Source organism: Littorina saxatilis, linkage group LG14, assembly GCF_037325665.1.
Source record: "Littorina saxatilis isolate snail1 linkage group LG14, US_GU_Lsax_2.0, whole genome shotgun sequence".
NCBI classification, from domain to species: domain Eukaryota; kingdom Metazoa; phylum Mollusca; class Gastropoda; order Littorinimorpha; family Littorinidae; genus Littorina; species Littorina saxatilis.
The window spans coordinates 44,498,875-44,570,963 of NC_090258.1; the positions used below are offsets into that span (position 1 = coordinate 44,498,875).

The 72,089-nt window shown below is 44.3% G+C and overlaps 2 protein-coding genes and 1 long non-coding RNA gene across 4 annotated transcripts in view; 2 read left to right on the top strand and 1 right to left on the bottom strand.

The window, feature by feature from the left end:
- The window catches only part of LOC138947854 (arylsulfatase B-like), a 28,805-nt gene extending 8,772 nt beyond the window's left edge, over positions 1-20,033 (top strand). The window contains exons 6-9 of the mRNA XM_070319415.1: positions 12,466-12,591; positions 16,345-16,474; positions 16,642-16,795; positions 18,114-20,033. Coding sequence (XP_070175516.1) covers positions 12,466-12,591; positions 16,345-16,474; positions 16,642-16,795; positions 18,114-18,867 — 1,164 coding nt within the window. The 3' untranslated portion in view covers positions 18,868-20,033. The remainder of the gene's footprint in view (positions 1-12,465; positions 12,592-16,344; positions 16,475-16,641; positions 16,796-18,113) is intronic.
- A 4,198-nt stretch (positions 20,034-24,231) lies between these two features.
- Positions 24,232-46,931, top strand: LOC138947856 (arylsulfatase B-like). 2 transcript variants are annotated; one of them, XM_070319416.1, is made up of 9 exons: positions 24,232-24,357; positions 25,866-25,971; positions 28,583-28,739; positions 31,133-31,245; positions 32,237-32,347; positions 40,359-40,484; positions 42,715-42,844; positions 43,836-43,989; positions 44,273-46,931. In XM_070319416.1, the coding sequence occupies exons 1-9, from the start codon at positions 24,341-24,343 to the stop codon at positions 45,024-45,026; spliced, it is 1,668 nt and encodes a 555-aa protein (XP_070175517.1). In that variant the 5' UTR covers positions 24,232-24,340; the 3' UTR covers positions 45,027-46,931. The 2 variants fall into 2 exon arrangements, with proteins under 2 accessions (XP_070175517.1, XP_070175519.1); XM_070319418.1 differs by lacking the exons at positions 24,232-24,357; positions 25,866-25,971; positions 28,583-28,739 and adding an exon at positions 30,694-30,736.
- LOC138947857 (uncharacterized) lies at positions 36,454-38,902 on the bottom strand. The gene is made up of 2 exons (XR_011449843.1): positions 37,863-38,902; positions 36,454-37,370 (listed from the first exon to the last, which is right to left on the bottom strand). It is a non-coding gene; the product is annotated as an uncharacterized lncRNA (long non-coding RNA).
- Positions 46,932-72,089: the final 25,158 nt, after the last annotated feature.

A 72,089-nucleotide genomic window follows, 5' to 3' on the forward strand; every position in this document is an offset into this window, starting at 1 on the left:
ATCAACTGTTCTTGAAGCTCAAAGTGTCACGGGTCGACACACACGCAGTTAGGAAACAGCCACAAGTCTTCTGTAATGACTTCCACTTCGGCCTGTGTGTGCGAAGCACCTGCAAAACACACACACACACACACACACACACACACACACACACACAGACAAGTTTATTTGCATGTTTACATTGTTTTTGAAATCGTTTAAACATGTTCCTCTATGTATGTTTCAGGATGACACATTTGACAACAAAGAAGATAAGTTCTCAAAGTTGATCTGGATTACCTGCACAACGACCATGAAAACAAACAAGAAGGGCAAAGCCCATACGACTCACATACTTTACACATTTTTCCTACCAAAATACATGTGACCTTGACCCAAGGTCAAGGTCATCCAAGGTCATGCAACACAAAGCTGTTAATTCAAGACATAGGAAGTACAATGGTGCTTATTGGCTCTTTCTACCATGAGATATGGTCACTTTTAGTGGTTCACTACCTTATTTTGGTCACATTTCATAAGGGTCAAAGTGACCTTGACCTTGATCATATGTGACCAAATGTGTCTCATGATGAAAGCATAACATGTGCCCCACATAATTTTTAAGTTTGAAACAGTTATCTTCCATAGTTCAGGGTCAAGGTCACTTCAAAATATGTATACAATCCAACTTTGAAGAGCTCCTGTGACCTTGACCTTGAAGCAAGGTAAACCACACTGGTATCAAAAGATGGGGCTTACTTTGCCCTATATATCATATATAGGTGAGGTATTGAATCTCAAAAACTTCAGAGAAAATGGGAAAAATGTGAAAAATAGCTGTTTTTTAGGCAACATTTATGGCCCCTGCGACCTTGACCTTGAAGCAAGGTCAAGATGCTATGTATGTTTTTTGGGGCCTTGTCATCATACACCATCTTGCCAAATTTGGTACTGATAGACTGAATAGTGTCCAAGAAATATCCAACGTTAAAGTTTTCCGGACGGACGGACGGACGGACGACTCGGGTGAGTACATAGACTCACTTTTGCTTCGCATGTGAGTCAAAAAGGGGGGCGGGGGGGGGGGGGGGGGGTGGGCACGGAGCCTCTGGGCCCTTCCCAACACGACCCTGAACAACCTTAACCAAGAACCAGTTTTGGATGACGACCCTATACTAGGCGGATCACCCGAATTTGGGCCATCGGCTGCTGATGTCAACACATCTTCAGAGAAGGTTCAAGACCCAAAACGTGTGTGGCAACAAAGGACACAAATACAAAGAAAAGGTTGGAAAACCAAGAGGCTGTGTGCTGAGGAATATTAGCTCTGTGCTGCAAAAGAGATTAAAGGCACATTCCTTCTCGTGAAAACAGTTCTATCCTTGGCACATAGCTTTAATTGACGGTGGGGTTTTGCTGACTCGTCGAAGACGACCCATTTGGAACTTCGTAAGGAATTTCATGGCGTGGGTCGTGTACGATGCATACTCTGCAAAGAGGCGGCAAAACGTTTATCCCCATTCGGATTGCGTGGATCATGTACGACCCAAGCTTTTTACGTTGACTCCTTATTTGGAAGGTATGGGTCATACACGACCCACATCATCCGGACTGTGTAGTCCAACACATGATCTGGTGAAGGCTAGGAGAGTATGCCTTCAGACCAGACGGACATAAGTGCAACAACAGAACCCATCACAACATGGGCCATGAATCCAGTAAATGAACTCAAATTAGTGCACCCCCCCCCCCCCCCCCCCTTTCAAATAGAACAATCAAATCTGCATCTAAATCAGTCATTGTCAGTGTTGTTCACATATCTTGTCTAACATGGACGCTATGGCATGCTTAAGCGGTGTAGGTGTCTATCCTCTCGGCAGGCATAAAAGGCAGTTTTTGGAGCTGTTTAAGCGGGTAATGAGACCAAAAAAATGATACATCTGAGTAACTCACAAACCCATTCAGCATGGGTGGGAGCCCAACATATTGCCAGGACTAAACATTTTGGAAGGCCGGGGTCCAGGGGCCGCTAAGGCTCCAGCGGGGTGCAGGGGCAGCGCCCTTGTTGGGGGGTCTAGGGTGGCAGCTAGTGCCCCCCAGCCGAAAATAAATTTTAGCATTATACTTTATAGGGAGGGTTTGGACTGGCGCTGTGGCGGGGTGGTAAGACGTCGGCCTCTTAATCGGAAGGTCGAGGGTTCGAATCCCGGTCGCGGCCGCCTGGTGGGTTAAGTGTGGAGATTTTTCCGATCTCCCAGGTCAACTTATGTGCAGACCTGCTAGTGGCTTATCCCCCTTCGTGTGTACACGCAAGCACAAGACCAAGTGCGCACGGAAAAGATCCTGTAATCCATGTCAGAGTTCGGTGGGTTATAGAAACACGAAAATATCCAGCATGCTTCCTCCGAAAGCGGCGTATGGCTGCCTTAATGGCGGGGTAAAAACGGCCATACACGTAAAATTCCACTCGTGCAAAAAACACGAGTGTACGTGGGAGTTTCAGCCCACGAACGCAGAAGAAGAAGAAGAATAGGGAGGGTTTAGGTGCAGCCTCTCCTGACTAAATCTTATAACAAACAAGTTTTTTTTAGAGATGCATAATATATATTTGTAACTGACCAGCTGAAAATGAATTTTAGTAATTCAAGAGGGGCTATTAGTATTCTATTAGAGCCTCTCCCAGGTTTAAAACTGAAAACAGCTACCACAAAAATTAAATGGGGGGGGGGGGGGGGGGGGGGGAGGATGTTTAAGAATGCACAAAATCAAAAACTTCTATACTTGAATTTGGTGTTTGGTTGCACCACTCTTGCTAGGGGGTCTACAAAAACAAGTTGTATACACATTTCAAGAAGGGTTTTAGAAGCATCTCCTCGCCTAAAGTTAAACAAAAACTTAAAATTGGAGATGCACAACATTTAAAAAAATCTTGTAAACTTGAAGGTATTTGGAAGTATCCAGCTGAAAATGAATTTTAGCAATGCAATACTTTATTTGAGCCTCTTCTGACTCTGAAAACAGCACACAATTTTGTTTGTTTAAAAAATATTATTGCATGCATAAATGTGACCCTCCACCACGGAATGAGTCGCATATCACCTTTGCATGAATTTCATATTTTTACATTTTCCTAAAGAGTTTGTTATGCTCTATCCAGTGGTGAAAACCGTTTTAGAAAAGAGCGGAAACTGTTTGAGTTATACGCCTGTGACTAAGGTGACCCTCACACTGTTACCATACACTCTCCGGACTTATATCAAGCCTAGCGCAGAACCGCGCGAGGTGACATGCGACTCATTTCGTGGTGGAGGGTCACAAATGAATGCATAAAATCAAAAACCTCTATACTTGAATGTGTTTAATTGTATCACTCTTGCTAGGGGGTCTACAAAAACAAGTGGTACACATTTGAAGAAGAGTTTTAGAAGCATCTCCTTAAAGTTAAACAAAAACTTTAAATTGGAGCTGCAAAAAATTAAAAATTCTTGTAAACTTGAAGGTATTTGGAACTAACCAGATGAAAATAAATGTTAGCAAATCAAGAGGTGCTATTTGAGCCTCTCCTGGCTTAAAGGCACAGTAAGCCTCCCGTAAACCATCACAGATACGGTCAGGCTTTTACACACAGTACAAACACCCTTTCATTTAAACACTCACCGATTGAGAACATCCTAGGTGCCCTCCGTAAAGAGCGAACAATTTTCAAAGAATTTATTTTTGCGTGGTTTATCTTACCCCTGAGCCATCGTGAACCCGTGTGATCCAGTTTCCCTTTTTCACAATGTAGTCGTCAGTTAGTCATTTGAATGGGACTCGATGTGAGCTTATCTACAATAGCACGTTTTTATGCACGAAACAAACGGCTGTGGTACACAAGAACTCTAGCGATGGCTTTTGACTGTTGAGAGGAACGGCGATATGCACTGTAAACCGTCGTCTGCTACGACCCTTGCGTGACCCTGCTTCCGGGTTTGTACTGATCTTGTCTTGATGAAAAAATAATTCTTTTATGATTAAAGAATGTATACATGTGTAACAAGCTGTCAATGTATTATTTAGATTTTAAAAGTTAGGTCTAGCGCAAAAACGCACCTTGGTCCAAAAACATTTTAATAATCATCGATTAACGGCTATCGCCAGTTTACATCGATAGAATCAGACCCGAAGGGAAGTAACTCAATTTTTGACCTGAGTTCAGGATGGGTACAAAAAGTGTTCGAGACAATCTGCAAAATTAATTCTTTAAAAACTGCTTGCTCTTTACGTAGGGCACCTAGAATGTTCCCGTTTGGTGAGCGTTCAAATGGAAGCGTGTTTGTACTGTGTGTAAAGGCCTGACAGTATCTGTGATGGTTTACGGGAGGCTTAATACTGTCCGGGCGTGATTTCCGGTATCAGTTGAATAAAGTTCATAACAGCCGTCCAGCACCAAAACGAGGCGCCATTTGTAGAGGACCAAGTCCACGAAAATAAATTCTTTGAAAATTTCTCACGCTCGACAGAAAACATCCAGGATGTTCCCGTTCGGTGAGCGTTCAAATGGAAGTATGCTTGTACTGTATGCAGACGCTCGGGGAGCTCTGTGATGGTTTACGGGAGGCTTACTGTGCCTTTAACAACAAAAATAGCACACCATTTTTTTTTCTTTGGGGGGGTGGGGGGGAGTAAATTAATGCTTAATATAAAAAATGTTTACCGCATTAAAGAAAAATCGCCTAGCTAACAAGAAAATTAGACAAACACAAAAAATAACAGTCACCTCCCTTGTATTTCAAATTTTTACATGTAGCTTATGATTTTATCATTACAGGTGGTAAATACCGCTGGTTCATAGATCAGGAATGCAAGTTTTCTGTTCCACAGCACTGAAGGTTTGTGAATCCCTGCAATAGGAGAATATAAAGATGTGGGTGAGCCGAGTTTACAAATAGCAACTATGATGCCACATTCCCCTGGATGACATGACATGACATTGCTGCCCCCTGTTAGTCACTCTGACATGGTGAAAGGTGGCTGACCTGGCACAACTACATCTCACATGAACCCAGTGTAAACAACAGCTGCCAGGGATTAACAAAAAAAAGGTATAAAAAAAAATCCGTCTCGAGGGAAGAAATCCCACCCCTGGCATTGCCTTCAAACTTTCGGATGTTTGTGCTAACACATGTCGTAAAGTGCATACTGAGTTTCAAGTTGTTTGAGACATTTAATAGGTCTGCTGTTATTTGTCATGTCAGAAACAAATTAAATTGACGGTAGGTTTTTGCTGACTCATCGAAAAAAATGATTTGTTGAAATCTTCAAAAACAATGACAGATGCGCCACATACTCACATTTCATGTACATATTTTATCAGACATGGGTGGTATGAGGATTTCAACGCGAAAGTACTTTTTAAGAAGTTGACTCATTCCGAGCGCTGAGCGCAAATGTCGGCCTACGCCTAGCAACGCTCACTGCCGACACACTTAACTGATCAATGGCTCTTGAAAAAGCATTTTTCAAGAATTTGTGTGTGCGTTTAGTGCGCTGTAAACAGCCAATGTTAAAACTGTTTTCAATTTAAAGGTAAATTGAAGGTTTCATTTTTCTAAATGCATGCTAATTTTAATTTGTTTCTGTTCAATCGGACAGGGTACCTCTTTATTATCAAAATTCTTTCTGGTATGTCGCATAACATCAATCAATCAATCAATGAGGCTTATATCACGCATATTCCGTGGGTACAGTTCTAGGCGCTCTGCAGTGATGCCGTGTGAGATGAAATTTTATACGGCCAGTAGATTGCAGCCATGTCGGCGCATATTTACCTTTCACGGCCTTATTCCAAGTCACACGGGTATGGTAGACAATTATTAACTGTGCCTAAGCAATTTTGCCAGGAAAGACCCTTTTGTCAATCGTGGGATCTTTAACGTGCACACCCAATGTAGTATACACAGGGGGTGGTTCGGACACCGAAGAGAGTCTGCACACAAAGTTGACTCTGTGAAATAAATTTCCGCCGAACCTGGGATCGAACTCACGCTGACAGCGGCCAACTGAATACAAATCCAGCGCGCTACCAACTGAGCTATATCCCCGCCCCTAACAGCAGAACTAATACGTATCTCTAATGACTTGGTATTTCGTGTGTATAAGTTTACGACATGTGTTTGCACAAATCCCCGTATTCGTAAATTTGAAGGCAATGCTTTGCGAGTTACTCAAATGTACCATTTTTTTGTCTCATTACCCGCTAAAACGGCTTCAAAAACTGCCTTTTATGCCTGCCGAGAGGATTGACGCCTACACCGCTCAGCATGCCATAGCGTCCTAGTTAGACAAGATATGTGAACAACACTGACTGATTTGGATGCAGATTTGATTGTACTGTCTAAGGACATGCTAAACATGTTTCGATTTAGTTCTGATTTTTTAGATTTTTTGATCGCGGGAACCTTGATTTTGCGAATTCGATTTTAAGATGTGTCTGTGTTGACGGTTGTTGACGGTTGTTAGACAAGATATGTGAACAACACTGACTGATTTGGATGCAGATTTGATTGTACTGTCTAAGGACATGCTAAACATGTTTCGATTTAGTTCTGATTTTTTAGATTTTTTGATCGCGGGAACCTTGATTTTGCGAATTCGATTTTAAGATGTGTCTGTGTTGTAGGTTCCACTGTATTGACACTACCTCATGTAAACTCAATCTGTTTTGTGAACAAGGTATGGGAATTAATTAACTTTTCAGTGATATATTTGGTTTTACAATCAACACTCTCATCAGAAAGATCTGACCTCAAACGCATCTGTGTAGTTTTTCTTATGACGAGTAGTGTATACGTTTCGAAAACAGAAAAGTAGAAATGTGGGGTTCTTATCTGATATGAAATAAGAAAGCATGTATTGCACAGGTTGACACCGCAAAATGCAACCCACAAAAATGCTAATTACTGATACAGCCTTCCGCCGAATTACTTCATATTTGGTTTACATCAATTTCAGCTTATGCAAGGCCTGTCCACAAAGTGGCAAATCTGTAGGTGTGATTTTTTGGCAACAGATATTTTATATTTTATATTTCTTTCTTTATTCTTATCATAATTGCATATTGCATTCAATTAAGTCAAGTGCATTCTTTAGTTTCAGTCACACTGAGACAGCAATTTTGTCATAACATCTTTTGACCATGGGATAAAGTTCTACACGAGTGAATTCTGAGAACTTTAAAAAGGCAAAATCTTTAAACCAAGTACCTCTCAGGCTCTGCGGCTGATATGTCTCATACTCCAGGAGTAGACGGATGCACCTTTAGTCCATAAGCAAATGCACCAGGTGTTGATGTTGTCATACCAGAAGTCCCAGGTATATTGGCTGACCACCGTGGCTAAAAATTATTCAGGTCAATCATTTTTAGATCGTTAAGTACACTGAACCTAAAATAACACTGACAGACAGTACATGTACATAATAGATCCAAGGTACATGTATATACAAATTAGGAAAGAAGTCGTACAATGTCATTGAGAATATCACCGAGTCTGATAATGAAATTAATTCAGCATTAATTTGCTCCACCTGTACTAACTTATCATAGTTATGAAACAAGTAAACAGGCAACAAGTATTGTTGTGTTTAAGGCAAGATTATATTCATAAAGTAACAAACAGCATACATATTGTATCGAGAAAACAAAGAAACTTCACAATCAACGTTTTCCCCATAAACCTGTTTTGGAATCGATCAATCTTCAATTGCACAATAAGATGGATTGCAACTGTCTTTTTTTCATCGTTTACAGATCATATAAACTATCAACTGACTGACCTATTACTTTGTTTGGCTTTTTCATAAATAATAAATACACTTCATGTATAACAAATTGCATGCATTCCTGATTTTGTGTGTGGATGTGAGACCATGCATGGGGATTTTTATTCTGTGTGTACTATTAACTGCTGGATATAAACATACAACTACCTGCTTATAGAAGTTAGATCAAGAGAAGAAGCACCACCTGCCTGTGTTCTGCTTGGCACAGTTGCAGTATGAACGTAGCCTCAATGCTGATTCACAAAATGTAAAACATAAATAAAATGAGCAATTAAAAAAAATGTACAATACTTTCAAAAACACAATGCATATATTATTATTGGCGGGGATATAGCTCAGTTGGTAGCGCGCTGGATTTGTATTCAGTTGGCCGCTGTCAGCGTGAGTTCGATCCCAGGTTCGGCGGAAATTTATTTCACAGAGTCAACTTTGTGTGCAGACTCTCTTCGGTGTCCGAACCTCCCCCCGTGTACACTACATTGGGTGTGCACGTTAAAGATCCCACGATTGACAAAAGGGTCTTTCCTGGCAAAATTGCTTAGGCACAGTTAATAATTGTCTACCATACCCGTGTGACTTGGAATAATAGGCCGTGAAAGGTAAATATGCGCCGAAATGGCTGCAATCTACTGGCCGTATAAAATTTCATCTCACACGGCATCACTGCAGAGCGCCTAGAACTGTACCCACGGAATATGCGCGATATAAGACTCATATAAGACTCATTGATTGATTGATTGATTATTATGTCCAATAAAATAATCATTTAAAAACCTCATGAAAAAAACACAAACCAACACCCACAGGGCCTAACAGACAGAGCCACAAACACCAAGGGCACACACACACACACATGTACAGTGTACACATGCACACACAGGTACACACGCATGTATGTATGGGTGCATGGTCCGAGGGGCATTAAGCCTGACCAATACAAAAAAATGGACAAACTTTGGCCGATTTAGGCGAATACTCTTTGGACATTTGGCCGATAGGGACATGAAAGTTTCGAATAAAATAAAAATAAATCGGCGATTGGCAGAAGGGCCGACCCAAACGACATCCCTTCTGTGATAATACTGTTATAGACTGTGTATTTTAACACCATAATATTCCAAAGGGAGTAGAAAAAAAAGTACAGTGATACCTGCGGTGAAAGGACAAAAATGTACCTGCAATGCAGGGGGCCTGTCATTTACAGGTATAATCTGGTAGAGATAATAGAAAAAGGACAATATTAGGTGTCCTTTGAAGGGAGGTGTCCTCTCATCGCAGGGGCCAACCATCACAGGTAACACCAGAATAACAAATCTCTTACAGAATCGCTGTCAATGTGATGTTGGGATCATAATCAGGATCATCTAGTCCTCCTGATCCTCTCCAGACTCAACTGTAACTTCAATTGTGAGGCTAACCAAAGAAAAACAATATCAGTTAAAATTACACAAGCTATTAGGGCTCTAAAAACAAAAAAATAAGGTGCGTGAAGCAATATAAAACATTTAGTCAGTCGTTACCAAACTAAAAGATCAACATGACAAACCATGAGTCATTGCTGAGACTACATTTAAATAGTCTCGGGTAACCATCCCCAAAGACTGAGATGGGTCAAGCCTGCAGTCTCCGCAAAGCATGCGACCATAGCACCTGTACACCTCACTTTCGCTCGCAGTTCAATATGTGAAAAAACAGCTCCTGTCAATCTGGTACAGCACAGCAAACCATGTGGTATTCTCTATGTGTTTTAAAACTAACATGCACTCACTTGCTTTAGGTAGTACAAATTGTGTAAAGCCATGGGAAACATATGTTATCAACTCTTAGTCTTAGATCCACTACACTTTTCAATTAGTACTACCATTAGTGTAGCTGTCTTGAGCTGCTACCCATAACAATTAAATGCTGAAAGCTAATGATTGAGGGAAAACTAAGATAATTAAGTAAGATTAATGAATGGGTACATGTGTCACAAAGAGCCCCTATACCTACAATAGTCAAAGCAGTTTCTGAACATTCCAATAATGACCTGAAAGATAATTACACAATGCACAATTTATTGCTTATTGGAATCTGCAGAATTAACCAGTTCCTGACAGAAAACAGAAAAACTTATTTGAAGAATTTATCATTCACTCAATGAGAATGAGATAGTTTTGGCCAAGCAGGATCGACACACAGAGTTCAAGAAAATAGAAAAGGAATATATTTGTTCTGATCAATCATAAATGAAACAAATCCCAATACCCATTTGTAACCATAAAAGGATTTTATCATACACAGAAATTTGCAGTATTCACATTAATCAACTTTATTTTATAAAAAATTGTTTTAATACGTATACAACAAACAGCATGTGTTTTGAACACACCCACACAATATTTATCAAAGAAAAACAACTCACTCTAGTGGGTCAATGAAAGACTGAGATAGCTCTTTCTGCTTCACAGTCCTGCCAGCTCTTGATCCATGAAACTTCTTGTCGCTGAAAGCAGCATATAATGTTAACTAATCAAAAGTTCTCTCCTGCAAATTCAACTACAATACCACTATACTTTAACTCTAGTCTAAGTGAAACCATTTCTCAGAATATTTGTTATTTCACGCAGCTTTCTTCATTATTTTCTGATGATCTAGACACAGATAGTGACACATATTTTTAAACATGGAAAAATACAAAATATGAATTATGTAACAAGCAAGCTCACCCTCTTCTCAGAACATCCTGGTCACCATCATCATTTCAATGCTTGTTAATCTACAACTGCCACAACGTCCTACCAAAAAAAGACATGATGTATACGTGATATACGTTAGGCGTGAGGCATGATATTCTATGGCCCAGCAGCCTGAGCTTAATTGTTATCGTTTACAAATCATAATATTATTTAGTATCAACTAACTGTTTGGCTTTTACACCAATAACAAACACACTTCCATCTTCATATATCTCATAACTATAAATATAATTATGACTTTTTTTGTACTATTTATTTTATTGATAATTTAAAACATACAACTACCTGCTGAGATCAAAAGAAGTACCGCCTGCCTGTGTTCTGCTTGGCATTGTTGCTGTAGCCTCAATGCTGATTCACAAAATAAGAAAAATTAAGTAAATGTCCTATAAATAAATAATGTTCAAGACTCATGAAAAACACAAGCCACAACCACAGGGATACACAGACATGGCCACATACACACACACACACACACATTCACACAGGGGCACACACACACACACACACACACACACACGCACACACAAGGGCACATAGAACACGTACAGGGGCACACACACACACACACACACGAGGGCACATAGAACACAGGGGCACACACACACACACACAGTGTAGAGCAGAAATCGCACAATGCGCCGATAGATCTATGTTTTGTAATATTTCATTTGCATAGTTCTATAAATAGTATCATAACAGACGCAAATGGCCGCAGAAAGAAACGGTTCGCTTATCCGAAATAAATCGTCAAACACCTCGTGCATACATTTTCCTTTTTACAGGTTATAAATTGGGAATCCCAACACCACAAGCAATGATGACTAAACGACACTAAACAAGACAGCAGCTTACGCAAGTTCCCAGTAATCAAAGCAAACGCCGAACGCAAAGTATCGACAGTTTGTCAGGGCAACGGGCACTTTTACTGACTCACGGTGATACATTTCTGCTCCACAACAAATCCCTCCCACCCTAATTCAGTAATTCTTTGGTCAATTTACTTTTCACAAACAAGTCCAATATACACTTCCATCACATAACATAAATAGCATCCTAAACATCTCATGAAATGCATGAAAAAATACCCACTTGTTCAGCAGGTGACGAGCAAACTGCGGACTTGTGATGAATCCAAATTAATTCTTCACTTCGTTCCAACGCGCAAGCTCCTCACCGATATACACGCGCGACGTGTCATAGTTACGTGCACGAGTGCGTTTTCGTTTCTTCTTGGTTGAATCCGGTACAGTCGGCCGGGGACCCTTGCGTTTTGTTCTTTTCTTATCACCCTGGTTCGATACGACTGAATGAGCCTCCATTTTTTCCTACAAGCTCATCAATTATGTGTGACCTAGTTTGCTTGTGACGTGTCATTCTATGTGCATGTGGTGATCATCAAGATGATGCAGATCTAAAAATAATTAAGAAATAGGCCAAGGACCGGCGGGTCCGAGTTAAAAATTAATTCGTAAAAAAATTGAAGTTCTTGACTCCTTGGATGGAAGTCAATGAAACTTGGTATTTATTCAAAGGAATAGATGCCTGAGGTATGACTAAAAGCCCCAGGGGCTCCGTGCACCTGGATTTGACAAGTCCAGTATCTTTAAGTGTTTCTTGTATAGAATGTAGTCAATTTTTGTAAAGATTTTAGTCAAGCAGTATGTAAGAAATGTTAAGTCCTTTGTACTGGAAACTTGCATTCTCCCAGTAAGGTCATATATTGTACTACGTTGCAAGCCCCTGGAGCAAATTTTTGATTAGTGCTTTTGTGAACAAGAAACAATTGGCAAGTGGCTCTATCCCATCTCCCCCCTTTCCCCGTCGCGATATAACCTTCATGGTTGAAAACGACGTTAAACACCAAATAAAGAAAGAAAGATTTATTTATTCATCTGTTCATGTATCTTTTTGTGTTTGTGTGCAGGGAAGTATGTATGGACTGGACTTTCACCGGAATGAAGACACACTGTGGGACGTGAACGGCAATTTCTCCACCGACATGTACACCGCTGAGGCTGAGAGAATCATCAAGGATCACGATCCTTCTGAGGTGAATTTAGTGCTTGTTGCTAGCATGAAAGTGTTACATTGTTCTTCTTCTTCTGCGTTCGATATCCATGGCCGTCATATTCTCGGGTCGATGGCTGCCATGAAGTCTGCAGTCTTCTGCAGTTCGACAGCGGGTCCCCAGAGCTTGGTGCCCAGGCTGGTGTCTTCTGGCCAGTAGTGCTGGCGTGCTGTCTCCAGGTGTCTGTAGAGCTTGGTGCCCAGGCTGGTGTCGTCTGGCCAGTAGTGCTGGCGTGCTGTCTCCAGGTGTCTGTAGAGCTTGGTGCCCAGGCTGGTGCCGTCTGGCCAGTAGTGCTGGCGTGCTGTCTCCAGGTGTCTGTAGAGCTTGGTGCCCAGGCTGGTGCCGTCTGGCCAGTAGTGCTGGCGTGCTGTCTCCAGGTGTGGGCATGTCTGTAGAGCTTGGTGCCCAGGCTGGTGTCTTCAGGCCAGTAGTGCTGGCGTGCTGTCTCCAGGTGTCTGTAGAGCTTGGTGCCCAGGCTGGTGTCGTCTGGCCAGCAGTGCTGGCGTGCTGTCTCCAGGTGTCTGTAGAGCTTGGTGCCCAGGCTGGTGTCGTCTGGCCAGTAGTGCTGGCGTGCTGTCTCCAGGTGTCTGTAGAGCTTGGTGCCCAGGCTGGTGTCGTCTGGCCAGTAGTGCTGGCGTGCTGTCTCCAGGTGTCTGTAGAGCTTGGTGCCCAGGCTGGTGTCGTCTGGCCAGTAGTGCTGGCGTGCTGTCTCCAGGTGTCTGTAGAGCTTGGTGCCCAGGCTGGTGCCGTCTGGCCAGTTGTGCTGGCGTGCTGTCTCCAGGTGTGGGCATGTCTGTAGAGCTTGGTGCCCAGGCTGGTGTCTTCAGGCCAGTAGTGCTGGCGTGCTGTCTCCAGGTGTCTGTAGAGCTTGGTGCCCAGGCTGGTGTCGTCTGGCCAGCAGTGCTGGCGTGCTGTCTCCAGGTGTCTGTAGAGCTTGGTGCCCAGGCTGGTGTCGTCTGGCCAGCAGTGCTGGCGTGCTGTCTCCAGGTGTCTGTAGAGCTTGGTGCCCAGGCTGGTGCCGTCTGGCCAGTAGTGCTGGCGTGCTGTCTCCAGGTGTCTGTAGAGCTTGGTGCCCAGGCTGGTGCCGTCTGGCCAGTAGTGCTGGCGTGCTGTCTCCAGGTGTGGGCATGTCTGTAGAGCTTGGTGCCCAGGCTGGTGTCTTCAGGCCAGTAGTGCTGGCGTGCTGTCTCCAGGTGTCTGTAGAGCTTGGTGCCCAGGCTGGTGTCGTCTGGCCAGCAGTGCTGGCGTGCTGTCTCCAGGTGTCTGTAGAGCTTGGTGCCCAGGCTGGTGTCGTCTGGCCAGTAGTGCTGGCGTGCTGTCTCCAGGTGTCTGTAGAGCTTGGTGCCCAGGCTGGTGTCGTCTGGCCAGTAGTGCTGGCGTGCTGTCTCCAGGTGTCTGTAGAGCTTGGTGCCCAGGCTGGTGTCGTCTGGCCAGTAGTGCTGGCGTGCTGTCTCCAGGTGTCTGTAGAGCTTGGTGCCCAGGCTGGTGCCGTCTGGCCAGTTGTGCTGGCGTGCTGTCTCCAGGTGTGGGCATGTCTGTAGAGCTTGGTGCCCAGGCTGGTGTCTTCAGGCCAGTAGTGCTGGCGTGCTGTCTCCAGGTGTCTGTAGAGCTTGGTGCCCAGGCTGGTGTCGTCTGGCCAGCAGTGCTGGCGTGCTGTCTCCAGGTGTCTGTAGAGCTTGGTGCCCAGGCTGGTGTCGTCTGGCCAGCAGTGCTGGCGTGCTGTCTCCAGGTGTCTGTAGAGCTTGGTGCCCAGGCTGGTGTCGTCTGGCCAGCAGTGCTGGCGTGCTGTCTCCAGGTGTCTGTAGAGCTTGGTGCCCAGGCTGGTGTCGTCTGGCCAGCAGTGCTGGCGTGCTGTCTCCAGGTGTCTGTAGAGCTTGGTGCCCAGGCTGGTGTCGTCTGGCCAGTAGTGCTGGCGTGCTGTCTCCAGGTTAAATTGTTCTATTTTGACAGGACATGACACTAGAGAAGAAACAAACAAAAAAGAACTATAAGATTATTACGAAATGATGAATGTAACGATCAGGGTTTTTTTCAGATCAAAAAGTAATACAAAATGTAAAACGGGTTCTTTTTCAACAGAGATTTATACTACATGGCTTACTGTGTCATGCCAGATTTACACAATTATTTTTGAGTCACTTGAGAAAAAGTGACTCTATGTAATCGGTCAGTGTTAGTCTGTCCGGCCGGCCATCCGGCCGGTCGTCCGTAGACACCACCTTAACGTTGGACTTTTCTCGGAAACTATCAAAGCGATCGGGCTCATATTTTGTTTAGTCGTGACCTCCAATGACCTCTACACTTTAACGATGGTTTCGTTGACCTTTGACCTTTTTCAAGGTCACAGGTCAGCGTCAAAGGAAAAATTAGACATTTTATATCTTTGACAAAGTTCATCGGATGTGATTGAAACTTTGTAGGATTATTCTTTACATCAAAGTATTTACATCTGTAGCCTTTTACGAACGTTATCAGAAAAACAAGGGAGATAACTAGCCTTTTCTGTTCGGCAACACACAACTTAACGTTGGGCTTTTCTCGGAAACTATAAAAGTGACCGGGCTCAAATTTTATGTGAACATGACTCATTGTGTTGTGAATAGCAATTTCTTCCTGTCCATCTGATGCCTCATATAATATTCAGAACTGCGAAAGTGACTCGATCGAGCGTTTGCTCTTCTTGTTTTTAATGCAAACGAAAGCAAGTAATCAATAAGTTATAGACAGGTTCCACTGTGGGAAAGTTTTCTGTGCTCATGTCGATGTTTGTGTCGATTTCTGTGTTAACTCTGTGCTCATGTCAATGTTTGTGTCGATTTCTGTGTTAACTCTGTGCTCATGTCAATGTTTGTGTCGATTTCTGTGTTAACTCTGTGCTCATGTCAATGTTTGTGTCGATTTCTGTGTTAACTCTGTGCTCCTGTCAATGTTTGTGTCGATTTCTGTGTTAACTCTGTGCTCATGTCAATGTTTGTGTCGATTTCTGTGTTAACTCTGTGCTCATGTCAATGTTTGTGTCTATTTCTATGTTAACTCTGTGCTCATGTCAATGTTTGTGTCGATTTCTGTGTTAACTCTGTGCTCATGTCAATGTTTGTGTTGATTTCTGTGTTAACTCTGTGCTCATGTCAATGTTTGTGTTGATTTCTGTGTTAACTCTGTGCTCATGTCAATGTTTGTGTCGATTTCTGTGTTAACTCTGTGCTCATGTCAATGTTTTCTGTGTTAACTCTGTGCTCATGTCAATGTTTGTGTCGATTTCTGTGTTAACTCTGTGCTCATGTCAATGTTTGTGTCGATTTCTGTGTTAACTCTGTGCTCATGTCAATGTTTGTGTCTATTTCTGTGTTAACTCTGTGCTCATGTCAATGTTTGTGTCTATTTCTGTGTTAACTCTGTGCTCATGTCAATGTTTGTGTCTATTTCTGTGTTAAGTCTGTGCTCATGTCAATGTTTGTGTCTATTTCTGTGTTAACTCTGTGCTCATGTCAATGTTTGTGTCGATTTCTGTGTTAACTCTGTGCTCATGTCAATGTTTGTGTCTATTTCTGTGTTAACTCTGTGCTCATGTCAATGTTTGTGTCTATTTCTGTGTTAACTCTGTGCTCATGTCAATGTTTGTGTCTATTTCTGTGTTAACTCTGTGCTCATGTCAATGTTAATGTGTCGATTTCTGTGTTAACTCTGTGCTCATGTCAATGTTTGTATGTCTATTTCTGTGTTAACTCTGTGCAGCCGCTGTTCCTGTACCTCGCCCAGCAGTCAGTGCATGCTGGGAATGGAGTCGATCCCTTGCAAGTGCCGCAGAAATACACCGAGAGATTCACACCCAAGATCAAAGATGTCAAGCGCAGAATTTTTGCTGGTAAGCCTTATTTTGCTTACGTTTTAACTGTGCAAAAGAATATACTATTTTGCTGGCTTATCTGTGAGTTGCTTGGCATGATATCTATGTGTTGCTAGGCATGATATGTGTGTGTTGCTAGGCATGTTATCTGTGTGTTGCTAGGGATGATATCTGTGTGTTGGTAGGCATGGTGTCAGCGCTGGACGACTCAGTGGGGCGTGTGGTGGCCGCGTTAAGAGACGCCGGTCTGACGGACAACACCATCATCGTCTTCACCACCGACAACGGTGGACCCACCAACGGCTATGACGGCAACGCTGCCTGCAACTGGCCTCTGAGGTAAACACAGTTTATAAAGGGGGTGGTGGTGGTGGTGGTGGTGGTGGTGTGTGTCTGTATCTGTGTGAGTGTGTTTGTGTGGGGGCCCGGTAGCTCAGTTGGTAGAGCACTGGACTTGTGATCGAAAGGTCGCAGGTTCGAATTCGGGCCGGGACGGACACGGGTCAACTTTATGTGCAGACCCAGAAACGGAAGCCATGTCCCACCCCCGTGTCATCACAATGGCACGTAAAAGACCTTGGTCATTCTGCCATAAGTGCAGGTGGCTGAATACACCTAAACACGCAGACACCTGGGTAGCGCGACTCCGTTGCTGCTAGCTTTCCACTGGGAGGAAGCGACCCGAATTTCCCAGCGATGGGACAATAAAGTAATGAAAATGAAATGAAATGCATTGGTGCGTGTGTGTGCATGCTTGCGTGAATTAGTGCGTGCGTGAGTGGGTGTGTGTCTCTCTCATCTGGGTGTCTTTAAAAGTTTTATGAGGTTTGTGAAGACAATATGCATTTGAGATCTTCTCGATTGTTTTCAGGCTTCATTTTTGTCATAACTATTATGCACTGCAGTATAGATGTCACACAAATAAACAACGAAAAACACAGAAGAAAGTACTAATATTGTTTTTGAGTCACTTGAGAAAAAGTGACTCTATGTAATCGGTCAGTGTTAGTCTGTCCGGCCGGCCGTCCGTAGACACCACCTTAACGTTGGACTTTTCTCGGAAACTATCAAAGCGATCGGGCTCATATTTTGTTTAGTTGTGACCTCCAATGACCTCTACACTTTAACGATGGTTTCGTTGACCTTTGACCTTTTTCAAGGTCACAGGTCAGCGTCAAAGGAAAAATTAGACATTTTATATCTTTGACAAAGTTCATCGGATGTGATTGAAACTTTGTAGGATTATTCTTTACATCAAAGTATTTACATCTGTAGCCTTTTACGAACGTTATCAGAAAAACAAGGGAGATAACTAGCCTTTTCTGTTCGGCAACACACAACTTAACGTTGGGCTTTTCTCGGAAACTATAAAAGTGACCGGGCTCAAATTTTATGTGAACGTGACTCATTGTGTTGTGAATAGCAATTTCTTCCTGTCCATCTGATGCCTCATATAATATTCAGAACTGCGAAAGTGACTCGATCGAGCGTTTGCTCTTCTTGTTCTTTAATGTTAACATAAACTGAACCAGGACAGTGATCTTAATGATCTATTTCATGTAAAGACTTTGCTTTAGCATGTGAGCAAAGAGTATGGCATACACGCTCACTGCCCCTACGGTCAAGTTAAAACAATGCAAAGCGTGATGTGTTTCAGAGGAGTGAAGAACACAATGTGGGAGGGAGGGGTGCGTGGCGTCGGCCTCATCAACAGTCCGTTGCTAGGCAACAACAGCTACGTATCCGACAACTTTTTCCACGTCGCCGACTGGCTTCCCACCTTGTTCCACGCTGCAGGCGGTGACCCTTCCACCTTGAACATGCAAGATGGCTTCGATATGTTTGACATGCTGAAAGAGAACGGTCCAGAAATCAGGACAGATGTTTTACACAACATTGACCCCGTCAACAAGTTTGCGGCCATTAGGGCTGGGGACTATAAGCTGGTCATGGGTCATATTTCAAAGAACGATAACAGCTGGTACCCCCCTCCTCAACTTTCTAAAAACCAGGGTGAAACCAAATTTGATACACGGTTGACATTCAGTTTTGAAAGAGAATTCTCATTGCAGTCTCAGAATCAGAATGTCCATATTTTTCACTCAGCCTCCGAGGAGAATAAAATCCACGAAAACAGCAAGTTCCAGGGCTCACCAATATTAGTTCAGTGCGGACAGAAACCTCTCAATGCTTCCTTTAACTGTGTGCCAGAGAAATCTCCATGTTTGTTTCACATTCCTTCAGATCCGTGCGAGTTCAACAACGTCGCAGGCAGCAATCCTGACATTGTACAGCAGTTACTGAAGCGGTTGGACCAGTACCGGTCAACCATGGTCGCGCCCAACAACAAACCGAATGACCCCAATGGAGACCCGGCCAAGCATGGCGGAGAATGGCGGCCGTGGAAATGAAACGTTTCTTAATGGCTTTTGAAAATATTATCAGCATTCTTGTCAAACGATCAGCAATTTTGCCAAACGATCATTCGTGTTATGCAATATTTTTCTGGATTACTGACTTTTGTCAATTTGTGGTCATTTTCAGGGCTTGTTGATTATTCCAATAATATGTGTTGATTGTGAATGATCGAATACTGTGATCTTGTGCTGATTTCAGATGTGACTTGACTATATAGCCAAACCATGAGAATACTTTTGAGAACCCATTCATTTTATACTTTTTACTTTTGTGTGTGTGTGTTTTTTGGTGTGTTTTTTGGCATAAGGGTTTATTTTTGTTAGTTTGCAGATATCCCAGTCAAATTGAGACTCTATATATATAACAGATTTTTGTAGTTATATGGCAGGAAAAGATAAATTATTTGTCATGACAATGAATGCACAGTGTATCTCTAAGATTAGTATGGATGTCTTATTGACTTGAACAGCGTATGTGATGCAGTGTGTACATTTTGCAGCTGATATTTCTACAAATAATAACCATAAGAGAGAGAGATAGAGAGAGAGAGAGAGAACGAAACTTATGACGTTTGGCAGTGACGTTTTACATGACGATTTTTTTCTTTTTTGATCAAGAATTTTACGTCATTGTTTGCTTACATTCATTTCACTGAAGAAGGGCGTGGCCCGAAAGTCTTTGGAACTTGGTGTTTACTGTGGTTTTTTTTCTAATTAATTACAAATAATAACCAGGCAGGTGATAATTCAACAGATATGCTCAGATTTTGATGAGTTTGTTGTACATTCACAGCTGATTCTGTCAGCTGATTTGATCAATTCCTACATTGTCTTTTGTGTATTGGTGATGAGTTATTATGAGTGGTTTCAGTGGCTGGCACATTTCTAGTCTTACACATTCCCCTGTGTCCACTTGTATAACCTGGTAAAAGTTATGCTTATTTTTATTTTTATTTTGAATATCTCTTGCTAGTAGAAACAGAGAGAATGTACATGCAATGGCACGGCAGTGTTGAACTGATATTATTACAATTGCTTTTATATGTTACAGTTGGAGCACCTTACACACACACACACACACACACACACACACACACACACACACACACACACACATACACACACACACACACACATGTTAACACACACACACACACACATGTTAACACACACACACACACACATTGACACAAGCGTTAACACACACACACGTTAAAGGCACAGTAAGCCTCCCGTAAACCATCACAGAGCTCCCCGAGCGTCTAAATACAGTACAAGCATACTTCCATTTGAACGCTCACCGAACGGGAACATCCTGGCTGCTTTCTGTCGAGCGTGAGACATTTTCAAAGAATTTATTTTCGTAGACTTGTTCCGTTAACAACAACGGCGCCTCGTTTTTGCGCTAGACCTAACTTTTAAAATCTAAATAATAAATTGACAGCTTGTTACACAAACATTCTTTAATCATAAAAGAATTCGTTTTTCATCAAGACAAGATCAGAACAATTCGAAGTTGTGAAAGTTTAAAAAAAGAAAAGCCCGGAAGCAGGGTCACGCAAGGGTCGTAGCAGACGACGGCCGGTTTATCAGTGCAAATCGCCGTTCCTCTCAACAGTCAAAAGCCATCGCTAGAGTTCTTGTGAACCACAGCCGTTGTTTCGTGCATAAAAAAACCGTGCTATTGTAGATAAGCTCACGTCGAGTCGCATTCAAATGACTAACTATGACGACTGCATTGTGAAAAGGGAAAACTGGATCACACGGGTTCACGATAGCTCAGGGGTAAGATAAACCACGCAAAAATAAATTCTTTGAAAATTGTTTGCTCTTTACGGAGGGCACCTAGGATGTTCTCAATTGGTGAGTGTTTAAATGAAATGGTGTTTGTACTGTGTGTAAAAGCCTGACCGTATCTGTGATGGTTTACGGGAGGCTTACTCTGCCTTTAACACACATGTTCTCTGTTTGACAGCTGATTTTATTCACCCCACATTAGTATCTTAACCCAGTTCTGTGTGCTTACAATGTTCCATGACTCTGCCTTGATATGGTTTGAATGTACAAACTGCAGCACTTGAAACGGCAATCAAAAATTATGTTTGATGGATTGTACAACACAACAGCTAAGATTTTATCATGACCTTTATGTACTGCAAGGGCGGACCTAGGGGGGGGGGGGGGGGGGGGTTCCTGGGTGCCCGGAACCACCCCCCATCCGTTTTTTATTTTATTTTATTATTTTTTTTTTAGTAAAAAAATAAAGGGCTTGTGCTTTCCTTCCTTCCAAATGCAACATGCTTGAAACTGACGAGAAACTCAAAGGAGAGGCCTCCGATTGACCTAAAAAAATAAAATTCCTTCAGCATCTGGGGGGATTCGCCCCCCAGACCCCCCACCAGGGCTTTGCCCCTGGACCCCACCGGGGCCTGAGCGGCCCCTGGACCCCTGCTCCAAATTGGAACCCCCCCCCCCTTATCCACAACTAGGTCCGCCCCTGTACTGGAATCAATTATGTCTAGTCTCTAATTGTTTAAACATTTATGGTGTTGGCAAAACGTTTACTTTTTTTTATTGTATGTCACATGACTATTTTCACTGAGAACATGACAAATCTAATCAATTCAAAATGATGCAAGGAGATGAGGTCAGGTGCTATATGGTTTTACAGCTGCATTCTGCACGACTGGAATATGACTACAATGTATGTATATCTGCAAACTTCACAAGGATTGTTATTCCCAGTAAATATGTTTTTGTGATACATGTAGTAATCTATGTGCTGAAACTCCTTTTTTTTTTTTTTAACTGATTCATCATCATATTGGATGGCAACTTGTCAAAAGTGTTTCTGACAATGTTTTTTTAGACTGTTTTATTACATGGAATGGTACTGGGGAAAACTGTTTTTGAGGCGCGGCGGGTTTTTTTTTGCAAGAGGTCTTTTGGAATCAAAACGAACTGATTGTATTAAAAATCAGCATCTGGATATTTTTTCAATAACATTGTGTGTGTGTGTGTGTGTGTGTGTGTGTGTGTGTGTGTGTGTGTGTGTGTGTGTGTGTGTGTGTGAGACGTGTGTGTGTGTGTGTGTGTGTGTGTGTGCTAGCATCAACATTATTTTCCATCAGTTTCACACACACATAGCAAAACTGAATTAAATGTTGTACCAAAAAAAGCCCCCTAACCACATGGTAACCGAGAGCGCTGCACGTCGCCTGCAGCTCTACGTGCATCACCATGGCCACTGCTTCGTCAGCTGCAAATCTGAAAGTCAAAGACACAGCGAAACATCAGTCTTGTTCCCACTCCCAGGCCTTGGTCTCCTGTCATTTACAGTAAATTAATTCCCCAGAAAGATGCGTATGGCCCCTGAGAGATTAACAAGCATTGAAATGAACAAGCAACTTTCATCCTCTAATAATAGATTTTCTAACTAACTTGTGCGAGGATGAAAATCTATTTTCATGGAGGATGAAAGTCGCTTGTTCATTTCAATGCTTGTTATTCTCTCAGGTGCCAGGGGACAGGTTCCGTATAACTCTCGCTTACTCCTTTACACGTGTGGTATGCTTGAGTGCTTTGAATTATTCCCTTTGGTTATTTGATTTCATTTACTTTCCAAGAGGCATGGTAACAACCACAACAAACAGAATGTGAGAACAAAACAATCACACGCAACGCAATCAATCAAAAATAAAACAGACATATACAAATATAAACAAGTCACGTAAGGCGAAATTACTACATTTAGTCAAGCTGTGGAACTCACAGAATGAAACTGAACGCACTGCATTTTTTCACAATGACCGTAGTCTGCCGCTTGTGCAAAACGGAGTGAAACTGACGAGCCTGTTTAGCGCGGTAGTGGTTTCGCTGTGCTGCATAGCACGCTTTTCTGTGCCTCTCTTCGTTTTAACTTTCTGAGCGTGTTTTTAATCCAAACATATCATATCTCTATAATTATATGTTTTTGGAATCAAGAACCAACAAGGAATAAGATGAAATTGTTTTTAAATCGATTTCGGAAATTTAATTTTGATCATAATTTTTATATTTTTAATTTTCAGAGATTGTTTTTAATCTGAATATAACATATTTATATGTTTTTGGAATCAGAAAATGATGTAGAATAAGATAAACGTAAATTTGGATCGTTTTATATAAAAATAAATTTATTACAATTTTCTGATTTTTAATGACCGAAGTCATTAATTAATTTTTAAGCCACCAAGCTGAAATGCAATACTGAAGTCCGGCCTTCGTCGAAGATTGCTTTACAAAATTTTCAATCAATTTTATGGAAAAATGAGGGTGTGACAGTGCCGCCTCAACTTTTACAAAAAGCCGGATATGACGTCGTCAAAGACATCAAAGGTCTGGGTGGCCGAGTGGTAAACGCACTCGCCTCGGAAGCGAGAGGTTGCGAGTTCGACCCTGGGTCAGGGCGTTAGCAATTTTCTCCCCCCTTTCCTAACCTAGGTGGTGGGTTCTGTTCAGGATGTTCAGGATAGCCTTGCATTAAACAATGGAACCCAAAGATGTGTTGAACTTGAAAGGTATCATTTTATTTGTTCAGGATGGAACCACATGGTAACAGTCAAAACATGGCGAACATCAACTGCCCCGGATGTGGCTCTTCGATCAAGAGTTACTTCCCTTGAATGTTAGTCGCGAGTAGGCCTACATGATTATGTACACTAATCATGTCATTTCCAAAGAGGTTCAAGTGCTAGTCTTTCGGATGAGACGAAAAACCGAGGTCCCTTCGTGTACACTACATTGGGGTGTGCACGTTAAAGATCCCACGATTGACAAAAGGGTCTTTCCTGGCAAAATTGTATAGGCATAGATAAAAATGTCCACCAAATACCCGTGTGACTTGGAATAAAGGCCGTGAAAGGTGAATGCTCGCCCTAATAGGCTTGAGGTTTGCTGGCCGATGTGAATGCGTTATATATTGTGTAAAAAATTCCATCTCACACGGCAGAAATTAATATGTAAAGCGCTTAGAGAACGTCAAGCGCTATATAAATCTCCCCATACAATACAATATCGAAAAAATGAAAAAAAACGTCTGGGGATACCATACCCAGGAACTCTCATGTAAAATTTCATAAAGATCGGTCCAGTAGTTTACTCTGAATCGCTCTACACACACACACACACACACACACACACACACACACACACAGACACACATACACCACGACCCTCGTCTCGATTCCCCCTCTATGTTAAAACATTTAGTCAAAACTTGACTAAATGTAAAAAGAAAGAGAAATTATACTAGTGATGCTTTTGTTTGTATAGTTTTGTACTTATAGATGTGGGTTTTTTCTCGGGAAAGATAACTCTGCGGGTAAAGTATGTAAACACTGACTCGAACACCGCGTGATAGGAGGGAGAGTGGGTGTGTACACTTGTCTATTCATTCCACTAGCTCTGCCAGGTATATCGCGGTGGCATGAAATATCAGTACAGGTACGTTCACACTCGTGTTTATAACTGTACTTTGTGGGAAGGGGAAAGAAGCAATGTAGAATGGTTCATTTTTGACGCATGAACTCTTCGGTTTGCTCTTTAAAAGTTCAGATTTGTTTTTTCCCTGCAGGGAATTATCACAGTTACTTACTAGTTTAGATGTTGTGACCAGCACCCATTTAGCGTACTACATACCATGATAGCTAGCAGCGTGGGTACGTTGTGAGGACATTGTATTGTTATGATATCTGTACTCACCGATACAAGGACAGCACAATGATTATAATACGAATTTTCGCTTTACATTTTCGCATTACATTTTCGCGAAAATTCGAATTATTGTGCTGTCCTTGTATCAATGAGTACAGAATTCTTTTGTTTTTTAACTTTGTGGTAATTTTGAACTTTAGCGTGTTAAATTCATAGCTCATAATTCAGAGGCATTTAAGTCTCCAAATTTGTAGAACCTGCATTTGTAATCATAACAAGTCATTTTAGATCCCTTTGAAGTTACGGAATGAACTCCGATGAACTGTACGAATGCATTTCGTTTACATGGGTCAAAGAAGAAATTATCCGTATGAGCGAACAAGGGAGACAACTCCTTCGTGTAAATGATGTCCCATGGTTGACAACGTACGCCATTTTCGGTGCATTTTCGTCGATTGAACAACCAAATTAATTAATTATGCCTAAGTTTGAAGCTCAATCCGTCAATTAATTTCACGACAAATGTTCTTTGGCTTGCTTACATGGACTTGTATCAAAAATAAGTAAAGAATGTCACTGGATTCTGAGCTATGAATTTAACACGCTAAAGTTCAAGATTACCACTGTTTAAATCTTGAACCTTTCTTCATCTCACCACAGTCACTTTGTTATTTACATTTCTTAAGATATGTTTTTCAACGGTTGCCATGTAATGTGTTTGCAACTCGTGGACCTAATTATTAGATTACATTTGTGATCTGGATCTGGATGTGAAATTGTGATGGAACTGTCTACCTCTTTAAGCACTATGTCAAGCTAACACTTTGATTCGTTTTGTGTTGAATTTTTCTTTATTTTCATGTATGAATCAACTTGAACAAATTTCATAACGAATTTTGTTTTGTTTATTGTGTGCAAATGATGACTTTATGAGACACAATTTTGCATTTCCTTTCAACCCATTTCCTTGCATGCAGTACCTTTATTTGCACAGTTTTTACACACATATTTTACACACATTTTTTACACACACATTTTGTACACACATATTTTACACACATATTTTTTTGCAGTGTGGAAATCTCTCAAAGATTACATTTTAGAACATGTTACATTATCTGCAGTATTTTACATGCCCAAACATATATATATTTTGCTTTAACTGAAAAACGTGCAGAGCATACGTGATGTATTCCTATTGTTGTTACTGATGTTGACTTTGTAGTTATAGTTGTTGTTTGCGTAGCTACTGTAATCAAGACCACATGAGTTCACAGACTGTCCCTTGCATGTTTCAGAATGGATTGCATTGTAAGGCTGGTGCTGCTGGTTGTCTCGGCAACAAGTGTTGCCATGGCCGCCTCTCCGCATCCACACATTGTCTTCATTATTGCTGATGATCTGGTATAATAAATATATATACAAATTGGGAACCCCACAACCTTCACACCCCAACCACCCCCCCACCCCCTCCACACACCATCCCTTTTATGACCTCAAAAATAGTAGAAAAATGATGTGTCAAAAAGAAGTGAGCTGAAAACTGAGTCAAACTTGCAGATGTTATGAACAGACAAGAGGCGAAGCCTTCAAGGCTCACGTAAGAAATCGACAAACAGTAACACAAACACTCCGTCACATACACACACACACAGTAAGCATAGGTGACACTGTGCAAGAAAGCGAGACACTAGATCTAGATCTGTCTGTCTGCATGTAGCCTACTTACAGGGACACGACTGCCAACTAGTCTCGGCCCGCTCAAAATAACAATGACCGAGACTTTCAGTAATTCCTTCGCGTGACGTCTAACCCTCTTACGTCATAATGTGATGTCTTCAAATGACGAAATGTTAAAGTTTCTACCACAGACATACACACGCACGCACGCACACACGCACGCACAGACAAAGTTACGATCGCATAGGCTACACTTACGTGAGCCAAAAATTGGTGAATAACAGTGTCTCAAAAGAGGGTCAGTGTAGTCTTGTCATGCTATCTGGATTTGTTCCGTCTGTGGAGGAAGGTGATGAGATAAGTCAGGATAGTATATGTACCTGCTACCTAAGGCCAACAAAAAAAAATAGTCTGTTTACGGTAACATAGGCAAAAAAATAGGGTCGGTAGGTCGGGATTTATTTTATGTTATTTTTTTTTTTGGGTCAAAAAACCATATTTTTAAGTTATTTTGCCAAAAAACAAAGCCTTTTTTTTTTCCTCCCCAAATGCCAATAAAAAGTCTAGGGTGGCGCGGAAAAATAGCGTCGGTCGGGATACCGTAAACACACTTTATTTTTTTGCCTAATCACATGGATCTGTACTACATATCACCACAGAAATGAAAGGAGAGCCTTTCCTAAAATATTGCATTTGTCAAAAAAGTGCATGTGAATTGTTCTGAGCTTAAGATTGCATAGGTATTTGTCGCGTGCATGCACGTTTGCATGTTTAGTTTTTCACACAAAAACTTTGGCCACACCACACAGCACTCACAGAACACCGATGTAAATAAATGTAAGTATTTAATAGTTCCCAGTTGGGTAAAATATGGGGGTGACGATGGATGGAACAATGGAAGGGTTAACACGAATACATGAAGATGAACATAATGAACATGAGAAAGTACACAACAGTCAAAATAATGTCAACAAACGACATACGAGACAATCAGGATAGTCAAACACAAAGCACGTACGTCATAAAGGCCCTCCTCATTCCATAAATGATATCTATCGTAAGAAAGTACTTATCTACACGTTCGACGAATTCAGGGGGGGGGGGGGGGGGGGGGCGCCCTCGGGTCGACACCTGCGTCTCTGTCGCGGGGGTGAGAGAATCAGCCCAGTTGAGAGCTGTCACACGGCACACACTCTGCATGCAGCGACGGCGCCGGTTCGATGTTGCTGCCCAACAGCAGCGTGGTTGCGCCGCTGTGACGTTACAAAATAGCTGCTCAAAACAGCGTAATGAAGCCTCGGAGATGATCCAGAGGGGCTGCTCACACAGCAGCGTGGGGGTGACGATGCGAGAGTCCAAACTGGCTGCTCAAGCAGCAGCGTGGTGGTGCCTCCTCCATGCTGTGAAGCTAGGGTTCGCACCTTCCCGTCCGGTCTGTCTTCGACAGTAAACACTGAAAGCCTAGAAGGCCAAAGTCAATAATCTCCCCAAAAATATAAGACACGTGACTTCCTCCTCCAATAGACATCATTATTAGGGATGAGGAGGAAGCACAATGACTCTAAACTTTGGTTTCCTTCTACCATATAATTTACCGTTATAATGATTTCCTTTTAAACACTATGATGAACACTATTTACAACAACACAAAGACGAGACAAAAACAGTACAACTGGTAACTAATGTAGGTTCCCTGTCCCCTGCCACCGGCCGCTAATTCACCTTCAGCAAAAAACTGACAAAAGTCTATCCAATTAGACCAAGAAATATGACTTACCTCACACAGGCTAATGAAAATCATCGCGTACACTTTACGCAACCGACTTTAACAAAGTCCACAGTAGACGTACATTACTACTGAAAATAACTTCGAACTCAAACGACAATTCACACACGAATTTCGAAGCCGTTCGACAAACATCTGGTCTCGGCCGAGACAGAAAAAAGAATGCTTATGAATTTTACAGTCAGCAACCAGGTAACCGGTGAACTCTACAAATAGCGCGCAGCCTACCGTGAACGTCCCGTGCAAAGCGTGCAAGGCGTGGAATCACTGAGCTAAGCCCAGCTACAGGTCTTCCCACCTTGACACAGGTACCTGTCAGCAACGCCCGACCAAGGAACCTTATAACTACATACAACTGTCCGCGACAGTATTTTAAAGTGCAATGACACATAAAATAGTCAAGGCACCTGCAATTTGTGTGTGTGTCACAGTATGTGGTTGTGTGTATTCCTGTGTGTGTGTCACAGTATGTGGTTGTGTGTATTCCTGTGTGTGTGAGCGTGAAGCAATGTATACATACTATAATACATGTGATTCTTTTTTTTCCAGGGTTGGGGCGATGTCGGATTCCATGGGTCAGAAATTTCCACACCCAACATTGACGCCCTGGCGTACAGTGGAATCATCCTCAACAAATATTACGTGTCGCCCATCTGTTCCCCCACACGCAGCGCCATCATGACAGGCAGGCACCCTATACACACAGGTAAACACCAGTCTCTCACACCCTATACACACAGGTAAACACCTGTCTCTCACACCCTATACACACAGGTAAACACCAGTCTATCACACCCTACACACAGGTAAACACCAGTCTCTCACACCCTATACACACAGGTAAACACCAGTCTCTCACACCCTATTCACACAGGTAAACACCTGTCTCTCACACCCTATACACACAGGTAAACACCTGTCTCTCACACCCTATACACACAGGTAAACACCTGTCTCTCACACCCTATACACACAGGTAAACACCAGTCTCTCACACCCTATACACACAGGTAAACACCTGTCTCTCACACCCTATACACACAGGTAAACACCAGTCTATCACACCCTACACACAGGTAAACACCAGTCTCTCACACCCTATACACACAGGTAAACACCAGTCTCTCACACCCTATTCACACAGGTAAACACCTGTCTCTCACACCCTATACACACAGGTAAACACCTGTCTCTCACACCCTATACACACAGGTAAACACCTGTCTCTCACACCCTATACACACAGGTAAACACCAGTCTCTCACACCCTATACACACGGGTGAACACCTGTCTCTCACACCCTATACACACAGGTAAACACCTGTCTATCACACCCTATACACACAGGTAAACACCAGTCTCTCACACCCTATACACACAGGTAAACACCAGTCTATCACACCCTACACACAGGTAAACACCAGTCTCTCACACCCTATACACACAGGTAAACACCTGTCTCTCACACCCTATTCACACAGGTAAACACCTGTCTCTCACACCCTATTCACACAGGTAAACACCAGTCTCTCACACCCTATACACACAGGTAAACACCTGTCTCTCACACCCTACACACAGGTAAACACCTGTCTCTCACACCCTATTCACACAGGTAAACACCTGTCTCTCACACCCTATTCACACAGGTAAACACCAGTCTCTCACACCCTATACACACAGGTAAACACCTGTCTCTCACACCCTATTCACACAGGTAAACACCTGTCTATCACAGCCTATTCACACAGGTAAACACCTGTCTCTCACACCCTACACACAGGTAAACACCTGTCTCTCACACCCTATACACACAGGTAAACACCTGTCTATCACAGCCTATTCACACAGGTAAACACCAGTCTCTCACACCCTATTCACACAGGTAAACACCAGTCTCTCACACCCTATACACACAGGTAAACACCTGTCTCTCACACCCTATTCACACAGGTAAACACCTGTCTCTCACACCCTATTCACAAAGGTAAACACCAGTCTCTCACACCCTATTCACACAGGTAAACACCAGTCTCTCAAACCCTATTCACACAGGTAAACACCTGTCTCTCACACCCTATTCACACAGGTAAACACCTGTCTCTCACACCCTATTCACACAGGTAAACACCAGTCTCTCACACCCTATACACACAGGTAAACACCTGTCTCTCACACCCTATTCACACAGGTAAACACCTGTCTCTCACACCCTATACACACAGGTAAACACCAGTCTCTCACACCCTATACACACAGGTAAACACCTGTCTCTCACACCCTATACACACAGGTAAACACCTGTCTCTCACACCCTTTTCACACAGGTAAACACCAGTCTCTCACACCCTATTCACACAGGTAAACACCAGTCTCTCACACCCTATACACACAGGTAAACACCAGTCTATCACACCCTATTCACACAGGTAAACACCTGTCTCTCACACCCTTCACACAGGTAAACACCTGTCTCTCACACCCTTCACACAGGTAAACACCTGTCTCTCACACCCTATTCACACAGGTAAACACCTGTCTCTCACACCCTATACACACAGGTAAACACCTGTCTCTCACACCCTATTCACACAGGTAAACACCTGTCTCTCACACCCTTCACACAGGTAAACACCTGTCTCTCACACCCTTCACACAGGTAAACACCTGTCCCATGACTGGCAGGCACCCTATACACACAGGTACATGCTCAGTACATTTTGCTGGCAACTCCAGCATCATGCATTCATCCAGAATAAACACACACAATCACACAGGTTAGTAGTGGCCTGGAGGACCTACAGAGTACAGCTGCTTTCGTGCGGGCGATTGGCATCTCCATCTAGTGAACGACGAAGGAGAAGAAGACACAGGTTAGTATGAAAACATCATTACCGTATGTATTGTAGGTAGAGCCTGTTTTGCTTGTGTGTGTGTGTGTGTGTGTGTGTGTGTGTGTGTGTGTGTGTGTGTGTGTGTGTGTGTGTGTGTGTGTGTGTGTGTGCGAGCTCATGCTTGTATCATGTGTGGTTTTTGTTTTGTTTGCCAATTAGAGATTCACAGAGCATGTGCATTATACTAGTGATTGTGATGTACAGGTATGCAGGTGGGAGTGATCGGAGAAGCCACACCATACGGATTGCCGCTCAACGAAACAATCATGCCGCAACACCTGGAAACCCTCGGCTACAGGCGACACATTGTTGGAAAGGTGAAAGCTATTATTGAATGAAATCAAATGATATGTAAATATTTTAAGGCAGTAAACTTCTCATGTAGTACAGTCTTGTCTACATTAAACAGATGGATTCTGGAAATAACTCGGTCAGGTTTTTATGGTTGTGGAAGAATTGCATTACCTTGTTTTTCCATAGAAACACTGATGCAAGCTACGCGTGACATTGTAGGCTTGCCGCAGTGTTTCTATGGGAACAAGGGAAAGCAGGTCTTCCATAACCCATACACATTTGACAGAGCATTGGGTTTTTTTTAAGAATCAAGTCAGAAGTTTTTAATAAAAAGAAAACACACCAGTAACCAGGTTTAAGGTACGTTTATATCTATAATCAATATTTCGGCACGTTACTGCCTTCTTCGTGATGGTAAGCTCATGGAAAGAATGGAATGACCGCACGTGATATACAGTGTAATGAATTTTTATGATGAGTAATGACGTCATACTATTTCTCGCGCGTTCTTTCTTTCTCTGGCGTTCTCTGTCTAGCTGTCTATCTCTCATTTGTCTCTCACATACACGTACACACACACACACACACACACACACTCACACACACACACACACACACATATATATGCATATTCACTGTCCATCTCTCTCTCTCTCTCTCTCTCTCTCTCTCTCTCTCTCTCTCTCTCTCTCTCTCTCTCTCTCTCTCTCTCTCGCTCGCTCTTTCTCTCTTCTCATGATTGTGGCCCCCCGAAATGAACGGCGATCGAGCAGACTCGGAAAAGTGTGAGAGCTGAGAACGATCCAGCTAGTCCTTGGTAATATTACAATATTACAAGTCAGAAGGTAATATTTAGCATTACTAAGAGAGAGAGAGACACATTGACATGTAGACAGCTCAGCAGGGACTGAACAAAACAATGGAACATTTTATTTTCTTGGATCATAGTTTCATCTTGCAAAACAAAAAAAACTTGATTTCTAAACGATGTTATCCTTTATTTTGTTTTTACAGTGGCATCTAGGATTCTTCACGGAGCCCTACCTGCCGACCAGACGAGGCTTCGAGAGTTTCTTGGGGTACTACACTGGAAAAGAGGACTACTTTGACCACGAAGCCAATCAGGTTAATGACAGGGGAGGTTATCCAGTTACAACTTACAGGGGAGGTTATTCAACTACATCATACATTGGAGGTTATCCAGTGTCAGGGGAGGTTATCTAGTGACAGGGGAGGTTATCCAGTGACAGGGGAGGTTATCCAGTGACAGGGGAGGTTATCTAGTGACAGGGGAGGTTATCTAGTGACAGGGGAGGTTATCTAGTGACAGGGGAGGTTATCCAGTGACAGGGGAGGTTATCCAGTGACAGGAGAGGTTATCTAGTGACAGGGGAGGTTATCCAGTGACAGGGGAGGTTATCTAGTGACAGGGGAGGTTATCCAGTGACAGGGGAGGTTATCCAGTGACAGGGGAGGTTATCCAGTGACAGGGGAGGTTATCTAGTGACAGGGGAGGTTATCCAGTGACAGGGGAGGTTATCTAGTGACAGGGGAGGTTATCCAGTGACAGGGGAGGTTATCTAGTGACAGGGGAGGTTATCCAGTGACAGGGGAGGTTATCCAGTGACAGGGGAGGTTATCTAGTGACAGGGGAGGTTATCCAGTGACAGGGGAGGTTATCTAGTGACAGGGGAGGTTATCCAGTGACAGGGGAGGTTATCTAGTGACAGGGGAGGTTATCCAGTGACAGGGGAGGTTATCTAGTGACAGGGGAGGTTATCTAGTGACAGGGGAGGTTATCTAGTGACAGGGGAGGTTATCTAGTGACAGGGGAGGTTATCTAGTGACAGGGGAGGTTATCCAGTGACAGGAGAGGTTATCCAGTGACAGGGGAGGTTATCTAGTGACAGGGGAGGTTATCTAGTGACAGGGAAGGTTATCCAGTGACAGGGGAGGTTATCTAGTGACAGGGGAGGTTATCCAGTGACAGGGGAGGTTATCTAGTGACAGGGGAGGTTATCCAGTGACAGGGGAGGTTATCTAGTGACAGGGGAGGTTATCCAGTGACAGGGGAGGTTATCCAGTGACAGGGGAGGTTATCTAGTGACAGGGGAGGTTATCTAGTGACAGGGGAGGTTATCCAGTGACAGGGGAGGTTATCCAGTGACAGGGGAGGTTATCCAGTGACAGGGGAGGTTATCTAGTGACAGGGGAGGTTATCTAGTGACAGGGGAGGTTATCTAGTGACAGGGGAGGTTATCCAGTGACAGGGGAGGTTATCCAGTGACAGGGGAGGTTATCTAGTGACAGGGGAGGTTATCCAGTGACAGGGGAGGTTATCTAGTGACAGGGAAGGTTATCCAGTGACAGGGGAGGTTATCCTGTGACAGGGGAGGTTATCTAGTGACAGGGGAGGTTATCTAGTGACAGGAGAGGTTATCTAGTGACAGGGGAGGTTATCTAGTGACAGGGGAGGTTATCTAGTGACAGGGGAGGTTATCCAGTGACAGGGGAGGTTATCCAGTGACAGGGGAGGTTATCTAGTGACAGGGGAGGTTATCCAGTGACAGGGGAGGTTATCTAGTGACAGGGGAGGTTATCTAGTGACAGGGGAGGTTATCCAGTGACAGGGGAGGTTATCTAGTGACAGGAGAGGTTATCCAGTGACAGGGGAGGTTATCCAGTGACAGGGGAGGTTATCTAGTGACAGGGGAGGTTATCTAGTGACAGGGGAGGTTATCTAGTGACAGGGGAGGTTATCCAGTGACAGGGGAGGTTATCTAGTGACAGGGAAGGTTATCTAGTGACAGGGGAGGTTATCCAGTGACAGGGGAGGTTATCTAGTGACAGGGGAGGTTATCTAGTGACAGGGGAGGTTATCCAGTGACAGGAGAGGTTATCCAGTGACAGGGGAGGTTATCTAGTGACAGGGGAGGTTATCCAGTGACAGGGGAGGTTATCCAGTGACAGGGGAGGTTATCCAGTGACAGGGGAGGTTATCTAGTGACAGGGGAGGTTATCCAGTGACAGGGGAGGTTATCCAGTGACAGGGGAGGTTATCCAGTGACAGGGGAGGTTATCCAGTGACAGGGGAGGTTATCCAGTGACAGGGGAGGTTATCTAGTGACAGGGGAGGTTATCCAGTGACAGGGGAGGTTATCTAGTGACAGGGGAGGTTATCTAGTGACAGGGGAGGTTATCTAGTGACAGGTTAGGTTATCCAGTGACAGGGGAGGTTATCCAGTGACAGGGGAGGTTATCCAGTGACAGGGGAGGTTATCCAGTGACAGGGGAGGTTATCCAGTGACAGGGGAGGTTATCTAGTGACAGGGGAGGTTATCCAGTGACAGGGGAGGTTATCTAGTGACAGGGGAGGTTATCCAGTGACAGGGGAGGTTATCCAGTGACAGGGGAGGTTATCTAGTGACAGGGGAGGTTATCCAGTGACAGGGGAGGTTATCTAGTGACAGGGGAGGTTATCTAGTGACAGGGGAGGTTATCACCTTGATTATGCAGGCATTTCCATTTCATTCAGATGTTGTGTCATTTCTTTGGAGGGAATCTAATAAATAAAGGGAAGTAAGCTGTCTAATTGCATACAACTTGTGTAATAGAGTCAACTTGTGTAATGGAGTCATCTTGTGTAACAGAGTCAACTTGTGTTATAGAGTCAACTTGTGTAATAGAGTCAACTTGTGTAACAGAGTCAACTTGTGTAATAGAGTCAACTTGTGTAACAGAGTCAACTTGTGTAATAGAGTCAACTTGTGTAATAGAGTCAACTTGTGTAATAGAGTCAACTTGTGTAATAGAGTCAACTTGTGTAATAGAGTCAACTTGTGTAATAGTCAATAGAGTCAACTTGTGTAACAGAGTCAACTTGTGTAATAGAGTCAACTTGTGTAATAGAGTCAACTTGTGTAATAGAGTCAACTTGTGTAACAGAGTCAACTTGTGTAATAGAGTCAACTTGTGTAATAGAGTCAACTTGTGTAATAGAGTCAACTTGTGTAATAGAGTCAACTCGTCAGAGGTATTCGGAACCAATGTCTTAACACCTGACAGAATAACTATCATTGAAATGAACAAGTGACTATCTTCCTTTTTGGGGGGGTGGGGGGGGGGGGGGGTGGAGCAAGTTGTGTCTGTACCTTGAGGCTCCATCTGGTAATGAGAGGATGTGCAACTGAACTTTCATAATGAGTATTAAAGCTTTATGATTTTTCCATTGAGATAAAATTAATACTTGACTTAATTAACAGTATTGTAATTTACATAGCTGAAATTTTTGTATGTCACTTTGTGTCTTAATATTGTCTTTATTTATATATTAAAATATATATATTTATATCGGTTCCCCCTGAGGAGGTTTAGCTCTGCTGAGAGATTTTTACAAATCTCAGAAGGAAGTCTCTGCTGGATTTCAATTGTTTTTTGCACGTCCAAGTTTCTCAACCCTTACGACCTGGCCCGGACTATGGACTTTCCCGATTGTCTTACGATTCAAGTGTTTACACTCGTTGTATTTATTGACCTTGTACCCTCTTTCCTATGGATACGTTAAACATTTTATCACTTAATGTGCGTGGATTACGAAATGCAACAAAACGCAAAAGTCTTTTTCGACATTTCAAGGAAAAAAAATACGACATTATATGTATTCAAGAATCGTATGTTACCAAAGGTGTGGTGGAGTTATGGAAAAAAGAATGGGGAGGAGATTTGATTTTTTCAGAAAGTACTGCACACAGTAAAGGTCAGATTATATTAATTAGAAAGCAGTTTTCGTTCGCATGGAAGACCTTTACATTAAACGATAGGGTTATTGCAATAAGAATATCCATTGAGAATAGAGATGTATGTGTGTTTAATATATACGCACCCAGTGTAACAAAAGAGATCAAGGAATTTTTACATGATTTAGCTGTCAAAGTCAAAGAATGTGATTGTGAAAGGAAAATAGTCTGTGGAGATTTTAATGCCGTGTTGAATAATGAACTTGATATTATCAGTGGCCAAAAACACCAAGAGAGTTTGGTAAAAGCCTTTAACTCTTTTATAAATGATTGTGCTTTGAATGATATGTGGCGGATTTGCAACCCACAAGAAAAAGAATACACATGGTCAAAGGGAGGGGGTACATTTATTGCACGGCGACTGGATTACATGTTATTAAATGATAACGTAATTGACGAAGTGCTTGAATGCAATATATATTCACTACCTTCGACTGATCACAGGGGTGTTTATTTACAACTAAAATGTACTGATACATGCAGAGGTCCAGGGTACTGGAAATTTAACAACTCTCTATTAAAACAACAGGCATACGTTGATATTATGAATCAGACCATTGATAATTTTCTCTCTGAGCAGCCGACACAGCATGCGGGATTGAATTGGGAGTTACTAAAACTGGAAATTAAGGACATCTCTATGCAATACAGCAAGAAAAATGCCGTAAAAAAGAGAACAGACAAGATAACACTGCAACATGATTTAAATGTATGCGAATCACATTTAGCCAAAAACCCAGATGATAAAAACGCTATTTTTCGACAAGAAAAGTTAAAATTGAATTTGGAACTAATTGAAAAAACAGAATTGCACAGTGCCCAGACAAGATCACGAGTAAAATGGATCGAAGAAGGAGAAACAAATACAAAGTATTTTCTTAACTTAGAAAAATCACGTGCACATTCTAAATTAATGCCAAGATTAGAACTGGAGAATGGTGAAGTCATTACAGATCAATTTGATATACTGGAAGCTCAGAGAGAGTATTTTCAAACTCTTTATTCACGAAAATTACCTGATGAAAATTTAGACAATAATATTACATCCTTTTTGCAAGATTGCGATGTTCCTCAGTTAAGTGATGAGGAGAAGGCAAAGTGTGAAGGAAATGTAACGGTTGAAGAGGCATCATCGGCACTTAAATTGATGAAAAATGGTTCCTCACCAGGCATGGACGGCCTTACCACAGAATTTATTAAGTTTTTTTGGTCAAAGTTAAGAATTCTTATTGTTGATTCATTTAACAAATCATTTGAGAATGGAAGTCTGTCCTTCACCCAAGCATCGGCGGTTATTACCCTGATCCACAAAGGGAAAGACTTATCAAAACACAGTTTATCAAACTGGAGACCTCCCGCAGTGGGGCACTGCGGTTATGAAATTAAAGGCCCCTCCTGTTTTTGGAACCGCAGGAGCTTTCTAGTTTGCTGTTAGGTAGATTTTTGGTTCCTCTTTCCTGTCATGCTCTCTTTTTCTTCATGAATTCTTTTCTTTTTTCTGCCTTCTTGCTCATTCACCTGTATTTTTTCCAAAAATCTCTTCTCTTGCCGCTTGTCTCGCGATTCATGTATAGTTTAATCTGTTAGTGTTCTGATGTAAGTCCAGCAGTAGATAGGTTAAGCCTATTTTAACATACTGGAAACTGGTAATCTTCCAGCAGGTATTAATTTAGTTTTACTAAAGCCTGCTGGGACACAAGTAATGGGTTAGTGCATTTGTAAACAGGAATCGCTTGACAAGTGGCCCCCTTCATCCCCCCCTTCCTCGTCCTGATATGGCTCTGCGTAGTCGGCTGGACGTTAAGCAACAAATAAACAAACAAACAAACAAGCAAACTGGAGACCAATTTCTTTGACAAATACAGACTATAAGATTTTAGCTAAATGTTTAGCAAATAGTCTAAGCCCAGTTATTCAAAACATAGTACACGAAGATCAAGTTGGTTTTATTAAAGGTAGAAACGTCTCTCATACGCTGAGAACAATAGATGATGTTATTGAACACTTTAGATTACAAGAAAAACCTGGTTTGGTACTTGCTTTAGATTTCAAAAAAGCATTTGACAGTATATCGAAAGAGTTTATGTTATATGCCTTTAAGAGATACGGATTTGGAACAGATTTTTTACGTTGGGTAGAAGTATTGTTCAGTAGCACAAGAAGCTGCATTGGATACAACGGTTGGCTCTCAAGTGATTTTGAAGTCAGCTGTGGGGTGCGACAAGGTTGTCCTTTCTCACCACTGGCTTTTGTTATTGGAATTGAGCTGCTTGCAACCCGATTTCGAAAAGGTTTTGAAGTAAAAGGTTTGGAAATTGAAACTGACGATTCAGAAGAAGTGCATATGTTTAAAAAGATTTTGAAGGCACTTCTGTATGCCGATGATGTTACCATGTTTCTGCGTGATAAAGATGACATTAAAGTTGTTTTGGGGATATTAGACGAGTTTACAATTATATCCGGTTTGAAGATAAATAGAGTAAAATCAGAAGCAATGTGGATTGGATCAAAACGGAATAGCAACGAGGGAGGATACGGATTAAGATGGGTTAAACAAATGAAGATTCTGGGAATATATTTTTGCAATACATCCAGTGCCTCCCTCGTGGATGAAAACTGGACACAACGAATTAAGAGTATTAAGCAGGTGATTTTAAACTGGGAAAAACGGAATCTTGGCATATTTGGTAAAATGTGCGTAATAAAAAGTTTTTTGATTTCTCAGCTCGTTTATGTTATGCAGGCAATATGCATCCCTGAACCTGTGTTGAAAGAAATTAATACGTTATTGTTTCGTTTTCTTTGGAGGAAAATTAATTGTAACAAGAAAGCGTTTGAGAAAGTGAAGAGAAGTGTTATGTGCAGTGGAATAGGAACAGGAGGAATCCAAATGATTGACATGCAAATATTGCAAGAATCTATTCTGTGCGGCTGGCTTGCTCAGCTCTCGAATATGAATAACAATAGTACATGGACTTGGATTCCTAGATTATATTTCCGTAATTTTGGAACAGATTTATCATGTTTTAATTCAATTATTGGTCCTAAAAAGTTTAAAGGGTTAGATAGTCTTCAGTCCTCCTTCTGGAGCAAAGTACTGCGAGTCTGGTTGGAACATAATACACTGCACTCTTCGTCATCTCTGAAGATGGCATGCATATGGAATAATATCGATATAAAATATCAAAATAATGTAATTTATTTTGACAACTGGGCAAAAAAAGGAATAACACATGTCAATGACCTCTTAGAAAACAATTCCATTTTGTCATTTCAAAATGTACAGAACCTAATTGGTACTTCACCAGAACTCTATTTACAGTACATTGTTGTTCACTCGGCGTTGTCTCGTTATTTAAAGAACAATACGGATTATGTATATGCTGTCACTGAAGAATTCTCGAAATTGTATTTTAATGATAAAGTGATGTTAAAAGCTAGAGATTTTTGAAATTTTATGACAGATATGAAATATAGTCCACCCTGCTGTGTTCGATTTTGGCTGAACAAACTTGGTATTAGTATTGAAGAAAAAGTTTGGCTTAATGCAAAAGAAACAACAACAGAAACCAGACTAAAAGAATTACAGTGGAAGATATTACACAATATATACCCAACCAATATTCTCCTCTTAAAAATGGGACTCGCAAATAATGATAAATGTCCATACTGTATTGAACAAGTTGATTACATTGAACATTTCTTTTTCTATTGCAGTAAAATTCACCATTTGTGGAAGCATGTTGAAACATTGTTCTACAATCGATATAACATAGCAATTATTCTACAAGCAACAGATGTGCTGATTTATGTGCGAGATAAGAATGGTTTGACACATGAAATGTTTAAGTATCTTACCCATTTAATCTTGATTGGAAAAATGTGTATAAGTAAATTTAGATATGGGACACCCCTTGAAATATTATTTATTTTTCAAAGGGACTTAACCCTCAGGGGCCTGGTATAAGTTGAGTGTTAAAAAAGATTTGGTGTACTGGAAACTGAGCTGAACATTAGGAATAAATTTATGTTATGATTATTTTTATTTATTTATTTATTTGAACATATTAGTTTACTGATAAGGTTTATTGATTTAAAAATTGTACACATCTGAAAAGAAAAGACCTATGAAGAAGGTTTGCTCCAAGCCACACAAAAAAAAAAAAGATATAATAAAAAGGCAAAAAATAATTGTAGTAGCAAACCTGCATGCAACTGAGGTTAAAAAAAAAAAATAAAAAAAAAAAAAATTGTTTTTTGCACATCTTCTGATATGTTATATATTTATATAAATATTTGTTTATTTATTTCATTATTTATTTGATTTGTCATGTGTGCAGGGCAGTATGTATGGACTGGACTTTCACAGGAATGAAGACACACTGTGGGACGTGAACGGCAATTTCTCCACCGACATGTACACCGCTGAGGCCGAGAAAGTCATCAAGGACCACGATCCTTCTGAGGTGAGTTTAGTGCTTGTAATGTATGAAAGTGTTACATTGTTCAATTTTGACAGGAAATGCCACTAGAGAAGAACACAAAAAAGGGGTTATAAGATTATTACAAAATGATGAATACATTATTTTTCATTTTTAAAAAAAATTTTTTCTCAGATCAGAAAGTAATACAAAATGTAAAAGGGTTATTTTTTTTCAACAGAGATATTTATACTACATGGCTCACTGTGTCATACCAGATTTACACAATTAATTTTGTTTAATGCAAATGAAAGCAAGTATTCAATATTTGAAAAAGCAACAAGACAGGTTCCACTGTGTGAAAGGTTTCTGTGTTAACTCTGTGCTCATGTCAATGTTTGTGTCTATTTCTGTGTTAACTCTGTGCTCATGTCAATGTTTGTGTCGATTTCTGTGTTAACTCTGTGCTCATGTCAATGTTTGTGTCGATTTCTGTGTTAACTCTGTGCTCATGTCAATGTTTGTGTCGATTTCTGTGTTAACTCTGTGCTCATGTCAATGTTTGTGTCGATTTCTGTGTTAACTCTGTGCTCATGTCAATGTTTGTGTCGATTTCTGTGTTAACTCTGTGCTCATGTCAATGTTTGTGTCGATTTCTGTGTTAACTCTGTGCTCATGTCAATGTTTGTGTCGATTTCTGTGTTAACTCTGTGCTCATGTCAATGTTTGTGTCGATTTCTGTGTTAACTCTGTGCTCATGTCAATGTTTGTGTCGATTTCTGTGTTAACTCTGTGCTCATGTCAATGTTTGTGTCGATTTCTGTGTTAACTCTGTGCTCATGTCAATGTTTGTGTCGATTTCTGTGTTAACTCTGTGCTCATGTCAATGTTTGTGTCGATTTCTGTGTTAACTCTGTGCTCATGTCAATGTTTGTGTCAATTTCTGTGTTAACTCTGTGCTCATGTCGATGTTTGTGTCGATTTCTGTGTTAACTCTGTGCTCATGTCGATGTTTGTGTCGATTTCTCTGTTAACTCTGTGCTCATGTCGATGTTTGTGTCGATTTCTGTGTTAACTCTGTGCTCATGTCAATGTTTGTGTCGATTTCTGTGTTAACTCTGTGCTCATGTCAATGTTTGTGTCTATTTCTGTGTTAACTCTGTGCTCATGTCAATGTTTGTGTCGATTTCTGTGTTAACTCTGTGCAGCCGCTGTTCACGTACCTCTCTCTGCAGTAGGTGCCCACGTACCTCTCTCAGCAGTAGGTGCTCACGTACCTCTCTCAGCAGTAGGTGCCCACGCACCTCTCTCAGCAGTAGGTGCACACGTACCACTCTCAGCAGTAGATGCCCGCGCACCTCTCTCAGCAGTAGGTGCCCACGTACCTCTCTCAGCAGTAGGTGCACACGTACCTCTCTCAGCAGTAGGTGCCCACGTACCTCTCTCAGCAGTAGGTGCACACATACCTCTCTCAGCAGTAGGTGCACACGTACCTCTCTCAGCAGTAGGTGTTCACGTACCTCTCTCAGCAGTAGGTGCCCACGTACCTCTCTCAGCAGTAGGTGCACACGTACCTCTCTCAGCAGTAGGTGCACACGTACCTCTCTCAGCAGTAGGTGCCCACGTACCTCTCTCAGCAGTAGGTGCACACGTACCTCTCTCAGCAGTAGGTGTTCACGTACCTCTCTCAGCAGTAGGTGCACACGCACCTCTCTCAGCAGTAGGTGTTCACGTACCTCTCTCAGCAGTAGGTGTTCACGTACCTCTCTCAGCAGTAGGTGTTCACGTACCTCTCTCAGCAGTAGGTGCACACGCACCTCTCTCAGCAGTAGGTGTTCACGTACCTCTCTCAGCAGTAGGTGTTCACGTACCTCTCTCAGCAGTAGGTGTTCACGTACCTCTCTCAGCAGTAGGTGCACACGTACCTCTCTCAGCAGTAGGTGCCCACGTACCTCTCTCAGCAGTAGGTGTTCACGTACCTCTCTCAGCAGTAGGTGTTCACGTACCTCTCTCAGCAGTAGGTGTTCACGTACCTCTCTCAGCAGTAGGTGTTCACATACCTCTCTCAGCAGTAGGTGTTCACGTACCTCTCTCAGCAGTAGGTGTTCACATACCTCTCTCAGCAGTAGGTGTTCACGTACCTCTCTCAGCAGTAGGTGCACACGTACCTCTCTCAGCAGTAGGTGCCTGTGGTCAGTGCAGACAGGTTTGACTGTAGTGACATCTTCTATGGGCATTTCAATACATGTATTCATGTCTATTTCTGTGTGTGCAGCCGCTGTTCCTGTACCTCGCCCAGCAGTCAGTGCATGCTGGGAATGGAGTCGATCCCTTGCAAGTGCCGCAGAAATACATCGAGAGATTCACACACAAGATCAAAGATGTCAAGCGCAGAATTTTTGCTGGTAAGCACTTCTATACTGTTCAATTTTGAGTTTGAATGCCTTTTTGCTGGTAAGCACTTCTATACTGTTCAATTTGAGTTTGAATGCCTTTTTGCTGGTAAGCACTTCCATACTGTTCAATTTTGAGTTTGAATGCCTTTTTGCTGGTAAGCACTTCTATACTGTTCAATTTTGAGTTTGAATGCCTTTTTGCTGGTAAGCACTTCTATACTGTTCAATTTTGAGTTTGAATGCCTTTTTGCAAAGGAGAAGAAGTTGTAATGCTTTTAAAAGTGGATTGCAATGTGCAGCAGTCTCAGTCACGCGAGGCAAGTTTTCTGTTGTCCAGTGATCAGTCAGTGACTGTTGTCCAGTGTTCAGTCAGTGACTGTTGTCCAGTGTTCAGTCAGTGACTGTTGTCCAGTGTTCAGTCAGTGACTGTTGTCCAGTGATCAGTCAGTTACTGTTGTCCAGTGATCAGTCAGTGACTGTTGTCCAGTGTTCAGTCAGTGACTGTTGTCCGGTGTTCAGTCAGTGACTGTTGTCCAGTGTTCAGTCAGTGACTGTTGTCCAGTGTTCAGTCAGTGACTGTTGTCCAGTGATCAGTCAGTGACTGTTGTCCAGTGATCAGTCAGTGACTGTTGTCCAGTGATCAGTCAGTGACTGTTGTCCAGTGTTCAGTCAGTGACTGTTGTCCAGTGATCAGTCAGTGACTGTTGTCCAGTGTTCAGTCAGTGACTGTTGTCCAGTGTTCAGTCAGTGACTGTTGTCCAGTGTTCAGTCAGTGACTGTTGTCCAGTGTTCAGTCAGTGACTGTTGGAATCCCACTTTCTTTAAGGATACCGAATTATTATCAGTCAGGGCTCAAATCACTGTTGATGGTATGTGTATGTTGCTAGGCATAGTATGTGTGTGTTGCTAGGCATGACATGTGTGTGTTGCTAGGCATGATATGTGTGTGTTGCTAGGCATGTTATCTGTGTGTTGCTAGGCATGATATGTGTGTTGCTAGGCATGGTGTCAGCGCTGGACGACTCAGTGGGGCGTGTGGTAGCCGCGTTGAGAGACACCGGTCTTATGGACAACACCATCATCGTCTTCACCACAGACAACGGTGGACCCACCAACGGCTATGACGGCAACGCAGCCTGCAACTGGCCTCTCAGGTATAAAGGTGGTGGTGTTGTGTGTGTGTGTGTGTATGCATGTGCTTCTTTTGACCTATTTGACGTATAAATTTGCCACTTTGTGGACTGGCAATGCAGAAACTGAAATGAATGTACACCAAATATGAAGTAATTTGGTTTACAGATGAGGAAGTTATTAAAAAAAATCTACGTTGCATTTTGTGTATTTTATGTAGAGACTGCTTAATTTGAACAGTATGGTGTGCAAGTTTGCTGTCCCTAATAGTCAACGTAAAACAATTCAAGATGTGATGTGTTTCAGGGGAGTGAAGAACACCATGTGGGAGGGAGGGGTGCGTGGCGTCGGCCTCATCAACAGTCCGTTGCTAGGCAACAACAGCTACATATCCAACAACTTTTTCCACGTCACCGACTGGCTTCCAACCTTGTTCCACGCTGCCGGCGGTGACCCTTCGACCTTGAACATGCAAGATGGCTTCGATATGTTGGACATGCTGAAAGAGAACGGTCCAGAAATCAGGACAGATGTTTTACACAACATTGACCCCGTCAACAAGTTTGCGGCCATTAGGGCTGGGGACTATAAGCTGGTCATGGGTCATATTTCAAAGAACGATAACAGCTGGTACCCCCCTCCTCAACTTTCTGAAAACCTGGGTGAAAGCAAACTCGATACACGGTTGACATTCAGTTCTGAAAGAGAATTCTCATTGCAATCTCAGAATCAGAATGTCCATATTTTTCACTCGGCCTCCGAGGAGAATAAAATCCACGAATACAGCAAGTTTCAGGGCTCACCAATATTAGTTCAGTGCGGACAGAAACCTCTCAATGCTTCCTTCAACTGTGTGCCAGAGAAATCTCCATGTTTGTTTCACATTCCTTCAGATCCGTGCGAGTTCAACAACGTCGCAGGCAGCAATCCTGACATTGTACAGCAGTTACTGAAGCGGTTGGACCAGTACCGGTCAACCATGGTGGCGCCCAACAACAAACCGATTGACCCCAATGGAGACCCGGCCAAGCATGGCGGAGAGTGGCGGCCGTGGAAATGAAACGTTTCTTGACGGCTTTTGAAAACATCAGCATTCTTTTCAAACGATCAGCAATTTTGCCAAACGATCATTCGTGTTATGCAATATTTTTCTGGATTACTGACTTTTGTCAATTTTTGGTAATTTTCAGGGCTTTTGGATTATTGCAATAATTTGTGTTGATTGTGAATGAATACTCATTATACTGTGATCCTGTACTGATTTCAGTACCGAACCAAACCATGAGAAAACCCATTCATATTACACTTTTTATTTTATTTTTATTTTTTTATTTTTTGCATATGAATAAGGGTTTGTATGCTTGGTGCCTACTGTCAAAATTTGTTTTGTTGAAAGATTGCACTCGGTGTCCAGAAAGCAGTTGTTGAAAGATTGCACTCAGTGTCCAGAAAGCAGTTGTTGAAAGATTGCACTCGGTGTCCAGAAAGCAGTTGTTGAAAGATTGCACTCAGTGTCCAGAAAGCAGTTGTTGAAAGATTGCACTTAGTGTCCAGAAAGCAGTGGTTGAAAGATTGCACTCAGTGTCCAGAAAGCAGTTGTTGAAAGATTGCACTCGGTGTCCAGAAAGCAGTTGTTGAAAGATTGCACTCGGTGTCCAGAAAGCAGTTGTTGAAAGATTGCACTTAGTGTCCAGAAAGCAGTGGTTGAAAGATTGCACTCAGTGTCCAGAAAGCAGTTGTTGAAAGATTGCACTTAGTGTCCAGAAAGCAGTGGTTGAAAGATTGCACTCAGTGTCCAGAAAGCAGTTGTTGAAAGATTGCACTCGGTGTCCAGAAAGCAGTTGTTGAAAGATTGCACTCAGTGTCCAGAAAGCAGTGGTTGAAAGATTGCACTCAGTGTCCAGAAAGCAGTTGTTGAAAGATTGCACTTAGTGTCCAGAAAGCAGTTGTTGAAAGATTGCACTTAGTGTCCAGAAAGCAGTTGTTGAAAGATTGCACTTAGTGTCCAGAAAGCAGTGGTTGAAAGATTGCACTCAGTGTCCAGAAAGCAGTTGTTGAAAGATTGCACTTAGTGTCCAGAAAGCAGTTGTTGAAAGATTGCACTTAGTGTCCAGAAAGCAGTTGTTGAAAGATTGCACTTAGTGTCCAGAAAGCAGTTGTTGAAAGATTGCGCTTAGTGTCCAGAAAGCATTTGTTGAAAGATTGCACTTAGTGTCCAGAAAGCATTTGTTGAAAGATTGCACTTAGTGTCCAGAAAGCAGTTGTTGAAAGATTGCACTCAGTGTCCAGAAAGCAGTGGTTGAAAGATTGCACTCAGTGTCCAGAAAGCAGTGGTTGAAAGATTGCACTTAGTGTCCAGAAAGCAGTTGTTGAAGGCAATGAGTTCCTTCAGGTTCCCAGTTGTTTTCCTGTTTGGATCACCTGGGTATGATTCTCTTTGTGTGGTCAGTTTGTGTAACTTCATTGATTACCCATATCTCTTCTTTTTTTTCAGTTTGCGAATGTCCCAGTTACAGTGGGACTCTGACTCTGACTCTGACTCTGACTCTGACTCTGACTCTGACGTATATCTATGACAGAGACTGAGAGTTTTGCACTGACAGCTTAGAGCATATAAAGATAAATTAATGTTTCATGGCTATGAATATACAGTGCATTTTAAGATTAGTATGGGTGTCTTATTGACTTGAACAGGGTGTACATGTTGCAGCTGATATTTCTACAAATGTTAATCAGGCAGGTGATAATTCAGCAGTTATACTCAAATTTTGAATAGTGGTTTTGTTTTACTCACATCTGATTCTGTCAGCTGATTTGATCAATTCCCACATTATTTTTTGTGTATTGATACCATTGTGTGATGTCAGTGGCTGGCACATTTCTAGTCTCACGCATTCCTGTGTGTCCACTTGTATAATGTGGTAAAAGCTTTGCTTATGGTTTAAATACCACATGCATACTGAAACAGACAGACTCCTGAATGCGATGGTTCAGTGGAGCAGCTTAAACACAAACACAGACACACGTCTAACCACACACACGCAGACTTCAACAGACACAAATCTAACCACACACACGCAGACTTCAACAGACACACATCTAACACCACACACACACAGACTTCAACAGACACACATCTAACACCACACACACGCAGACTTCAACAGACACACATCTAACACCACACACACGCAGACTTCAACAGACACACATCTAACACCACACACACGCAGACTTCAACAGACACACATCTAACACCACACACACACAGACTTCAACAGACACACATCTAACACCACACACACACAGACTTCAACAGACACACATCTAACCACACACACACACAGACTTCAACAGACACACATCTAACACCACACACACACAGACTTCAACAGACACACATCTAACCACACACACACACAGACTTCAACAGACACACATCTAACACCACACACACACAGACTTCAACAGACACACATCTAACCACACACACAGACTTCAACAGACACACATCTAACCACACACACACACAGACTTCAACAGACACACATCTAACCACACACACACGCAGACTTCAACAGACACACATCTAACACCACACACACGCAGACTTCAACAGACACACATCTAACCACACACACAGACTTCAACAAACACACATCTAACACCACACACACGCAGACTTCAACAGACACACATCTAACACCACACACACACAGACTTCAACAGACACACATCTAACCACACACACACACAGACTTCAACAGACACACATCTAACACCACACACACGCAGACTTCAACAGACACACATCTAACACCACACACACGCAGACTTCAACAGACACACATCTAACACCACACACACGCAGACTTCAACAGACACACATCTAACACCACACACACACAGACTTCAACAGACACACATCTAACACCACACACACAGACTTCAACAGACACACATCTAACACCACACACACAGACTTCAACAGACACACACAGACACACACACAGACACACAGACTTCAACAGACACACATCTAACACCACACACACGCAGACTTCAACAGACACACATCTAACACCACACACACACAGACTTCAACAGACACACATCTAACCACACACACACACAGACTTCAACAGACACACATCTAACACCACACACACGCAGACTTCAACAGACACACATCTAACACCACACACACGCAGACTTCAACAGACACACATCTAACCACACACACAGACTTCAACAGACACACATCTAACCACACACACACACAGGCTTCAACAGACACACATCTAACACCACACACACAGACTTCAACAGACACACATCTAACCACACACACACACAGACTTCAACAGACACACATCTAACACCACACACACGCAGACTTCAACAGACACACATCTAACACCACACACACACAGACTTCAACAGACACACATCTAACCACACACACGCAGACACACATCTAACACCACACACACGCAGACTTCAACAGACACGTGACATCTAACCACACACACGCAGACTTCAACAGACACGTGACATCTAACCACACACACGCAGACTTCAACAGACACACATCTAACACCACACACACGCAGACTTCAACAGACACACATCTAACACCACACACACGCAGACTTCAACAGACACACATCTAACACCACACACACGCAGACTTCAACAGACACACATCTAACACCACACACACGCAGACTTCAACAGACACACATCTAACACCACACACACACAGACTTCAACAGACACACATCTAGCACCACACACACAGACTTCAACAGACACACATCTAACACCACACACACACAGACTTCAACAGACACACATCTAACACCACACACACAGACTTCAACAGACACACATCTAACCACACACACACAGACTTCAACAGACACACATCTAACACCACACACACAGACTTCAACAGACACACATCTAACCACACACACGCAGACTTCAACAGACACACATCTAACACCACACACACACAGACTTCAACAGACACACATCTAACACCACACACACGCAGACTTCAACAAACACACATCTAACACCACACACACACAGACTTCAACAGACACACATCTAACCACACACACACACAGACTTCAACAGACACACATCTAACACCACACACACGCAGACTTCAACAAACACACATCTAACACCACACACACACAGACTTCAACAGACACACATCTAACACCACACACACACAGACTTCAACAGACACACATCTAACACCACACACACGCAGACTTCAACAGACACACATCTAACACCACACACACGCAGACTTCAACAGACACACATCTAACACCACACACACACAGACTTCAACAGACACACATCTAACACCACACACACGCAGACTTCAACAGACACACATCTAACACCACACACACGCAGACTTCAACAGACACACATCTAACACCACACACACGCAGACTTCAACAGACACACATCTAACCACACACACGCAGACTTCAACAGACACACATCTAACACCACACACACGCAGACTTCAACAGACACACATCTAACACCACACACACGCAGACTTCAACAGACACACATCTAACACCACACATACACAGACTTCAACAGACACACATCTAACACCACACACACACAGACTACAACAGACACACATCTAACACCACACACACGCAGACTTCAACAGACACACATCTAACACCACACACACGCAGACTTCAACAGACACACATCTAACACCACACACACACAGACTTCAACAGACACACATCTAACACCACACACACACAGACTTCAACAGACACACATCTAACACCACACACACGCAGACTTCAACAGACACACATCTAACACCACACACACGCAGACTTCATCAGACACACATCTAACACCACACACACACAGACTTCAACAGACACACATCTAACACCACACACACGCAGACTTCAACAGACACACATCTAACACCACACACACGCAGACTTCAACAGACACACATCTAACACCACACACACGCAGACTTCAACAGACACACATCTAACCACACACACGCAGACTTCAACAGACACACATCTAACACCACACACACGCAGACTTCAACAGACACACATCTAACACCACACACACGCAGACTTCAACAGACACACATCTAACACCACACACACACAGACTTCAACAGACACACATCTAACACCACACACACGCAGACTTCAACAGACACACATCTAACACCACACACACGCAGACTTCAACAGACACACATCTAACACCACACACACGCAGACTTCAACAGACACACATCTAACACCACACACACGCAGACTTCAACAGACACACATCTAACCACACACACGCAGACTTCAACAGACACACATCTAACACCACACACACGCAGACTTCAACAGACACACATCTAACCACACACACGCAGACTTCAACAGACACACATCTAACACCACACACACGCAGACTTCAACAGACACACATCTAACACCACACACACGCAGACTTCAACAGACACACATCTAACCACACACACGCAGACTTCAACAGACACACATCTAACACCACACACACGCAGACTTCAACAGACACACATCTAACACCACACACACGCAGACTTCAACAGACACACATCTAACACCACACACACACAGACTTCAACAGACACACATCTAACACCACACACACGCAGACTTCAACAGACACACATCTAACACCACACACACGCAGACTTCAACAGACACACATCTAACACCACACACACGCAGACTTCAACAGACACACATCTAACCACACACACGCAGACTTCAACAGACACACATCTAACACCACACACACACAGACTTCAACAGACACATGCTTTTTGAGAAGTAGAGTTTGACTGCTGATTTTTATTCAGTCCACATTAATATCTTCATCTGTAAACAAGAACATAATTTCTGTTCTTTTGTTCAACACAATCAATCAATCAATCAATCAATGAGTCTTATATCGCGCATATTCCGTGGGTACAGTTCTAGGCGCTCTGCAGTGATGCCGTGTGAGATGAAATTTTCTACGGCCAGTAGATTGCAGCCATTTCGGCGCATATTTACCTTTCACGGCCTATTATTCCAAGTCACACGGGTATAGGTAGACAATTATTAACTGTGCCTAAGCAATTTTGCCAGGAAAGACCCTTTTGTCAATCGTGGGATCTTTAACGTGCACACCCAATGTAGTGTACACGGGGGGAGGTTCGGACACCGAAGAGAGTCTGCACACAAAGTTGACTCTGTGAAATAAATTTCCGCCGAACCTGGGATCGAACTCACGCTGACAGCGGCCAACTGAATACAAATCCAGCGCGCTACCAACTGAGCTATATCCCCGCCCAGTTCTGTACGTTTACAATAATAATCCATGACTGTGCTTACATATTGTGCAAACGGCAGCAATTAAAAATTAAGTGTAATGATTTTTTCAACACAACAGCTGAGATTTTGTCATGACATCTATGTACTGGAATCACATATTTGTGGTATATCATGACATTAACACTCATGGTGGTGGCAGAATTTTACTGGTTTTTCATTATATTGATTGGTAAATGGGCAAAACTATTTTTGAGACTGCCTTTTAATATGCAAGAGGCCTTTTGGAAACAAAATGAACTGATTGTTTTAAAAAATTGAGCATCTGGATATTTGTTCATTAACAGTGTGTGTGTGTGTGTGTGTGTGTGTGTGTGTGTGTGTGTGTGTGTGTGTGTGTGTACGTGCACATCAACATTATTTTCCATCAGTTTCACACACACCCATAGCGAAACTGAAATAATTGTAACAAATTAAGCCTCCTTGTCACAGCAATAAAAGAACGCTTGCCGGTGGAGTCAAATCTGGTCGACCATTTTCTGCACAATCAACTTGACAACATCTGGGTGGAGCGCACTCCTCAGTAACTTCTCTTCAAGACAGCCATGATCTTCACCGTGACTTCTGTCTTGCACATTCTCACTGTCATTTTCGTTCTCATTTGAATAAAGAGCCACTCCCTCTTTTTGATCATGACACGTAGCTCCCCCTTCCCTTTCCTCTGCGTGTGACATTGTTTCCTCCTTTTCCAGTCCTCTCCAAGTCTCTTTCTCTGTTTCTCTTGCCAGAAATATATCTCCTTCCTCTTCATCTGTCTCTGAATACACATCTTTGGTGCTGTCTTTGTGTTGTAACATCTGTAGGTACCGCTGGAGGCTGGAGGGTTTAGGAACATACACGGACATGTTTGCTGATTGTAGATCTGTGACTAACTTTTCAGGTGTGTCAGTATACGTTTCACCGTCTCCATAGCTGCATAACATTTTGTTGTTGTGGGTGCCCTGCACATCTTCTGATTTCTCCAGCTGGTTAAAGTTTGTTCGACGTTGAAGGCAAGCTTCTGTACTCGTCTTGCTTTCAGAAACAGAATCGTTACAGTCTGAATGCTTTCTCTTTCTAGACAGAGAATCTGCAGAAAAATGTGTCCGTTGTTTCCAGGAACCACAACTCTGTCTCGTTGTGCCAGACATTGTATGACCGACACTGTTGTCATGTTCCGACAGACAGAAAGGTGATTCCACACACTGCAGGGGGCAGCACTGTAACGCCCTTGCCAGTTGACCCAGCCGCTTACTTTCTGTCTGGTCACTGGTGACACGTGTGTCAGTTGTCACTGTTTGTGATGAGGAGTTGTCTTCGGAATATGAACACTTCTCCAGAAGGGGATGGGGTTCTGGGGTATCTGCTTGGTGAGGGGCGGTGTTTGAATCTAAATGTTTCCGACAGTCTTCCTGTAGCCTCTCTGTTCTGTTTGGGTCTCCATGTTCCTGTTGTTCACCTTGTGTGCTAGCTCGGTGGAGTGTGATCTGTGTCAGTTGTGACTGTTGTTCACCTTGTGTGCTAGCTCGGTGGGGTGTGATCTGTGTCAGTTGTGACTGTTGTTCACCTTGTGTGCTAGCTCGGTGGGGTGTGATCTGTGTCAGTTGTGACTGTTGTTCACCTTGTGTGCTAGCTCGGTGGGGTGGGATCTGTGTCAGTTGTGACTGTTGTTCACCTTGTGTGCTAGCTCGGTGGGGTGTGATCTGTGTCAGTTGTGACTGTTGTTCACCTTGTGTGCTAGCTCGGTGGGGTGTGATCTGTGTCAGTTGTGACTGTTGTTCACCTTGTGTGCTAGCTCGGTGGGGTGTGATCTGTGTCAGTTGTGACTGTTGTTCACCTTGTGTGCTAGCTCGGTGGGGTGTGATCTGTGTCAGTTGTGACTGTTGTTCACCTTGTGTGCTAGCTCGGTGGGGTGTGATCTGTGTCAGTTGTGACTGTTGTTCACCTTGTGTGCTAGCTCGGTGGGGTGTGATCTGTGTCAGTTGTGACTGTTGTTCACCTTGTGTGCTAGCTCGGTGGAGTGTCATCTGTGTCAGTTGTGACTGTTGTTCACCTTGTGTGCTAGCTCGGTGGAGTGGGATCTGTGTCAGTTGTGACTGTTGTTCACCTTGTGTGCTAGCTCGGTGGGGTGTCATCTGTGTCAGTTGTGACTGTTGTTCACCTTGTGTGCTAGCTCGGTGGGGTGTGATCTGTGTCAGTTGTGACTGTTGTTCACCTTGTGTGCTAGCTCGGTGGAGTGGGATCTGTGTCAGTTGTGACTGTTGTTCACCTTGTGTGCTAGCTCGGTGGGGTGTGATCTGTGTCAGTTGTGACTGTTGTTCACCTTGTGTGCTAGCTCGGTGGGGTGGGATCTGTGTCAGTTGTGACTGTTGTTCACCTTGTGTGCTAGCTCGGTGGGGTGTGATCTGTGTCAGTTGTGACTGTTGTTCACCTTGTGTGCTAGCTCGGTGGGGTGTGATCTGTGTCAGTTGTGACTGTTGTTCACCTTGTGTGCTAGCTCGGTGGGGTGTGATCTGTGTCAGTTGTGACTGTTGTTCACCTTGTGTGCTAGCTCGGTGGGGTGTGATCTGTGTCAGTTGTGACTGTTGTTCACCTTGTGTGCTAGCTCGGTGGGGTGTGATCTGTGTCAGTTGTGACTGTTGTTCACCTTGTGTGCTAGCTCGGTGGGGTGTGATCTGTGTCAGTTGTGACTGTTGTTCACCTTGTGTGCTAGCTCGGTGGGGTGTGATCTGTGTCAGTTGTGACTGTTGTTCACCTTGTGTGCTAGCTCGGTGGAGTGTGATCTGTGTCAGTTGTGACTGTTGTTCACCTTGTGTGCTAGCTCGGTGGGGTGTGATCTGTGTCAGTTGTGACTGTTGTTCACCTTGTGTGCTAGCTCGGTGGGGTGTGATCTGTGTCAGTTGTGACTGTTGTTCACCTTGTGTGCTAGCTCGGTGGAGTGGGATCTGTGTCAGTTGTGACTGTTGTTCACCTTGTGTGCTAGCTCGGTGGGGTGTGATCTGTGTCAGTTGTGACTGTTGTTCACCTTGTGTGCTAGCTCGGTGGGGTGGGATCTGTGTCAGTTGTGACTGTTGTTCACCTTGTGTGCTAGCTCGGTGGGGTGTGATCTGTGTCAGTTGTGACTGTTGTTCACCTTGTGTGCTAGCTCGGTGGGGTGTGATCTGTGTCAGTTGTGACTGTTGTTCACCTTGTGTGCTAGCTCGGTGGGGTGTGATCTGTGTCAGTTGTGACTGTTGTTCACCTTGTGTGCTAGCTCGGTGGGGTGTGATCTGTGTCAGTTGTGACTGTTGTTCACCTTGTGTGCTAGCTCGGTGGGGTGTGATCTGTGTCAGTTGTGACTGTTGTTCACCTTGTGTGCTAGCTCGGTGGGGTGTCATCTGTGTCAGTTGTGACTGTTGTTCACCTTGTGTGCTAGCTCGGTGGGGTGTGATCTGTGTCAGTTGTGACTGTTGTTCACCTTGTGTGCTAGCTCGGTGGGGTGTGATCTGTGTCAGTTGTGACTGTTGTTCACCTTGTGTGCTAGCTCGGTGGGGTGTGATCTGTGTCAGTTGTGACTGTTGTTCACCTTGTGTGCTAGCTCGGTGGGGTGGGATCTGTGTCAGTTGTGACTGTTGTTCACCTTGTGTGCTAGCTCGGTGGGGTGTGATCTGTGTCAGTTGTGACTGTTGTTCACCTTGTGTGCTAGCTCGGTGGGGTGTGATCTGTGTCAGTTGTGACTGTTGTTCACCTTGTGTGCTAGCTCGGTGGGGTGTGATCTGTGTCAGTTGTGACTGTTGTTCACCTTGTGTGCTAGCTCGGTGGGGTGGGATCTGTGTCAGTTGTGACTGTTGTTCACCTTGTGTGCTAGCTCGGTGGAGTGTCATCTGTGTCAGTTGTGACTGTTGTTCACCTTGTGTGCTAGCTCGGTGGAGTGTGATCTGTGTCAGTTGTGACTGTTGTTCACCTTGTGTGCTAGCTCGGTGGGGTGTGATCTGTGTCAGTTGTGACTGTTGTTCACCTTGTGTGCTAGCTCGGTGGGGTGGGATCTGTGTCAGTTGTGACTGTTGTTCACCTTGTGTGCTAGCTCGGTGGAGTGTCATCTGTGTCAGTTGTGACTGTTGTTCACCTTGTGTGCTAGCTCGGTGGGGTGTCATCTGTGTCAGTTGTGACTGTTGTTCACCTTGTGTGCTAGCTCGGTGGGGTGTGATCTGTGTCAGTTGTGACTGTTGTTCACCTTGTGTGCTAGCTCGGTGGAGTGTCATCTGTGTCAGTTGTGACTGTTGTTCACCTTGTGTGCTAGCTCGGTGGAGTGTGATCTGTGTCAGTTGTGACTGTTTTGAGTACTCCCCACTTTCTGCCTGTTTCCACGGTGAACCATGTGCAGCAGGTTGCCATGACGACAGTGCTGCTTTCAGGTATTCCACACTGACTGCTGCACCTTCCAGCTCCTGGAAAACAGCCACGACAGGAAAGTAAGAAAGTGATTTGAAAACACGTACAGTCCAAGCTGTCTACATGCATTACCACCCAGGGTAATAGAGAAAAATAAACTTGTGGGGATCGTTGGGGGTGGTCGTTTGGGGTGGTCGTTGGGGGTGGTCGTTTGGGGTGGTCGTTTGGGGTGGTCGTTGGGGGTGGTCGTTTGGGGTGGTGGTTTGGGGTGGTGGTTTGGGGTGGTGGTTTGGGGTGGTCGTTTGGGGTGGTCGTTGGGGGTGGTCGTTGGGGGTGGTGGTTTGGGGTGGTGGTTTGGGGTGGTGGTTTGGGGTGGTGGTTTGGGGTGGTCATTTGGGGTGGTCGTTTGGGGTGGTCGTTGGGGGTGGTCGTTTGGGGTGGTCGTTTGGGGTGGTGGTTTGGGGTGGTGGTTTGGGGTGGTGGTTTGGGGTGGTCGTTTGGGGTGGTCGTTTGGGGTGGTCGTTGGGGGTGGTCGTTGGGGGTGGTGGTTTGGGGTGGTGGTTTGGGGTGGTCGTTTGGGGTGGTCGTTTGGGGTGGTGGTTTGGGGTGGTCGTTTGGGGTGGTGGTTTGGGGTGGTCGTTTGGGGTGATCGTTTGGGGTGGTGGTTTGGGGTGGTCGTTTGGGGTGGTCGTTTGGGGTGTTTGGCAGGGCAGGTTTGACTGTCTTATGATAAACATAAAAAGTAAATGTGCTCTTCTTGTCTCCCCCCCCCCCCCACAAAATGTTTAATTTTTTAAAGGACATCAACATTATTAAGAAGATTTAAGGCAACAATACGGAAAAGACATGAGTTTTTTAAGAATCTTTTTTTTACAGCGATGGACCCAAGTGTAAAAAGCTTCAAACACAGATCGAGACTGCTGTGTAAACTGAGAAAGAAAACAAAACAAGCGCCAGGCTAGGTTAGCCATACCAGTTGAAGGGAAACTAAAAACAAGCGCCAGGCTAGGTTAGCCATACCGGTTGAAGGGAAACAAAACAAGCGCCAGGCTAGGTTAGCCATACCGGTTGAAGGGAAACAAAACAAGCGCCAGGCTAGGTTAGCCATACCGGTTGAAGGGAAACAAAACAAGCGCCAGGCTAGGTTAGCCATACCGGTTGAAGGGAAACAAAACAAGCGCCAGGCTAGGTTAGCCATACCGGTTGAAGGGAAACAAAACAAGCGCCAGGCTAGGTTAGCCATACCGGTTGAAGGGAAACAAAACAAGCGCCAGGCTAGGTTAGCCATACCGGTTGAAGGAAAACAAAACAAGCGCCAGGCTAGGTTAGCCATACCAGTTGAAGGGAAACTAAAAACATAAACAAAGCAACCAACCTCTGTGGGGTTGATCCAGGCGTCCTCCACGGCGGGCCCAGCGGTCTGCGCCAGGTAGGGGATGACGGACGAGGCCAGAACACGAGTCACAGCCTCCTGCAGTCGACTGGCGTTATCCTCTGGCTGCACACAGGTAGGTACAGGTAAACACACACAGGTATGTACAGGAAGACGGGCGCAATGTCTTGGTGGTAGGACGCCGACCTCCAAAGCGGAAGGTCGTGGGTTCGAATCCCGGCCGCGCCTGGTGGGTTAAGGTGGAGATTTTGCCGATCTCCCAGGTCAACTTATTGTAGACCTGCTAGTGCCTTATTCCCCTTCGTGTGTACACGCAAGCACAAGACCAAGTGCGCACGGAAAATGTCCTGTAATCCATGTCAGAGTTCGGTGGGTTATAGAAACACGAAAATGGAAAATTTCTAAAGTAAATTTTCATTTCATTAATATACTTACCCGAATCACATATAGCAGTTGACACCGTCTGGTATGCTAAGGTACTGAAAGCGCTACCCATCTTTAAAGTAATTAAAGGGAAGCAACCCCACACCAAAAAAGCTGGAACTAGCATATGGTAGTGAGCTACCCCCTGGGAGTTACCTCCCATTAGCTACTTCCCACCCCACGCACGTGGCTACTTCATTCCGGCTCAGAGAAAAACCGAAACAAACAGCGGGGCAGGCGGGAGGGACTTCGATATGTGATTCGGGTAAGTATATTAATGAAATGAAAATTTACTTTAGAAATTTTCCATTAAATTACATATTCTTACTCCGAATCACATATAGCAGATAACATCAACATGGCGGTGGGCAAGAAATAAATCAAACTCACCATCACATTCTGGACAGGAACTGGCCGGCTGCTATAAGGGCAGGTAGACCGCGAGATCCATCCTGTCTGAGTGCAGCCACGTCTCGAAGATAGTAATTAATGAAAATATCTTCTGAGCGCCAGTAAGCCGTCGAGAGCACCTCGTCAAGCCGTTGCGAGCGAAGAACGGCCAAAGACGAAGACCACGCCCTAGTCTCATGGGCTCTGGCCGAGACCAGGGGAAAGGCAGGCTGAGCCCCCCCCCCCCCCCCCACTTGTGTGACACCAACTGTAGGCTTGCCGAATAAGGGACGACACCCACCGGGCCAACGTAACTCTTGAAACGTCTTTCTCCCTTGAAGTGAGAAGAGAGATAAACAATAGCTTTTGTGAGGAGGAACGAACCGGCTGAGTCCGAGCCAAATACAGACGTAAGGCCCTAACTGGACAGTTGACCGAATCAGGGTCATCCGGAGCCAACGCGTTGGTCAAGGCCTTGACGCGAACCAACGGAGAGGCCTGCCCCGGAGCCTGATTCTTGGCCAGGAAGTCGGGACGGAAACGAAGAGATACTGAGCCGTCCGACTCGAACAAAATGTCACCTGGCAGACCCGACAGAGCGTGGACCTCGCTACCCCGTCGGGCCGTAGCCAAAAGAACCAGAAAAAGAGTCTTGCGAGTGAGATTGTAGAGACTCGACTCGCTCAAAGGCTCAAATTCCGCGGACCGCAAGAACGCTAAAACAAGGAACAGGTCCCACTTAGGAGCGGGCAAACGAGACCGGACCTCCTTGAGAGCAGCGCCCTTAATGACAGCAGCGATCACCCCCCCCACTTGAACAGATCGGCCGATCTGCTTGAGAGTAGCAGAGATCGCAGAGCGCCGGACCCTCATAGAGGAGACAGAGGCACCCTGCGAAAACATAAACGAGAGGTGGTTGGCGACCTGCATAGAGCGAGGAGCCACTGCAACCACCCCTTTAGCGGAACACCAGGAGGCCCAGGCCCTCCAGTGCGAGGCGTATACGGACGAGGTGGAAGCCCTATGGGAGCTGCCCACCAAGTCCAGCGTCGGAGAAGACGCACCAGAGCGCCTCAGTGAGTCCCGAACAACATCCACACGTGAAGCTTCAGAAGACTGGGCTCCTCGTGTGGAATGCCTGTTCGGGGCTGCACTAATTCCCCTCTTCGCAGAGAGAGAGGAATGGGAGGACCTTGGGCGAGCCGAAGCAGGTCTGGGAACCAGTCCTGCGACGGCCAGAGGGGCGCGACCAGAAGTAGAAGGGCCGGCCCCTCCAGCTCCGCCTTTCGAATTACTCGGCCGAGTAATGGGAAAGGCGGAAAGGCGTACGCCTCCAGACCCGTCCAGGGAATGTCCAGAGCGTTCACTCGCCAAGCCTGAGGGTCCGGGAATGGCGAGACGAACACCGGGAGCCTCTTCGAGAACCTGGTGGCAAACAGGTCGACGAGAGGCTTTGGGACTTGGGTCCAAAGGCGAAGCAGTGCCCCGTGAGTGACTGTCCACTCGGACTGAAGCACCCTGCCGGAGCGACTGAGAGCGTCCGCCAGAGTGTTCAGCCTCCCTGGAAGGTACCTGGCGGAGATCGAGATGCGGTGTTGGTAACACCACCTCAAGACCTCGCAGGTCCTGTCCGAGAGAGACGGGGACCGCGAGCCTCCCTGCTTGTTGATATAAGCTGCCACTGTCGTGTTGTCTGTAAACAGACGAACATGCTTGGCCTGCAGAAACCGGGTGAGAGCTAGAGCTACTGCTTCTAGTTCCAGCCGGTTGATATGCCACTGGCTCTGTTCCACCGACCACAGACCTGACACCGTGTGTAGGTCCGTGTGAGCCCCCCACCCCAGCAAGGACGCGTCCGTGAACAGGTCCAAGTCCGGGGGAGGCAAGGCAATCGGAACCCCTCTGCACACCCACTCCGTGTCCAACCACGGGAGGGTGGTAGACTGGAACCATCCCTGGAGAGGGACGAGGACGTTCCAATCCACCCGAGTCGAGCCCACAAACGGCTTCAGAGCTGCCTGAAAAGGACGCTTGTGTACCCGACCCAGAGGGACCAACAGAGCCATGGATTCCATCTGTCCCAAGATGGAGGCAAGAGAGCGAAGGGGCGCCTGCAGGAGGGGCAAAGTCGAGCGTATCTGAGAGGGGTGGACAGTCCAAGCGACCGTGTCGAAGGACATCCCCAAGTAGGTGAACGTCTGCGACGGGGTCAGCTCCGACTTTGACGCGTTGATCGAGAACCCCAACGAGTGGGCTTCCCGAAGAACCGTCTGGGTATGCTGCGTGCAGCCTGCCTGGGACTGGTTCAGAACGAGCCAGTCGTCCAGGTAAACCCGCAGGCGGATACCCTGAGACCTCACCAGAGCGCCCAGCTGTCGGACCACCATGGTAAAAATCCATGGTGCGAGCGACAAACCGAAAGGGAGGGCGCGGAACTGGTAGACCTGCTCGTCCCACCGGAAACGAAGCCATTTCCGGTCGGACGGATGCACCAGGATGTGAAAGTATGCATCTGTCAGGTCTATGGAGGTCGCCCAATCTCCTGGGCGGAGAGAGTCTCTGACCTTGGCGGGCGTCTCCATCTTGAACTTTATCTCTCTCAAGAAAGTATTGAGAAAAGATAAGTCCAAGACCGGACGCCACGCCCCTGAAGCTTTGGGCACGGCGAAAAGGCGCCCGTAAAATCCCAGGGAGCTTTGGTCCAGGACCCTCTCCACTGCCCCCTTCTGCACCAGGGAGGCAACTTCCGTTTGCAGAACGGATCTTGCCTCCTGAGAGCAGGGGGGCTTGAAGCGTGGCGGATGTCGGGAAAGAGGAGCCTTCTCCTCCCGCCATAAGAGACGGAAGCCCGATCTCACAACTCCCACTATCCATTGGCTGTCTACTGAGACCATCCAATGGGTGAGTGCCCGGGAGAGGCCCCCCGCCATCACCAAAGTGGAGGGCAGGGGGGGGGTGAGACCGGGGGCGCTTCATTGGGGGTGAGGCTTGCTGCTAGAGCCGCCACGCCCCCTTCCCGACACTGTCTTCTTCTTGCCACCTCGAGAGCTCTGCTGAGCAGGCCTCTTTTGAGCAGGCTTGGGCTTGGAACTCGGCTGAGACTTCCCCTGCTGGGAAGGCTTAGCCTGCTTCGCGCCCTGTAGAGCCATGTCCAGGAACTGAGCGTCCTTGTTGGACTGAATCTCTGCCTGCCGAGCGACAAGCGCCATGTGGCCGAGCAGCGATCCCTCTACAACCGGAGACACACGTAGTGTGTCTCTGGTAGCCTGATCGGCAAACTGAGAGTTGGCAAGAAACAACTCCCTCCTTGTCAAGACCGCATGCGCGTATTGCAAAGAGGAGAGACGAGTCTGTTCCTCATTGACCTTCGCCAGGGCCGTAAGCAGGGAGGAGACATCATCCGCATTTTGCTCCTCACTGAGGGAAAAAGGGACAAGAGAGTCGGTCAACGACCGAGACAGTGCCCGCACCAGCGTCTCGGAGATGGAAGCCAGCTCCAAGAGCTGACGACCGATCTCCTCCAGGGAGATAAGAGTACCCTCCCGCACTGGCACAACCGAGTCAGACTTGACTGGTTTGACAAGCAAAGCCTGCAGCTCCTGCGTCACCGGTAAGATGGCACGCGGGAGAGCAAAGGAAGTGGTGAGGTTGCGGCTACGGACAGGGAAAGCAATCCTCTTCTGTGCAGAATGCACAAAGGAAGAGGACTGCCCTTCATCCGCAAGCCAACCACGAGCCCGTTCCGGAACCGGCCCAAAAGGTGCCAGAAGAGGGAACGGCTCAACCGGAATACCACTGCTCCGTTTGTTCGGGTGCACCAGAACTTGGGACAGGTGGTATGAGACAGACGGAGATTCCACAAACCGGAAGGAGGAAGCGCCATCCTTATCCGGCAGGAAGTCTGCCATAGCTGAAGGCGCCGCCGAAACGGAAGTAGCGGACGTCGCTACACCTTCTGCAAAATACCGCAAAAGTCACCTCGGCTGCAGAGTCCAGAATGGACTTGAGCTGAGAGGAAAACACAGTACGGGTGTCTTCGCTGACCACTGACTGCAGTTCAGACTGATCCATCAGCGAAGAACGACCGTAGTCATCAACCACAGTGGCTGAAGGGTACTCTGGATGACCGGAAACCGGAAACCTGTACCCACGAACATCGTCCTGGTTTAAACCCTGCCCAGTAGGGAGAGGGTAAACCGGAACACCGTCCGAGAACGCCGGCTGTGGTTGGGCGGAAGTCAAAACCTCAGCAGAGGAAAGAGACGACCGTCCGTGCTGAAGCACCGGAAGTGCAAAAGCATCACGCTGTTGTTCCCTCTCCGCCATCCAAGAGGAAGTGGACGGTAGAGGGACAGCGTGTCCGGCCGAAGCCGGAAATGCAGACACCATAACCGCCGGGGGCGGAAGCGGTGAATGCACGAACTGCGGCCGGAAGCCGTGAAGCCCGTAGGCCAGCTCATGATCCATCCCATCGCGGCTGGCATTGCGAGCAAGCGTGGGGGGACCTATGCTTCCGGCGGGAGCCGGAAGCGCAGTAACCGTAAACAGTCGCCGCTGCTGGCTAACAGAGTCCTGCTCTACAAGAGGAGGCCTGCCGCCAGCCGAAAGCAGGGAGTGACCCTGCGCACACAAACCGTTGCCCGCACGGGGCTGTCCAGGCGCTTCACGAGAGCAAGAGGACCGGTTCAACTTACTTGTAACGTCTCCACCCGAGACAGGGAGTTGAGGAGCGGAAACAGAAGAAACCTTCCCGGAAGAGAGGGACTGAGTGTCCCCCCCCGAAACCGGAACGGCAGCGCTAACTGGAGTAGACGAGCGCTGCATCTCTGTCTGTACCAGAGAGCGAATCTCCGGGATAAGAGTCTGCAAGAGAGAGGACACAAGCGTCCCCTGGTCCGACGCCGACAAAGCAGAGGGCGCAGAAACAACAGTAGAACTAGCACAAACGGGGGTGCTAGAAAGCGGAGGTGAAATAGGCACTGACAAAATTGTGTTGCGTGCAGCGTCTGACACCAATACAACAGGCTTAGAGCTAGAGGACTTGGGCTTAATCTTGCCCTTAATGTCTCCTTTACCCTTACGTTTATCCTGGTCTGCCATGCTGACCAACAACAAACAAGAAACAAGCGAAAAAATTTCACAGAAAAAGTTACTGAAAACGAAAGTCCTAACGGACAGCTAAGCAGTAACTACAGCAAAATAAAACGAACAAGCTTGCAACACACAATGCACAAGCGTCAGTGAACACGCCACAAAATACAAGCCAGCAAAGCTAACTGTAAACAAAATGGCGAAAGCACAACAGGTTACTGACGAACAATGTCCAAAGGACAACAGACAGCAACCAACGCACAAGTTCGAAAACAGAAAAATACAGAACGAGCTCACCAAAACAGGCGCCCGCATGGGAGACAAGATGAGTTACGTGGCCGGCAGGTGAACGAAACAGCACAAGGCAGCCACAGTAGCGCACAGAAAATTCAATGACCTCTCACCAGGACAGCTGAAGTCGGAATGAAGTAGCCACGTGCGTGGGGTGGGAAGTAGCTAATGGGAGGTAACTCCCAGGGGGTAGCTCACTACCATATGCTAGTTCCAGCTTTTTTGGTGTGGGGTTGCTTCCCTTTAATTACTTTAAAGATGGGTAGCGCTTTCAGTACCTTAGCATACCAGACGGTGTCAACTGCTATATGTGATTCGGAGTAAGAATATGTAATTTAATACCCAGTATGCTTCCTCCGAAAGCGGCGTATGGCTGCCTAAATGGCGGGGTAAAAACGGTCATACACGTAAAAATCCACTCGTGCAAAAACACGTGTGTACGTGGGAGTTTCAGCCCACGAACGCAGAAGAAGAAGAAGAAGGTACAGGTAAACATTTTGACAGGAAAAGGTGAGGACCACACACACACACACAGGTAGGTAAAGGTAAACATATGGACACAAACAGGTGCACGCTCACACACACACACAGGTAGATAAAGCACAAACCACTTTCTACCTTAGAGAGAGAACAGCAAGACAAGAAAGAGAGAAGACTATAACAACAAACCAAGGACTATTGAAACTGAGCAAACAGCACATTTACATTCCATAAACTTAACTTTCTTGTTGTTCTCTTTAATTCCGAGTATACAAACTGAAACTGTCCACATCAGACTTTTTTCCTCTTTCCAAGCTAAAAACATGTCTATATATAGTCAACTAATTCATACCCTCAGGTATGGGTGGATAGAATAAAAACCTTAACCAGACACCTACCACATCTACCCAGGTGTTGACGCTGATGGCAGTCTGTGTACAGGTAACGTAGTGCCACCAGTGTCGGGGGACATACAGCACCTGGCCTGGTTCCAAGGTGATGACCATGGGTTGCACCTTCTGCAATACAGGTAAACAGGTACATGTCACAGACCTGTTTACTCTTTCGGAATGGGCGGAAGTTTAACGGATTTAAGATCGTTTTTCCGCTTGTCCGCGCACTGCTTGAAGTCTTCCGCAATTTGGCGCGATTTCGAGAAAAAAATATTTGTGATGTTTTCGGTAAAAAGTCGCGATAGTTTTCTCAGTATTAAGACGTCTTTCGTCCATTTCCGGTTAGAACGGTGTCTTCTTCCAGGACTTTGGTTACACGTGTTGCCTGTTAGAACGGTGTCTTCTTCCGGGACTTTGGTTACACATGTTGCCTGTTAGAACGGTGTCTTCTTCCGGGACTTTGGTTACACATGTTGCCTGTTAGAACGGTGTCTTCTTCCGGGACTTTGGTTACACATGTTGCCTGTTAGAACGGTGTCTTCTTCCGGGACTTTGGTTACACGTGTTGCCTGTTAGAACTGTGTCTTCTTCCGGGACTTTAGTTAGACGTGTTGCCTGTTAGAACGGTGTCTTCTTCCGGGACTTTGGTTACACGTGTTGCCTGTTAGAACTGTGTCTTCTTCCGGGACTTTGGTTACACATGTTGCCTGTTAGAACGGTGTCTTCTTCCGGGACTTTGGTTACACATGTTGCCTTTTAGAACGGCGTCTTCTTCCGGGACTTTGGTTACACGTGTTGCCTGTTAGAACGGTGTCTTCTTCCGGGACTTTGGTTACACGTGTTGCCTGTTAGAACGGTGTCTTCTTCCGGGACTTTGGTTATACGTGTTGCCTGTTAGAATGGTGTCTTCTTCCGGGACTTTGGTTACACGTGTTGCCTGTTAGAATGGTGTCTTCTTCCGGGACTTTGGTTACACGTGTTGCCTGTTAGAACGGTGTCTTCTTCCGGGACTTTGGTTACACGTGTTGCCTGTCAGAATGGTGTCTTCTTCCGGGACTTTGGTTACACATGTTGCCTGTTAGAACGGTGTCTTCTTCCAGGACTTTGGTTACACGTGTTGCCTGTTAGAACGGTGTCTTCTTCCGGGACTTTGGTTACACATGTTGCCTGTTAGAACGGTGTCTTCTTCCGGGACTTTGGTTACACATGTTGCCTGTTAGAACGGTGTCTTCTTCCGGGACTTTGGTTACACGTGTTGCCTGTTATAACGGTGTCTTCTTCCGGGACTTTGGTTACACATGTTGCCTTTTAGAACGGCGTCTTCTTCCGGGACTTTGGTTACACGTGTTGCCTGTTAGAACGGTGTCTTCTTCCGGGACTTTGGTTACACATGTTGCCTTTTAGAACGGCGTCTTCTTCCGGGACTTTGGTTACACGTGTTGCCTGTTAGAACGGTGTCTTCTTCCGGGACTTTGGTTACACATGTTGCCTGTTGGTGTCCTTTTGCAAATGCCTCCAAAAAGAAAGGAACAACACCGACACAAAACTGACGATGAAGAGCGCGATAGTGCGTGTGGGGCAAAGAAGAAGAGAATCTATTATCAGAAGTGGAAAGAAGATTACTCAAAGAAATATCCGGACTTGACGGTTTCCAGGAAATTTGGACCAAGCCATTCTTACTGTGTGACAGTCATTTCTCGATCACTCATGGTTGGAAGAATTATTGTGAACGGCACGTACAGTCCATCAGTTTATTATTTCTTTGCACACAGCAAATTATGAAAAAAAGAGTGTTTTATTGCTTTAGAGCGAGTTTGTGGCTTTAAAAAAAATCTTCCTCATTTTCCTTCAAATCTTCCTCATGGGTCAATGTAAGGGTAAACAGGTCTGATGTCAGACAATGTGTACAGGTAACATAGCGCCACATGCAGTGTCGGGGAATGTACAACACCTGTCCTGGTTCCAAGGTGATCACCAAGGGTTGCACCTTCTACAATACAGGTAAACCGGTTATGTTTCAGGTGAACAAGGTTGCAGACAATAGGTCGGGACTTCTGCTGGTAAACAGGTTATGTTTCAGGTGAACAAGGTTGCAGACAATAGGTCGGGACTTCTGCTGGTAAACAGAGTTTGTTTATTACCCATTCTTCCAGTGTAAAGGTAACTCAGTGTTGTTCTTGTCTAGGTACATTATTCCAGTGTAAAGGTAACTCAGTGTTGTTCTTGTCTAGGTACATTATTCCAGTGTAAAGGTAACTCAGTGTTGTTCTTGTCTAGGTACATTATTCCAGTGTAAAGGTAACTCAGTGTTGTTCTTGTCTAGGTACATTATTCCAGTGTAAAGGTAACTCAGTGTTGTTCTTGTCTAGGTACATTATTCCAGTGTAAAGGTAACTCAGTGTTGTTCTTGTCTAGGTACATTATTCCAGTGTAAAGGTAACTTAGTGTTGTTCTTGTCTAGGTACATTATTCCAGTGTAAAGGTAACTCAGTGTTGTTCTTGTCTAGGTACAATTTCCATTTCCCTGAGCTCCGAGGCAATGATGTAGCGTAGGGCACCTCACAACACAGGCAAACGTTAAACAGGTTTGCTTCAGGTAATAGCAGTGGGTATACAGGTAATTTGTGTGACAAAATACCAGACAACATGCTTATAATTAACGTGTCAGGTTCTTCAAGTAAAGAAAGCCTCTATATTTCTCTACTACCACCTGTCAACTGATAATTCAGTGATGCAGAGCCAGTCTCACCTTGAAAGCTGGGAACTTGCGGAGGTCAGGACAGGTGACATCCACCTGGCTGAAAACACTGGACTCTTCGTACGGGATACGTGTTGGGTACATACACGCTGAATCACCCGGCGGAACCAGAACCCAGCGTTTCCTGAAAAGCAAAAAGAATATGCGGACACATCAAGAGTCATATATTGTGCATGGAAGCATTGAAACACTGCCACGTAAGGCACTAGGAGTTTATGTTCTTCTTCCTGATTGCTCACTTATTTGCTAAAAAGTATTCTCGTTTTTCCCTGAAAAAAAAAGCTCAGAGTTTAGACCTTAATTACTTTGTCATGAGTACATAACAACAAATGATTTATTGAACCATACAAGCGCACTTACTCTCCCAACCCCTCCCTCACACACACACACACACACACACACACAATCTCTCTCTCTCTTGCTCTCAAAAATTATCAAAGTTATTTTCATCACCCTTGTACACTTGCCTCCATCTTCAGTTGCTTCTAGCTGTCACCTACCTTCCCTTGTACACTTGCCTCCATCTTCAGTTGCTTCTAGCTGTCACCTACCTTCCCTTGTACACTTGCCTCCATCTTCAGTTGCTTCTAGCTGTCACCTACCTTCCCTTGTACACTTGCCTCCATCTTCAGTTGCTTCTAGCTGTCACCTACCTTCCCTTGTACACTTGCCTCCATCTTCAGTTGCTAGTTCTAGCTGTCACCTACCTTCCCTTGTACACTTGCCTCCATCTTCAGTTGCTTCTAGCTGTCACCTACCTTCCCTTGTACACTTGCCTCCATCTTCAGTTGCTTCTAGCTGTCACCTACCTTCCCTTGTACACTTGCCTCCATCTTCAGTTGCTTCTAGCTGTCACCTACCTTCCCTTGTACACTTGCCTCCATCTTCAGTTGCTTCTAGCTGTCACCTACCTTCCCTTGTACACTTGCCTCCATCTTCAGTTGCTTCTAGCTGTCACCTACCTTCCCTGGATCTGAGCGACCAGGTTGAAGCCATACGTGTCATAATGACATGGTGTGGAGGCACCGGTGCTGCCGATCCAGATGGTGCTGTTCTGTCCGTCCAGGTTCTCCAGGCCGACAGTTTTCCATCGTACTGCAGATAACAAGACACTGTATCAGACGTTCTCTTTATGCACGATCTAAACTTATGGCATGTTTTCTGAGGCCAGACTCTGTGGATTCTGTTGGCAATAACATGTTGTTCAGGGTAACCTCCCTTCCATGACCTTCAAGAATCTGAGAATATCAAGTCTTAAAATGGAGGGAGTCTTAAAATGGAGGAAGATTTACAGAGGCTATGAACAGCAAAATCTGATAAAGCAAAGTCTTAAAATGGAGGTAGATTTGGGGGGGGGTGTGTGTCTTAAAAAGAAGATTCTACTGTAATCACTATGACAACATTGTTATAAATTACATGCATTTTGTTGGTAACAAAGTATGAATTATAAGCATGCCCTAAGTGAACAAACTGTGTGGGTTAACCGCATTCGAGAAGAGAAAACATTTGCAGGCATCCATGACAAACATTAGCTGTGTAGCTTAACTTCCTAGAATCAGTTCAATATTTCAGAGCTTTTTTTCATAAAATGTCTAGCTTATGTATAACATTGACTTGACAACCTGATTGTTCATAATGATAGCAGAGTGTATTTTATTCGTCCCAATGTCTTCGAACAAACATACTCTCTCTCTCTCTCTCCACAGTTGTTATACACCCTCATGTTGAAACTAATTATTAGGAGCATGTTCCAGGGCGTTACCCCACCTTTAGATGAGATGGCAGAATGACTGAGGTATTAGATGTGCCACAGTGGTGACACGGGCGTGGGACATGGTTACCGTATCTGAGTCATAAAGTTGAACCGTGTCCGTCCCAGCCTGGATTCGAACCCGCGACCTTAGGATCACAAGTCAATTGCTCTACCACCTGAGCTACCCATCCACACCCCCCCCCCCCCCCCAATACCTTCACTTCGATCTACTTACCTTCTCCCAGCATGTGAGGTGTCTCGGCAAACACTTGTGTCATGTACTTGTAGTCAATGTAGGCAGAAAAATGCAGGGGAGAGAACGGTGCAAGAGGGTTGTCCTGGCTTGCCTCCCCTTGACACCAGGAGTTGAACTGACGGAGCTGGCAGTTCACATACACCCCTTCTGCCTCCCACACTGGTACTCCTGATGAACAGAGAAGTAATAAATAACATTGTAATTCAATCAAGTTGGCGTTTTAATGAAACAGATCCTGTGATTGGTCAGAATGCCCCAACTCATTAAAAATTACCGGTCATTAATTATCGATAACCACTTGCTAAAAAAGCCATTAACCACCTGCTGGCGAGGCGCATTGATACAACCTCAACTAGTCTCGGTTAGCTTTGAGGGTCATTTTACAAGTAGGAAATATGAAGGCCAACGAAATACCGAGACCATAAGGTATGCGAAGTGATGATGTCGAATACGTGACGTAAGTTGATGCATGAATTCTTCCGGACTATGTCAGTCAATTCCAAAGATCGCTTTTGTGAGGAAAAGAATTTGTTTTGAGTTTGCTGTCCATAAACCCGTCAAAAAAAGAAGGGAAAATGTATGTGAAAGAAAACAAAACAGGAGCAGAGTGATAAGATAGGAATACAGAGATATATTTCTTAGGACTTGACCCTTGCAGGTAGGTGGACTGAAAGTAGTGTGTGAACAGAACAGAACCAATTCTGTCTGTTTACCATCGCATGAAAGCAGGAAAGAGATCGTCGTCAGATTGAATTACAATAACATTAACATGCTTCCATTTGAAACTTCTCAGTCTTCATCGTGGATTGACGCCCTCCCAAAGTATCGGGCGTCAATCCACGATGACGACCTCCAAGTTTCATATGGAAGCATGTTAATGTGTAATTAGTAAGAGTAGTAATGATTATATTGAAAGCACCTGACTTAATAATGAACAAACATAAAGCATATATTTGTTGTCCCCCTATAGTTGTGTCTTGTGCCCCTATAGTTGTGTCTTGTCCCCCTATAGTTGTGTCTTGTGCCCCTATAGTTGTGTCTTGTGCCCCTATAGTTGTGTCTTGTGCCCCAATAGTTGTGTCTTGTGCCCCTATAGTTGTGTCTTGTTCCCTATAGTTGTGTCTTGTGCCCCTATAGTTGTGTCTTGTGCCCCTATAGTTGTGTCTTGTCCCCCTATAGTTGTGTCTTGTCCCCCTATAGTTGTGTCTTGTCCCCCTATAGTTGTGTCTTGTGCCCATTCTTACAGTGGAAACACCCTATTAAGACTTCCAACAATCTGAGAAATTCAGGTCTTAAAAAGGAGGGAGTCTTAAATTAAAATGAGGGTAAATTTATAGAGCTCAGGCCAAAAAAAAAAAGGTCTGTTTACGGTAACCCGACCGACCCTAGTTTTTAGGCCCGACCCTAATTTTTTTTTGATCGTCTGAAAAAAACCAACCCCGCATTCAAAATAGAGCTGTTTGCGCTCAAACAGCAGACGACAGAAGGGAGGTAAGCTCAAAGTACTGTTTATAGTTATGTTGGGCAAAAACAGGGATTGATGAGAAGAAATGAACTGTGAAACATCATAGAGAGGGGAGAAAATTTTTTTTTTTTAAAAATGGAGAAAAAAAAGGGAAAAAAAAGCCGACCTACCGACCCTATTTTTTCACCCTATGTTACCGTAAACAGACCTTTTTTGTTTTTGGCCTTATCAACAGACAAGGTCTCAAAATGGGGGTAAATTTATACAGTGAAACCCGGCTATATTGAAGTGGCACGGGACCCGGGAAGACCTTCAATATAGCCGGAACTTCAATATAGGCAATTCTCGGTTATATTGAATTTCCCTCGTTGTTCCTTCAGAAATTCAATATAACCGAACTTTTTTTCACTATACGTTCTTATTTCCGTGTCCACACATTGCGTTTGATGTGAGATATATTCCCATTAATCTTTCACCTGTTGGCTGTTGTTCTTCGAGCCACCTTGCTTTCAGTTCTGCACACACACACACACACACGGACACACACACACGCACGCCCCCCCTCCCTTACACACACACAAACACACATTCCATATCCTCAGCTACTTCCTTTCTTTTTTTGCAGCCGGTTTCCAGCTTCTGAAAAAGCTCGATTTTTCTTTTAATTGTCAGACTCACCCTTTTTACATTTAGTCAAGTTTTGACTAAATGTTTTAACATAGAGGGGGAATCGAGACGAGGGTCGTGGTGCATGTGTGTCTGTGTGAGTGTGTGTGCGTCTGTCTGTCTGTGTGTGTGTGTGTGTGTAGAGCGATTCAGAGTGAACTACTGGACCGATCTTTATGAAATTTGACATGAGCGTTCCTGGGTATGATATCCCCGGACATATTTTTCATTTTTTGGATAAATGTCTTTGATGACGTCATATCCGGTTTTTTTGTAAAAGTTGAGCACTGTCACACCCTCATTTTTCAATCAAATTGATTGATATTTTGGTCAAGCAATCTTTGACAAAGGCTGAACTTTGGTATTGCATTTCAGCTTGGAGGCTTAAAAATTAATTAATGACTTTGGTAATTAAAAAAATTGTAATTAAAATTATTTTTTTATAAAATTATCCAAATTTACGTTTATCTTAGTCTTTATCATTTTCTGATTCCAAAAACATATAAATATGTTATATTCGGATTAAAAACAAGCTCTAAAAAATAAAAAATATAAAAATTATGATTAAAAATAAATTTCCGAAATCGATTTAAAAACAATTTCATCTTATTCCTTGTCGGTTCCTGATTCCAAAAACATATAGATATGATATGTTTGGATTAAAAACACGCTCAGAAAGTTAAAGCGAAGAGAGGTACAGAAAAGCGTGCTTTGCAGCAGCCCAACCACAACCGCGCTAAACAGGCTCGTTAATTTCACTGCCTTTTGTATGAGCGGCGGACTACGGTCATTGTGAAAAAAAGCAGTGCGTTCAGTTTCATTCTGTGAGTTCGACAGCTTGATATATGTTGTTATTTCGCCTTACGCGACTTGTTTGTTTTGCAGCCATTTTTGCTAGTTTCATTTTTCATTTAAATTTTCATTACTTTATTGTCCCATCGCTGGGAAATTCGGTTCGCTTCCTCCCAGTCTG

Coding starts and splice junctions, on each gene's coding strand:
- LOC138947856 (XM_070319416.1), top strand. Junction 25,972..28,582: donor TCATTATTGCTGATGATCTG/GTATAATAAATA, acceptor TTTTTTTTCCAG/GGTTGGGGCGATGTCGGATT. Junction 40,485..42,714: donor AGGACCACGATCCTTCTGAG/GTGAGTTTAGTG, acceptor CTGTGTGTGCAG/CCGCTGTTCCTGTACCTCGC.